The following is a 72,089-nucleotide window of genomic DNA, read 5'->3' on the forward strand; positions in this document are numbered from 1 at the left end:
ATACAATTTAAAATAGTCACCAAATTAGGATTATGTGATTTTAATGCAGGGAAGGGCATCAATGAAATTGCAACCCATTTGTAATGTGCATATCCTCAATGAAAACAGTCTTGAAATCCTGACTGAAAATAACTATTTTTAGTTTTTGTTTCAATCTTAAAATCAACAGCAAAGATGAGAGGATGATCCGAATGGAATGGAAATAGATGAAGACATCCGTCCTGGAAAAGAAGACAAGTGGATCAATTGACAGATTAAGAGATTTATTCTGTATACCTAATCAACTTTCGAATGTCTATGGCGAGACAAAAATGGCAACTGAATGACACTGACCGAGTCTACACTACAAATAAAACAAGTTTTTTTTTGTTTTTTTTAACAGAAAAAAATCTATAAAGATGCAAAAAGAGAAACACAGTCAAAGGAAATAGTCAAAGGAAATAGAATCTAAATCTAGAAAAGAAAATATGAGAGAGAGAGAGAGATGGGGGAGATAGGGGGTAATTTTATGGGGTGCCAGCAATTCCTTTCTTCAGACACTTGAAAATATTTTCAATAGACTTTAGATTTAGTTCTAATCTAAGAATAAACTCTTCACAAAAAAATGACTTTTTTCTTATCTTTCAAACTTATTTATTGAAATTAGAATTGAATTATCGTTTTATCACTCTATTAGGTATTGTCAAGTGAAAGTTGGTTTTCGATATTCAGATGACTTGAACCCCTGATCAGGCAGTTATCGAAACTTCTGGAAAGAATAATTTGTTATTATGTTACTTTTCCGTGATCTAAAAGGATTGTCTTCTCTGCTTAAAAACAAATGACTAAATAAACTTCTTGACAGATAGTAACTTAAGGTAGAAACGTTTTCATGAAATAAATACAAACGAAAATAAATACTTTGAAATGAGAAGGTATATTCATAAATAACCTCCCTGATAAAATTGTTTCGGAGATGGGTATATTTGCTGATGACACCACTCCCTGTAACAGGCACGAGGGGAAAACAAATGAACACATGTCCAAGGAAATGGTAGAAACACTAGAAGCGTATTCAGATTGGAGGTCTTCTTCTGGTGTTTCTACCAAGAACACCAATCTGAAGTGGAATGGGGACAAAAATGGATGGTCACATTCAATGCAGCCAAGACCAAGCTTGTTTCCTTCAATAACTACAAGAAACCTTCACTTCCACCAATAGCAATGGCCAAGAACACATTACCCGAAAGTACTTCCTTTAAATTCCTCGGCTTAATGTTTACAGGAAATATGAACTGGAATAGATACATTGAGAGCATTGCCAAGGCTGCTGCGAAGAAGGTGGGCTCTCTCTACTGTGCTAGAAAACTACTTACACCTGAAAGTATCCTGTACCTCTATAAAGCCATCATTCGCCCATGTATGGAGTATTGTTCTCACATTTGGGCTGGTGCATCTGCTATTTGTCTCTCACTCCTTGACAGGGTTCAAAAGAGAGTCGCCAACCTGATAGCACTTGTACCCCCTTGACGTGAATACTACCGACAAACCTGACAAGCAGCTAAATCCCACCTCTTTACTGTAGAAATCCCTAGGTGTAAGAAAGCTTTCTACTCCAATAACTTCTTTCCCAGAACTGCTAGACTTTGGAATTCCCTTCCGGGATCCTGCTTTCCCAACTGTACTGACATGCAGAAGTTCAAGTGTAGTGTGAAGACATCTTGCTACTAATCTCCCTTCATAATGCCCCTGCAACTTTTGTCCCCGATAGTAGCTCACTACTTCAAAGTGGCACTGTGCCTTGTTTGGGGAGAAAACTGAATTTAAAAAAAAATGTAATTGTCTGTCACTGAACGAACGTTTTCTATTTGTAGTTTCATTGTCGTCTGGTGAATATCAAGGTGCAGATAACTATTGCTTTCAAAATGTTATTTTGAGCAAGGGAGATAATTTATGTGTAAAAATAAAACCTTGAACCTATGTGTTAGATTAATTCTTTTCCCACCATCACTATCACTACCACAACCAACATTACTACGATTGATATTTGGCAATGTTTCCTTATTTATACTTTTCCCAATAATACTATTATATAAGCGATTAAATAAGGTCCGATTTGAACTCAGTATTATCAATTCCATCATCAGCAATGATAACCATTGAACCAATCACTAGCATTTCCCGACTATGGATTCTGAGAATTAATTCAAACTTGTTATCTACATTTGTTTTTTTCAAGGGAGTTACCACTTATCAAAGCCCGGAGGCCACTTGACGATAAGGGTTAATGAGTGTATGGTAGCCAATGCGACAATATTTATTTGGTAAATTAGATTATTTAAGGGTAGGGCTTATCAAAAACTTGTTTACATAGGACTTGAAGACAACCATAATGTAGTCAGCTGGAAAGCAGGGAAACTGAAGAGTTCCACAGGCGTGCTGTTCTAAAAAGAAGTTTTGTTCATGGAATCTATGTTTAGGCTTAGGCATAGATAAAGAGTGCGGGAAATTATTGATGGTGGTTTTAGCTCGACGAGTGTTTTTTTTTAAGTTTAGCAAAGGAGGCCATAGATTGGAGCTCAAACGAGCACTTGCTATGAATATGATAGAGTAGAAACAGGCTCGCAACATCTCTTCTGTGGGAAAGAGGTTGCAAGGAAGAGAAAAGGGCATCCTCTACTAGGCCATAAAGTCTATTTGGAACTCTGTCAAGGCAGGATAAGCACTTCTAGAAGATCCTGCCCTGAAAATGCAACAGTACTCCATCCTAAGAAGTAATTGGCTCTTATACAGGTAGGCAATTTAATCAGCAGTGAGATATCTACTGGAGTAGTAGAATTATCCCACGATTTTTCTTGCACATTTGGCAAAGGATTTTGTATGTATTCCCTTTCAGATCAGGAATAAAGGTCAAACCCAGAAGCTTGTAAGAACATGGAGCCTCCCCAAGACGAGGGACATTCATTTCGACTGATGCCAGACAAGGGTCGGAGCGTTGATGATGGAAAGATAGAAGCTTTGTTTTAGATGCATTAAAATTAACCAGCCGCCTCTTTCCCCATTGCACAACGTGTTTAAGATCAGAGGAGAGAGAATCAGAGTAAACGTGGTCATTTAGGACTTTTAAAGTGTTGCAATAAATCGTAGTGTCGTCAGCATAAATGTCTACGAATGACCTTAGGATGTGATTTGGGAGATCATTGATGTAGATCAGGAAGAGAGTTGGGCCCAGGATGAACCCCTGAGAGACTCCATCATTATTACTATGTAAGCTTCTGATTTCTGCCCATGAACCACTACTCTTATGAACCGATCAGAGAGAAATGATTTAATAACTAACCAAGCTTCTATCTTTACATCATCAACGCTCTGATCCCCATCTTGCATCAATTGAAATGGATGGCTCTCGTCTTGGAGAGGCTCCATGTTTTGACAAGCTTCTGGGTTTGACCTTTACTCCTGATCTGAAATGGAACACGTACATCAAATCACTTGCCAGGGACACTGAGAAAATGGTGGGATCCTTCTACCGCTCCAGAAGATATCTCACTACTGATGCAATTCTCTATCTGTATAAAAGCCAAGTACGTTCAAGGATGGAGTACTGCTGCCACATCTGGGCAGGTGTTGCTAAAAATAGCCTATCCTGCCTTGACAGAGTACAAAATTAACTTCATGGTTTAGCGGGGGATGCCCTTTTCTCTTCCCTTCAACCTCTCTCCCACAGAAGAGACGTTGTGAGCCTGTCTTTGTTTTATCATTATTTCCATGGCAGGGGCTCGTCTGAGCTCCAATCCCTCGTCCCCCCTCTCCAATATCTCACGAGAAACACCCGTCTGGCTGAAACTACTGTCAACAATTTTCCCCACTGGCTGAAACTACTGTCAACAATTTTCCCCACTCTTTATCTGTGCCTAAATCCAAACGTAGATTCCATGAGCAAAGCTTCTTTCTTAGAACTGCACGCCAGTGGAACTCTCTGCCACTTGCCTGTTTCCCACCTGACTACAACTTGGACGTCTTCAAGTCCAACATAAACAAACTCCTGACAAACCGCTCCCTTAAGTAAGACACTCTATCAAAACCCCCTATACTAATGATTACTACAATACTATCTCATTGATTACTGTACACGCAATAACCCTTATCCCTGAGTGGTCTTCGGGCCTTGATAAGTGGTAACCTCCATGTAAAAAAATAAAAAATAAATTAAAAAAATAAAAAAGATAACTGAAAAGACATTACCAACTATACCATAGCTGGAAATCTTGTGAAGTAGACCTTTATGCCTTATCCTATCAAAGGCCTTTGATATGTTAAGAGCAATTGCTATAGAAAATATTTTATTTCGAATTTAAACATATAATTATAATGCTATTTTGAACTGTAAGGTATTGAATCAAGTGAAAGAAAATTACTTAAAACTTAAGCATGAGAGATTAATGAAAATGCTATTTTAAACTTAAATGTATCAGTGAAAATGCTATTTCAAACTAAAGCATGAGAAGCTAATGAAGATGCTATTCAACCGGTAAAAAAGACATTTTTATAGTGATGCTTCAACTAGAATAAGATACAATAATTCAATGTATATATTATACAATACAAATGCTATTCCGAACTTAAGTTGACCAGCAAAAAATCTAATTTTTAAAACTCACTATGTGTGTCACGTTGGTACAGTGGTAACGTCACCAGCTTTGAATGCTACAGTTTTCCTTTCGGTTTCGATTTTAGCTGATGGCACCCAAATACTTTTTTTTTACTTTTGAAATCACGACTCTATAATAATATATACAAAATCTAGACAAATAAATATATTTAAGCGTATTTTACTCCCCACCCCCACCCCCGCTAGTCATCTCATAGGCTGTTGAGTGTGAATCTATTAGAAAGCACCAGGTGTAATTTATTATCTGAATATTCTCTAAGACCGATCAGAATATTTTCCAATTTAAAATTTCTTTTTTTTTTTCCAACGGGAATTTATTTTCACATATTCAGTCTAAATTAAATTTCAACAAACTCTTATAGGTTATTTTTATTTCTTTTCTCAAATGACAATAAAAGTATTCCTATTAGATTTCTGCCCTTCAGAATTCTAAAAATGTAAAGAAATTTTGAATGCACAAAATTTCCAAATATAATTTATAAAGAACATTCACCTTGCGGTGTCTTTTAACACTAAAGCTTTTAACAGATCCATATTGGAATGTAAATTAAAATTCTCTTTTTATAACCATAACAACAATAAAGAGCATTTTTTAATCGTTCACTTAATTGAGAAGACATTCATCTATATAAAATAAACGGACGAGCTGAACAAATACTCCTTTTTCTTTCGCTAGAAATATTTTAGTTGAAATTAAACAGATATTTGGAAAATAGAGCTGCACTTCATGAGACCATATTTTTGTGATGTCAAATTTTCTGCAGAGAAAAAAAGAAAAGAAAAACCAACAAAACTGCAAGTTTATATTAAGATCTGTGTCAACGTATGAAACACATTGAATTAAAATGGATAATAAATATAAAGGTGTTTTGGGAATAAGGTTCTTGAGGTTCTGTTTAGTAGAAATTGAATGGCATTCATTCACCTAACTTTTTTTTATTACATTTACACCCCAAACAAGACACATTGCCACTTTGATGTAAGGGGCTACTAGCAGAGGCATAAGCTACTGTGGTACTATGTAGGGAGTTGGGCAGCAAGATGTCGGTTCACGTTACACTTGAACTTATGCATGTCAATACAGTTGGGGAAGCAGGGACCCGGAAGGGAATTCCAAAGTCTAGCGGTTCTGAGGAAGAAACTACTGGAGTAGTAGGCTCTTTTACATCTATGGATCTCTACTGTGAAGGAGTGGGACTTAGCTGTTTGTCAGGTTTGTCGGGGGTATTTACGTCGAGGGGGTACAAGTGCTTGCATTCACCATTAAAATACTTGTAGAACAGGCAGAGGAATGCAACATTTCGTCAATGAGACAGAGGCTGAAGCTTAGATTACAGTTCAGTACCTATCAGGTTGGTGGCTCTCTTTTGAACCTTGACTAGGAGTGAGAGACTAGTAGCAGATGCACCAGCCCAAATATGACAACAATACTCCATGCATATGCGAATGGTGGCCTTATAGAGGTACAGGATACTTTCAGGATATTAGTACCTTTCTAGCCCGGTAGAGAGAACCTACCTTCTCCGCAACAGTCCTGGCAATACTCTCAATATAATTGTTCCAACTCATGTTTCCTGTGAACGTTAGGCCGAGGAGTTTAAAAGATGTACTTCCAGATAAAGAGCCATTGGCCTTTGCTATTGGTGGTAGGGAAGGTTTCTTGTAATTATTGAAGGAAGCAAGCTTGGTGTTGGCAGCATTGAATGCGACCATCCATTTTTGTCCCCATTCCACTACAGATTGGAGGTCATCCTCTAGTGTTTCTGCCATTTCTTTAGATATGTGTTCATTTGTTTTCCTGTCGTGTCTGTTATAGAGTGAGGTGTCATCAGCATATATACCCATCTCAGAGGCAATTTTGTTTGGGAGGTCATTTATGAATAGCAGGAATAATAGATGTACAAGGAAAGACCCTTGAGGCACTCCCGCATTTATATCATATTGTTTAGATGTACGACCATCGAGGACAACCTGGATTTTTCTCTTATCTAAGAAGGATTTAATTATGTTAAATATTCTACCAGTGATACCGTATGATCTGATTTTCTTGAGAAGACCTTCATATCATACCCTGTCAAAAGCCTTAGATATATCTAGAGCTACCAGTCTACCCTCCCCTGTATTGTCCAGTGAATGGTATATACGTTCAGAGATTACAGTTAGGATGTCTGCTGTGGAACGGGCTTGCCTAAATCCCTAGTGTTCGTCGGTTAGAAGTTTAGCATCTGTATTGTGATGGACTAGAACTGGGTTAATTATGGACTCAAATATTTTGGCGAAAAGTGGGAGGAGGCCAATGGGGTGATAATTAATTAAAACTTTTATGATATTCCACAGATTCAAACACATTAACTACGTGAATTTAGAAGCATAAGAAAAGTTAAGAGATCATATTCGGTAAATATTGATTGAATTTTATATAATGTGATGAAATGGCCTTCACATTGGTTTTGGTGAACATCAATGGTTAATCCATTTTTTGGATTAAACTGAAAACACTTAACTATGGATTGTTTAAAGACATGATAACGTTATCAGGTGATTTCCAAAATACCAGTCTAAAGATTCATGTAGAATAACCTGTTTAGTTATGGATCGTCTAAATAGTAAATTCATGTTATTGTGCTATTTTGGCAGCTAACCTGGCCTCTCTTTTTTACTTAATTTTTATGATTATGTGATCAGTCAGGAGTCTAGAGGAGATCTTCTAACAGACATGAGGTGATCAATTTTTCTATAATACAAAAGTACAAAAGATTTTTTACCTCCAAATCTGCCAAAACTTTTTTCTTTGCAGAAAAACATGATAAACCACCATTAGTTTTTTTAATGGTATTTATTTTGATGGAAACTTTGCCGTAGCTTGTCATAATAAAACCTGGCAAACCTTGAATAAGGCAGTAAAGAATCTGCCTCCTGTGGGTTGACTAAATCTCACAAGCAAGTTCTTGTCATAATCATGGGTTTACGGTCGGTTTTAAATGTTGGTGCATGTTGGACGCCTTCCAAAGGTAACCTATCTCTCTTCAAGTGTTTATTTATCAAGTTTTAGATACTCTAAACTACCAATCTTCAAAGGAAAGTTAACTTAGTTTAAAACTATTAATGCCATTTTAATTAACACATCTTTCTCACAAATATTGATCATTTCATCCACTGTTTTCCTTGCTTCCGCAACTGTTCTATGCCTACTAATGCGAAATTTCATCCATTCTTTCAATGTGACCAAATTAACGAAGTCTCCTGTTTTGCACACATCTCCATCTACTATCCACATTTAATTTTCCTCTGAAGTCATTAGATTTAAGATTCTTTTGAGGGATTACATTCCAGGTTAATTCTCATATCATTTCTCTCCATGCAACGCATAGCCTCAACCTTCACTAGTCAGGTTTCGTATATCATTGTACTGTGCATTCATGCCTTAAAAATGTTCTCTTCGTTTACAATGGTAACGTTCTGCTAGTGGTAATGATAGAAGTGTCTTGAACTTACTCCATTCACTATTGTAATCGCTTGAGGTAAAAAAATTCGTCATCATCCTAATAAACTTACTCTTCATCCATCTCCATTGTCTTACTCTTTTGCATCTCTTAATCGACCTGTAATTCAACTGTACTTCTTGTGCATCCAATGCTTACAAGTACCCCACATAATTGCGTTACTTCTCCCTTTCAACAAATTGAGAAGAGAGACTTCCCTCTTTCCGGGACCTTTCAAGCACTCCAATTACTAGTTATAGCTTTATTCCAGATCTTTAACTTAATAAATAAACTTTCCATTGTTTCCTCTATGAAGCACTAAATCATCAATATTTCATTTAAAAAACTGGAAACTCTGAGACATAAATGAAACTCAGCAGACCCAGTACTTAGGGTATTCCCGGTTTAACATTAAATCACTAAATGTACTATGAAATCTGACATGAATTGTACATTGCTTCAACGATCTTCTCCAAAAATTCATGTGCCTTTACTTTACATCATGCATACCATACAACATTACTCGGCAGTTAGTCAAATGTTATCTACAAAATCCACAAAAGCCAAATAAAGGTTCTACTTCTTTTGGAACTTAAAACCCAAACAACCTAATCTAATCAAAGCCAGGCACTAAAATCTTACAAAATAATATAAAAATAATTATAAAAGAATCAGAAAAATGCAGTAATGTAGAAAAAGATTACTATAAAACGAAAATTCTAGAGACATTAGACAACAAGGACAACTACAAACCAATTAATAAAAACACGGACAATACCACCATTTCAAAGATCACAAAACTTTGCACAACATACAATAATCCAGTTGCTGTAGTAATCATAGGAAGCAACTGAAAAAGAATGTCAAAAACTACCTTGCAAATATATTCGATGAACAAAGTGCAAGCGAGAAGCAAGCAATTGCACTTAAAGGGACGTTTAGAATATCAAAAGATCTCCCGGTTTGGATGTTTGAGATAGCAGGTGAATGTTTGGCATCTGGTAGGATGTTCCATCCCCAGTGAAAAAAAAATGATAAAAAAAAGAAAAAAGAGAGAGTGCAATAAAATATTAATAAATAAAAAAATGGATTTTCTAATAAGCTTAACTACAACAATAACTTTTACATACTACCTAAGATATACAAATCAAATGAGATAAGAAATGCTATCAATACATAAAACTCATAGTATATTAGGCCCACAAAATCCAATAATTTTACATTTAGACTCATAGTAGCAGAACCAGCCGGTCGCCAAACAGACTTAGTAACCTAATAGATATCTTAATACAGCCATTCACTGAATAAGCCAAGAGTTGGACAAGAGATAACAGTCACTTTCTTAACTCCTTACCACAAACTGTAGATTCATGGACAATGTTCGTTATATTTGCTGTTACAAAAGCATAACCCATGGTTCAGATAAACAAGCATTAGTACACTGAATGACAAACACTGAATGACAAACATTGAATGAAAAACACTGAATTGCAAACACTGAATGACAAACACTGAATGACAAACATTGAATGAAAAACACTGAATTGCAAACACTGAATGACAAACACTGAATGACAAACACTGAATTGCAAACAATGAATGACAAACACTGAATGACAAACACTGAATGACAAACACTGAATAACAAACACTGAACGACAAACACTGAATGACAAACACTGAATAACAAACACTGAATAACAAACACTGAATGACAAACACTGAATGACAAACATTGAATGACAAACACTGAATGACAAACAATGAATGACAAACAATGAATGACAAACACTGAATTGCAAACACTGAATTGCAAACACTGAATGACAAACACTGAATAACAAACACTGAATAACAAACACTGAATGACAAACACCGAATGACAAACACCGAATGACAAACACTGAATGACAAACACTGAATGAAAAACACTGAATGAAAAACACTGAATGAAAAATACTGAATGAGAAACACTGAATGAAAAACACTGAATGAAAAACACTGAATGACAAACACTGAATGACAAACACTGAATAACAAATACTGAATGACAAACACTGAATGAAATACACTGAATGAAAACACTGAATGAAAAACACTGAATGACAAACACTGAATGACAAACACTGAATGACAAACACTGAATGACAAACACTGAATAACAAACACTGAATGACAAACAATGAATGACAAACAATGAATGACAAACACTGAATTGCAAACACTGAATGACAAACACTGAATGACAAACACTGGATGACAAACACTGAATGACAAACAAGGAATGACAAACATTGAATAACAAACACTGAATTGCAAATACTGAATTGCAAACACTGAATGACAAACATTGAATGACAAACAATGCATTACAAACAATGGATGACAAACACTGAATAACAAACACTGAATGACAAACACAAAATGACAAACACAAAATGAAAAACACTGAATAACAAACACTGAATGACAAACACTGAATGACAAGCACTGAATGAAAAACACTGAATGAAAAACACTGAATGAAAAACACTGAATGACAAACACTGAATGACAAACACTGAATGACAAACACTGAATGACAAACACTGAATGACAAATACTGAATGACAAATACTGAATGAAATACACTGAATGAAAAAACCTGAATGAAAAACACTGAATGACAAACACTGAATGACAAACACTGAATGAAAAAAACTGAATGACAAACACTGAATAACAAACACTGAATGACAAACAATGAATGACAAACAATAAAGACAAACACTGAATTGTAAACACTGAATTGCAAACACTGAATGACAAACACTGAATGACAAACAATGAATTACAAACAATGAATGACAAACACTGAATGACAAACACTGAATGAAAAACACTGAATGACAAACATTGATTAACAAACACTGAATGACAAACACTGAATGACAAACAAGGAATGACAAACAATTAATGACAAACACTGAATTGCAAACACTGAATTGCAAACACTGAATTGCAAACACTGAATGACAAACATTGAATGACAAACAATGAATTACAAAGAATGGATGACAAACACTGAATAACAAACACTGAATGACAAACACTGAATGACAAACAATGAATGACAAACAATGAATTGCAAACACTGAATTACAAACACTGAATGAAAAATACTGAATGACAAACACTGGATTGCAAACACTAAATGACAAACACTGAATGACAAACACTGAATAACACACACTGAATTGCAAACACCGAATGACAAACACTGAATGACAAACACTGAATGACACACTCACAAACATCCAAGATTTACCAAATAAGAAATCATCACAGGATAGACTTAATTCTTAATGATAACTCTTTCAAATTTAACAACGAACCCTAAGTAATCTACTGGAGGGAAAATAGCACCAACTTATGCCAATCTAACTCTGACTTACCTGGAGAAAATCTTACATGAAAAGCTAGAACTAAAATACAGACAAAAAATCAGAGCATACAAGGATTTTTTCAAAAGTAATGACTATTTTTATTCCACCCAAATGAATAAGAGAGCATTGCAAATTGCATTGTTATGATGACTGAACTCATGCATTCATGATCTGAAAGTGTCATCTCTCTCAGTTGTAGATATTGACAGTGTCAGACTTCAAGAAAACAACTCTTGTCTTGGACGTGATTCAGAGGCACAAAAGTGTAATTAAAGGTGCATCGAGAATGGTGGTGACTATGTAGAAAAATAAATTGTGGAATGCAAAAGATTACCTGTTTTAATGGTACCACTTCTGTCTTTGTGTTAGAAAAATAGACTTTACTTATGGATGATATCCATATGACAGGCCACACTCCGGACATCCATGTGCAGCCATCATTAATTGCTGGTAAAATTGCATTGAGAATAGTGATGACTATGTAGAAAAATAAATTCTGAAGCATAGAAGGTCACTCGTTTTAATGGTACCACTCTTCTTTTCATAGCTCTTCAACATTTTAAGTTAAAAATAGTACGATGCACACATACACATATAAGTCAGAGATCATTAGAAAAAGAACCCACATAAATTATATTCACTCATTCTAAACACTTTTAATTTTATGTAGAAAAACTCACCAAAATAATTAGCATACTTCAATAAACTCAAAATGTACTGATGACTCAGAGAAAGAACACACACACATACGAATACTAGATTTTTAATAACAAAAAGAACTGAACCCCTATTGTCAAACCAACAAATGTCTGAATAGAGCAGAGCATGGTAAAAACCCAGGTTACATAGAAATTTTAAAACCAAACTTTTTTAAAAACAATTTTAAAACATTAAATCGAGAAATTTAAACAATTGTTGGAAGTTTCACTTCCTGGGTCGCCAAAATAAACAGAGATTAGAACATCTGTGTAATAATCCGGTACCTTATGATGTTGCAGTGAGAGTTTAATTTTGTGCAGTTCTAAGAGGTTCCTCCTCCCAGACATTGCCTTCTCTCTTGGAGGAGGGGTTAGTTTATTGCTAATCGCCTGAGGCCGCTCACCATGGAATGCCGACAGAGCTGTCCAGGCACTTTTCGTAGGTCAGAGTGTCTTTCTTCTGGGGAGCTGACTTCTCAACCCCACTTTCCGACCCTGGTATCTAAGTTCTTGCAGTCGGAGAGAACTAAACAGCTTTTCTGAAAGCAGGAAAAAGTATTGGAACTTTTTTTAACTCTCAGCATTGTACTTGGCTGCTACAAGAGGCCTTTCCTTCCCATGCCTTTTTGGCTTCTTTTCCCAAACCGCAGCCATACTTTCTTATCATCTTCTTCCCAACTGGCAACAAACTTATGTGGACGTCTGTAAAAGGATAAAAAAAAAAAACGTATTTTTATGCTTCTACCTTATCAGCGCCTAAATTTGCATTAATCCCATTTTTGTATCGTAAGATTGTTTCCAGTTTGCATGCGAGTGCTTCTCCACAGTGGGCACACGCCAACCATAGGCGCTTATTGCTATGACTCTTCACACCATTATCACACACACGCACACACACACACACACACACACACACACACACACACACACACACACACACACACACACACACACACACACACACACACACACAACATAATATTAAATTAAAGTGCTAGTCGTACATTATTGAACTATAACATAAACATTTGTGTCAACTAAAAAAAATTATTCGATATATAGAATTCAAAATGTCTCATTCAGACATAATCTACGTGGGTACTCTAAATTGCTACATGTAGTAACCTGTCATATTAGTTTCCACTTGATTATTAGTGAGCATCTGCTTTGATTGAACTTTCAGTAATGGAAGCTTCCAGTGTTTATTCAGTGTTCTTTGTTATTTAATTAGATAAAGTACAGGGGTTATTCCGTTACAGCTTTTCACTTCATTTCTTATTTCTGTTAGGGTGATTGCTATTAAGGTTTTAGTTATCATTATTTTTAATAGCTGTGTTGGTCTTCTTCCTGGTATTATTTTTATTTTTGCTATATTAGTCACTTTTTTTAATACATTTGTTATTATTCTTTCGCTACTGCTCTCATTTAGTATTTTTGTATTGTATGCTTCAATAATCATTTATAAGCTTTCGCAAGAATTGTACAGCAGTTTTATATTATTTTATTGAATATTTCTCGCAAACGATAGGTTATGGGAAAGTGTTTTTTTATAAAACGTTTCCCTATAATCAATCCTTTGCACAAATGTAGAATAACGAAGGACGAGATCACCTTAAAATCAAGTATTAATGTTATTAAGCACACACTATGAATATTGAACGAGCCCTCGTATCATTAAAAATTACAGCCAATCATAAGCTTTAGATTAAATAGTTATTTTTACCTAGTAATGTGGTATACAATTAATTCTAGAAAATATATATATCGATTAAGTTAAATATATATATCGATTAAGTTAAAAATAGTACGATGCACACATACACATATAAGTCAGAGATCATTAGAAAAAGAACCCACATAAATTATATTCACTCATTCTAAACACTTTTAATTTTATGTAGAAAAACTCACCAAAATAATTAGCCTACTTCAATAAACTCAAAATGTACTGATGACTCAGAGAAAGAACACACACACATACGAATACTAGATTTTTAATAACAAAAAGAACTGAGCCCATATTGTCAAACCAACAAATGTCTGAATAGAGCAGAGCATGGTAAAAACCCAGGTTACATAGAAATTTTAAGACCAAACTTTTTTTAAAAACGATTTAAAACATTAAATCGAGAAATTTAAATTGTTGGTAGTTTCACTTCCTGGGTCGCCAAAATAAACAGAGATTAGAACATCTGTGTAATAATCCGGTACCTTATGATGTTGCAGTGAGAGTTTAGTTTTGTGCAGTTCTAAGAGGTTCCTCCTCCCAGACATTGCCTTCTCTCTTGGAGGAGGGGTTAGTTTATTGCTAATTGCCTGAGGCCGCTCACCATGGAATGCCGACAGAGCTGTCCAGGCACTTTTCGTAGGTCAGAGTGTCTTTCTTCTGGGGAGCTGACTTCTCAACCCCACTTTCTGACCCTGGTATCTAAGTTCTTGCAGTCGGAGAGAACTAAACAGCTTTTCTGAAAGCAGGAAAAAGTATTGGAACTTTTTTTAACTCTCAGCATTGTACTTGGCTGCTACAAGAGGCCTTTCGTTCCCATGCCTTTTTGGCTTCTTTTCCCAAACCGCAGCCATACTTTCTTATCATCTTCTTCCCAACTGGCAACAAACTTATGTGGACGTCTGTAAAGGATAAAAAAAAAACGTATTTTTATGCTTCTACCTTATCAGCGCCTAAATTTGCATTAATCCCATTTTTGTATCGTAAGATTGTTTCCAGTTTGCATGCGAGTGCTTCTCCACAGTGGGCACACGCGAACCATAGGCGCTTATTGCTATGACTCTTCACACCATTATCACACACACACACACACACACACACACACACACACACACACACACACACACACACACACACACACACACACACAACATAATATTAAATTAAAGTGCTAGTCGTACATTATTGAATTATAACATAAACATTTGTGTCAACTAAAAAAAATTATTCGATATATAGAATTCAAAATGTCTCATTCAGACATAATCTACGTGGGTACTCTAAATTGCTACATGTAGTAACCTGTCATATTAGTTTCCACTTGATTATTAGTGAGCATCTGCTTTGATTGAACTTTCAGTAATGGAAGCTTCCATTGTTTATTCGGTGTTCTTTGTTATTTAATTAGATAAAGTACAGGAGTTATTCCGTTACAGCTTTTCACTTCATTTCTTATTTCTGTTAGGGTAATTGCTATTAAGGTTTTAGTTATCATTATTTTTAATAGTTGTGTTGGTCTTCTTCCTGGTATTATTTTTATTTTTGCTATATTAGTCACTTTTTTTTATACATTTGTTATTATTCTTTCGCTACTGCTCTCATTTAGTATTTTTGTATTGTATGCTTCAATAATCATTTATAAGCTTTCGCAAGAATTGTACAGCAGTTTTATATTATTTTATTGAATATTTCTCGCAAACGATAGGTTATGGGAAAGTGTTTTTTTATAAAACGTTTCCCTATAATCAATCCTTTGCACAAATGTAGAATGACGAAGGACGAGATCACCTTAAAATCAAGTATTAATGTTATTAAGCATACACTATGAATATTGAACGAGCCCTCGTATCATTAAAAATTACAGCCAATCATAAGCTTTAGATTAAATAGTTATTTTTACCTAGTAATGTGGTATACAATTAATTCTAGAAAATATATATATCGATAAATATATTTATTTAATATCGGAAGTTGGAGGAGATAGTGAAATGTAGGATATTCTTTTCATCAATTTCACAAGTAGCTTATTCTAATTAGGCCATAAAAAGCTGATTCCAATTTAACAAACTTCCTAGTTGGTCTAATTATTATAAGAAGCAATTTAAATGAACGACATTATATTCGAGACAATTATATTCTAGAAGAAAAAATAACTAGTTCGAATCGAATATCAATATGTTAGTTGCATACAACAAGATAAATTTATGTCCAAACGTAGATTCCATGAGCAAAGCTTCTTTCTTAGAACTGCACGCCAGTGGAACTCTCTGCCGCTTGCCTGTTTCCCACCTGACTACAACTTGGACGTCTTCAAGTCCAACATAAACAAACTCCTGACAAACCGCCCCCTTAAGTAAGACACTCTATCAAAACCCCCAATACTAATGATTACTACAATACTATCTCATTGATTACTGTACACGCAATAACCCTTATCCCTGAGTGGCTTCGGGACTTGATAAGTGGTAACCCCCATGTAAAAAAAAAATGTCAGATTAGTTTTATTAATTTAAATACAAATACATTGCCACGTTTTTCCTATTTCTAAATATCGATTAAATGTGAATTAATGATCTCAAGATAAATTTGAATATTTTCTACACTTTAAATAATAAGAAAACGAATGTTATCAATGGTTTTAGTAAGCGTGTAACACCAGCTAATAAAGAAAAGCGTTTTATGTGAATGTGGGTTTGTTTCCTCGTTATCTTGGTGGTATATAACATCTATTCAAAGATGAGACGGATGTAAATTACTGGCAAGAATTCATTTTGAAGAATCTTTTAAACAGAAATTCGATCAAGTAGCTAAACATTTCTTTGTAGTTATCGTAAAGAATCTTGGTCAATTCATAGCAGATCAAATTTTCAATTTCATCTACGATCCCAAGCAATTTCATTTGTAATATTTAGCGTAAATATGAAATTAGTGAAAATTTCTTGAATCTCGTTTCCTAGGTCACAATGTTACAGTGTGATGACTCATTCTGTGACTCACTCATAATACAAGAAAAAGAAAGTATTCGCCAAATACAAAATCATTCACTGTTACAGGTTGACGTTTCTTACAAAAACGATGTCATTCATTTTTTTATGTTTGAAATTTCTTATATACCTCTCTATCAACTACTAATGATATCTGACTGACAGAGCTCTTTTTAATCCAGGAGACAATGTATACTCTCCAAATAGATGCTGAAACAATGAACAGCGTATAGTGAAGTTGAATAATCCCAACCTCACTTCTTAAGTCCAAAGGTAAGGGTAAATCAAAGATCACCCGAAGGACTGCTGGAATAAGTGACAAAGAACTGGTGTTATTTTGGAATTTTCTATATTTTAAGAACCGAGCTTGAGTCTTTACTATTTAATCCATAGCTAGAGAGAGGTAGATAGATACATGTCTTTCCCAAGAGCCACTTCAACTTTCAAACTTATGGAACCTGGTATTTCAAAATATTCATACATCTAAATACTGAGCAGGGTCAAAGTTGCTTAATTTAGTTGATTTATCAAAAATGGTGCTTTTAGGTGGTATCTCCTTAAAATCTGCATCCAGTAGATTATACGTCATAATTATGTTGACACGCCAGTTCTTATTAGATCACCGGAGTTAAGCAATGTTGAGCCTGGTCAGTACTTAAATGGGTGACAATATGGGAATAACAGATACCGTATGTAGGAAGATGTCGACATCTCTCTGCAAGAGCTAAAAAAAAAAAAAAAAAAAAAAAAAAACTAGCATCATCATCTCCCTTGATGGGGATATCCATGTGACTGGGGACCGCTTGTGAATTTCATCCTCTCATGAAACTTCTTCTTTTGAAAAAAGCAGATTCAACAATGTTAGTGTTGCTCTAGTACGGTACATGTAGAAGATGTGGGACTTGTCTGAATCTACACTGCCACATAAACATAGTTTGCTATTTTGTAATTAGTCAGGTTTTATAGTTTACAAAATCTCTCAGAATCTCTGTGAATTTCAATAAAAATTTGAATATTAGATATTTCATTTTATTGCTTGTATAGCAATGCATGTATTGGATCCACTACTCTAGCACAACGCCACTAGATCGAAAATATTTTTTGAGAACACACGAACGTCTGAAGTAAACGGAAAAATAAAAATGATAAAGAAACGATAATAAAAACAACAGTTGGATTAATATATATATATATATATATATATATATATATATATATATATATATATATATATATATATATATATATATATATATATACATATACTAATTTGTCACAGAGAAATTCACCTTAGACAAAAGTAAAAGCAACCTGATACATAACAAGATTGAATTACCGATGTAATTGAGTCAGTGTTAAAAGTCAAACATAGTGGTTTAAGGTGGCTTCCGTATGTGTGCTTTGAATTCAATTTCTTTTCGGGGTGAGTGCCTATAAACACTACAATAAGTGTCTTTTATATTTAATAAATCCTTTTTCACTTTAAAGATTTGGTAATACCTAATGATATTTACATCTAGAAACAAAAATAGGTTTTAAATCTTTGAACATTTGCACTAGAGACTTTTACCCAATCATGGCTGATAGGTCGAGAGGGTGATAAACTGAGTAAACGATTCTGTTTTGAAATTCCGTGCAAGTTCTCGATTACAGCAAAAAAGATTCCAGAGTTCGACAACATACACCTGAAGTTCGACCAATTCGACTAGTAGCATTGACTGTAGAGGTCTTCAGATGCCAAGTACTTTCTACTATAATAGATTTTTTCATTCAACTGCTTGCGTTTGGAATTCCTTTTCTGGTCTCTCGACTATACCAGTATGTAGAAATTTAGATGCAATGTGAACAGATATTTTGCGATTTGAACAGAAATTTTGCTATGTGAACAGTAATTTTGCAACGTAAACAGAGATTTTGCTGCACAGCTCCCCACTTTTAAATATGGTTCTTAATAGTAGTAGCTCATTATATATCAGTGACAATATATCTCGTTTCTGTTAAACTTCTTTTAATCATGGATACCAATAAAACAATTCTTCCCTTCATAATTACAACACCTAATAATGTAGATAGTAAATTCCTATAAATAAAGTATTTTTCATTCAATTTCCTAAACTTATTTTCTAAGGTAAATATTTGAATAATTAGTCACAGGAGAACGTGACATCACATTTCTATCATTATTTTCATGACAAGTGCTCGCCTGAGCTTCAGTCTATAGTCCCCCTTGCCACCTTTCACAAAAAGTGCTCGACTAGCTATCAACCACTATCAACAATTTTCCCCACTTTCTATTTGTGCCTAATTATAAACTTAGATTCCATGAACAAAGTTTCTTTCCTAGAACTTCCCACATATGGAGCATTGTTCGATTTGATCTGCTTCCTAGCTGGTTACAATATGGTAGTCTTCAAGTCTAATGTAAACAAGTCCTTGCTTAGCCGTCTCTGTAAATGATCCAAATTATACCCCATTCAATCTACACCATTTACGATTACGAAACTACCACCTTACATTAATTAACTCTTCTCCACGAGTAGCCTTCAGGCCTTGATAAGTGGTGACTACCTTGTAAAAAATAGATCAGCTGAAAATAAATGTAATCAAAGAACATGAACAGATAAAGAATTGTTTAGAGAGAAAATAAAAGAAGTGTTGCTTATATTGTAATGTTTTATTTTCTATCCTCTCTCTCTCATTCATATACATACATAGCAGGACCTTGCATCGGCCTTGCTCGGTGAAACGATGGCACAAAGCCAGAATAGGTTTGTTGAAAGAAGTCCATCTCCTCAAAAACAAATGAAACTATAATTATATAGTGTATTATAAATAAACTAAGGTAATATTGTTTTATTTTATTTTCTGAAGTGTTAATCGAGGTCCCTACCAATATTAAGTAAATATTGTAAAGTTAAAAGTTAAGTTAAGTTGACAAGCATATTAATTACTGTATAACAGAATGTGCTTCCATCTCCTATAACGGAAAACATAAATGTATATGAATAAAGGTTTTAAGCAATCGTTAAACAATAAACAAAAATGTAAAACTGAACGTTAGTTAAATTTCTAGAAAAGTTTGTAAATCTGCATACCTCCAATAAAGGAAATTATTAAGTAAAGAATATTTGCGAATACATATTCAAATCAAGCATGAAACCATTAGTTCTGGTGTATTTGCAAATGAAAGAGAAATTTTTATAGACCGAGATAGATTCGTTTTCGTTTGATGAAGTAATTGGTGATGACCTGGAATAGAAACTCACAAACTGGGGAGTTGTTAGCCCATATAAAGAAAGGAAAAGAATCGCTTAGAAAATAAATGTGAGAAAGCATGTGAGTTAACACTCTACAACAAATGAGCATTAAGGAAAAAAAACTGTGCATGACTTGCAACCCCAATATAGGAAAATAAAAAAAATTGTAAGTGTAGAAATATTTAAGTCAATCGTAAATCCATTCGTTCTCGTGTATGAATGAGAAATCCTTGTACGCCGAGTTATTTATGTTAAGTTATTTATACAGTGGTCGTTATGTCACGAGATGATTCCTGCAAATAAAAAGAAATAAAAAAGAAAACTTTCTTCTGCGTACGTTCAGTGTGAAATTACCGCGCAGACCAGAAGAAAAAAGATAAAGAATTCTTAAGCGTCAGGAAATCGCCAAAAGCTGTCATTGCGTTTTTAGGTTTTGTTCTAATGCCTTATTGTACTGTGCTCTGCTGTAAATATTATGTTCAAGGTAAAATCAAGTTTTACGATATCTTTTTTATTAAATTGTTAGGTGAAAGTACATAAATAGTCACAAAACACCCTACACTGCCGATGTAGAAAATGACTATCTAAATAAGAACGTGATAAAAAAGAATTTGTATTTGTAAAGTGTCAATAAATCGCCGAAACCTGTGATTGTATTTTTAGTTTTTGTGATTATGCACTTATATAGCGTAAATTTGTATGAATTAATGTCGAGGTAAATTCAAGGTGTACGATGCCTTTGCTTGTCAAATTGTTAGTTGAAAATACGGAGTAGTTACAAAACACTCTCTCCTCCCGATGTTAAGAATGGCAGTCTAAGTAATAACGTTATTAGAAAAAAAGAATTCGGGAAACGCCAGAAAATCGCCGAAACCTGTGCAGATGGTTTTAGTTTTGGTGTTAGTGCACTTATTGTATCGTTCTATTTTTGTAAATTTATTTTCAACGCAAATGAAATTTGTATAATATTTTGTTTTATTAAATTGTTTTAAACACTTTGTTCATGTTAAATGTTTAATTTTATGAATGAGGTGTTTAAAAGTTTCTGCCAATTATATATATATATATATCTATCTATCTATCTATCTATATCTATATCTATCTATCTATCTATCTATCTATCTATCTATCTATCTATATCTATCTATCTTCTATATATATCTATAAAAACAGAGATGTGTGTGCCACAGACGATTTCTGATTGGTTAATCCAATAATCACATCTCCTAAAAAAGTATAGTTCTTACGCTCTTAACTTTACCATAAAATATTTTGGTCTTATTTATTGTCCATCTTGGAAGGGTTTAATTTTTTTCTAACTTGCGATTTACAACTTAAAAAAATACGAAACTAACTTACAATCTAACAATCGAACCTCCGACACCACGGCCGCCATTATGAAACTAAACTAAAAAAAAAAAAATACGCGCGTTCACTCGTTTTTTTGTGCATTTTTTTTTGGGGGGGGGGGGCCAATTTAGCATAATAGTGTCCATTTAATAGTATTATCTTGAAAAAATAAAAAAATAAGGAAAATTACCAAAAAAAACAAACAAGAACAACAAAAGTGTGCCGTATTTTTAAAAGTTTTAATGCGTTATTTTTATTTGCTTTTTATATTTCATCGGTGAAGAAAATGGCCAAACAAAAATTTTGAAGGCCAAATTTCGCGAATTCGGCCTTTTTTTTAAGCAGTTTGGCCTTCAAAATTTCTGTTTGGCCATTTTCTTCACCGATGAAATAAAAAAAGCAAATAAAAACAACGCAATAAAACTTTTAAAAATACGGCACACTTTTGTTGTTCTTGTTTGTTTTTTTTGTAATTTTCCTTATTTTTTTATTTTTACAAGAAAATACTATTAAATGGACACTATTATGCCAAATTAGCCCCCCCCCCAAAAAAAATGCACAAAAATTCGAGAGTTATGGTTTTGACGAGATAATTTAGCGAATTGTCCGGACTATTGCGAGATAACCATCCATTAGTTTTTCCTGAAATTTTGCCACAAATTGTATTTCATTACATAGATGTGCATAGTAACAACATTTTTTTGCCGAAAATTCCCGTTGCGTCTCCAGATTTCATCGGTGAAGAAAAAGGCCAAACAGAAATTTTGAAGGCCAAACTGCTTTAAAAAAGGGCCAAATTCGCGATTTGGGAAAATCGATGTGATAGGTTTTCGACAGAAATTTGGCGATTAAGTGGTCAATATTCAACGATTTGACCTTTGAGAACTCTACCAAACTCCTCCTACAATTCTGGGTCTAAACAGTAAACACTTGATATTTTAGATATAGATTCCTTGGACATGGATCTAACTTATTAACTTTACTTGATCCCTAAACAATAAATGTTAAGAGGTCATAATAGGGGTCAAAGTTTTAAAAAATTGACCGTTTTTTTTTTTCTCAGCATTAACCTCAAAACACCTGGGCAACGCCGGGCACCGATTGCTAGTATATCTATAAAAACAGAGATGTGTGTGCCACAGACGATTTCTGATTGGTTAATCCAATAATCACATCTCCTAAAAAACAATGGTTTCTACGCTCTTACCTTTACCATAAAATACTATGGCTTTATTTATTGTCCATCTTGGAAGGGTTTAATTTTTTAATAACTTGTTATTCACAAATTAAAAAAATACGAAACTAAACTACACGAAATCAAACGCTCCGACAAACTTAATAGTAGTACTAGCAAGCACACGCGCACACACGCACACACACACGTTCACTACCGTCACGTTGTTATGGCAACCAAACAATGTTTACAAAATGTCTACGCACGTTCGTAGACATTTTGTAAACATTGTTTTTAAAAAATAAAAAATAATACTTCTATTATGTTTTAAACGACTGTAATAGTTTATTTTGGAAGTATATTTCATAAAGAAAATTGACAACCCACTTTAAAAACAGAAATTACGAGTTTTATATATTTTATTCGCAGTTTTTTGTTGACTCTTCTGGCGGCCATGTTGTAAGCCCTAACGGTATTTTTGGAGATTACCCAAATAAATGTTATCAAAGGCAAGATAAGTTACTTTTCTACCAAACTGGATATATTTTTCGTGTTTTTATTCAATGTAACATGTTTATTCAGCTCGAAAACCATACGGTGTTTACCGATGTATTGGAAAATTCAAGATGGCGCCTCACTCCCTCTTTAACACGGTAAGTTTGGGAAAAGGTGTTATAAATAAAAAACTAGAAAAAATACTATTAAAAACCCGCCGAATATATGTCAACCTATGTCACGGTAACATATTGAGCGAGTTTTTAACAGTATTTTATTCAGTTTTTTATTTATAACACCTTTTCCCAAACTTACCGTGTTCAAGAGGGACTAAGACGCCATCTTGAATTTTCCAATACATCGGTAAACACTGTATGGTTTTCGAGCTGAATAAACATGTTACATTGAATAAAAATACGAAAAATATATCCAGTTTGGTAGAAAAGTAACTTATCTTGAGGCCAAAAAAATAAATTTTCAGGGGTCATAATAGGGGTCAAAGTTTAAAAAATTACCCCTTTTTTTTGCTCAGCATACACCTCCAAACACCCGGGCAACGCCGGGCACCCATGCTAGTATATATATATATATATATATATATATATATATATATATATATACTAGCAAGAGTACCCGTCGTTGACTGGGTTCAAAAACAGCCTACAGAAAATGGACCCTGATTTCTGAAATTATGATAGGTTATGAAAAGGAAGGGTTGTAAATTTGGGTTGAATTTGGGGGCAAAGCAAAATATGATGAAAGTAAAAATAAAATAGATAAACCCCATAATTTATTATACCATACCTGTTCACAACGAAACATTTATCACAATATTCTGTGAATTTATATTAAAAAACCGTGTTAAACTTTGTGGCATATTTCCCATAATTTTATTATACCATATTTCTTCAAACTGGAACATAATTATCAAATTATACTTACGCAGATAGATATGAAAAGTCTTTATTAAAGTTTGTGCCTATTTCCATTCTATGGAGGCCAGGCCCGAACGCAGACCCCAAAATTTTATTATACTATCCCTTTTTAAGTTAAACCATACTTATCAAAGTATTCTTATGAACATCTATATCAAAAATACTTGTAAACGTTTTTTTTTTCTAATTTTTTAATTTTTTATTTCCATACTTTGTGGACTAGGCGCGAACGCAGACCCCACAATTTTAATGAACCACCGTTCTGCCAGATCAAAATACCCATTCCTGTGTCTCGATACATCATCTATCATTATATGCAATCAATTTTTTAAATAGTCAACCATATAGGAGCCTATTTGTGACCACACACACACACACACACACACACACACACACACACACACATTCATCTTTATATATATATATATATATATATATATATATATATATATATATATAATGAATATATCACTTTATCACGTTAAAAAAGCATTTAAAAAATAAATGTTTAAATTTCAACAATATTTCTCGCGGTTAACGGTAGCCGATTAGATTTGGTCTAAGCTAATGTAGCCAGAGATGACTTCTGTTGCCGGTGTCGAATCTATTGACTGGTATCAATCATGACACCCTACACTGATGATTCCCGAAAGGATGAAACACTAATGTCTTTAGGTATTTAATAATTAATGTAGCATATGAGCAAACAGTTAATAAAATATGTTAAAAAAACACTTTGAAATGAGTTAAAAACATATTTAATTTGAAAAGGAAACACTAGATAAATGGATAGTCCTTAATCCGCGGAGTTTCGAAGAAATACTCTCTTTCTCATCAGAGGGTAGGAATTAGCAAAATGCAGGATCGGATTTTGCATGCAGAAGTATTTGATGAAACAACAAGTAAGTCAAAGGTCTTACTTGAAAACAAAATAAGTTAAGCAAAGGGAATATGATAAAGAAAAAGGTGATTACACATTAATGGATAGTCTGGTGGAAGATAAAAAATCCAGTGACGGTAAAATCCAAATGTAAAACTTCAAGAAAGTTAAAAGAATTTCCATTTGTACAAGTAAAATCCAAAGACATCCCGTAATTGGAAGAAGATGGTCCATAATAATCCAAAGGCAGAAATCTATGGAATAATTCACAAACATGTGTACAAGGAAAAAAGAATAATATTAATAAAAGAAAAATACGATGTGCTTTTCACTCTACTTCCGAGACATAACATATATATAACTTTTCTTTTATTATTTGAGATTATTTCTTCGAAACTCCGCGGATTAAGGACTATCCATTTATCTAGAGTTTCCTTTTCAGATTAAATATGTTTTTAATTCATTTCAAAGTGTTTTTTAACATATTTTATTAACTGTTTGCTCATATTATGAGCTCAATTTCCTATTTGGTTTTATCGAGCTTTTATGTCTGGCTGAGATAATTTTATAAATATTAACGAATTAATATTTATAATTTACTTTAATTTTACCATCTTTGATCATTTTGGTAAATTCAATTGTAATTTTCATTTTATATATATATATATATATATATATATATATATATATATATATATATATATATATATATATCCTTAGTGTGCGAGTACTATATATTTATGCTGCTATACACATCTTTGGATGTATTATAAATGGAATAAAAAAAGGGAAAGAAAATGAAAAAGAATATGCAAGACATAAACGTAACAATAAATAAAGAAAAACGATAACGACTATTGTGTATTTAATTGTATATAAAAATGTATATCCGTCCCGTCATACAACAGTTAGCGGGTATAAAAATCCGAACGAAATGATTTGTTTAGAGAAAAAGAAATAAAAAGTCAAACTCCTGTCGCTGTCTAAAATGAATTCAAAAATAAATTTTGCACTCTTTTTCCTATTGGGGCACGTTTTCTTTCTTTTTGTTTGTTGTTGACTGGTAAAGGTCAAGAAAATCAACACAACTCTGTATTTAGTGGAGACAAAACATATTCAAAAGAACGATAAATACTAGAAATAAGGAGAGTGATTATACGTTAGTTTGACTATAAAATACACATGACTTATACATAACATCCAGATTTTTATAGTGAGAGAGTGAATCTATTATTATCTGTAAGGTGGGCAATATCGTTCTTTTCTTTTTTTAGGTGTTGTTTAGCTAGTGTGTAGCGAGTCTATATATAACATAAACAAGGGGGACCAAACATGTACATATTATATAATCGTCTATATAATGTTTTATCTCTCTCTCTCTCTCTCTCTCTCTCTCTCTCTCTCTCTCTCTCTCTCTCTCTCTCTGTATATATATATATATATATATATATATACAGATATATATATATATATATATATATTTTTTTTACACAGTGATCACCACTTATCAAGGCCCGGAAGCCACTCAGGGATAAGGGTTATTGCAAGTACATTAAGTTAGTGAGGAGATTTGCTGAAGTGTTTACTTAAGGGGGCGGTTCATTAGGAATTTGTTAACATTGGACTTGAAGACATCCAAATTGTAGTCCGGAGGGAAGCAGGCAGACGGAACAGAGTTCCACAGGCGTGCAGTTCTATATATATATATATATATATATATATATATATATATATATATAGAGAGAGAGAGAGAGAGAGAGAGAGAGAGAGGGGGGGGGTGAAAAGAAAACAAACCGAGTTATATTTTCATCAACAATTCGTCTTTATTGTAAATTTTTTTTGGATGAATTAATTGAAGAAAAAAAATTGTTCGTCCAGAAGTCTTACAATAAAAACGAAATTTCGAGGAACATATAATTTTGTTTGTTAATTTTTCATCTCTCTATCGTGTCGGAATACTATTTTCATTATTCTCATCATATATATATATATATATATATATATATATATATATATATATATATTTTATTACATTTTCACCCCAAACAAGGCACATTGTCACTTTAGTGTAGGGGGGGGGCTACTATCAGGGGCAACAACTACTGGGGTACAATGTAGGGATTTGGGCAGCAAGATGTCGGTTCACGTTATACTTGAACTTCTGCATGTTAGTAGAGTTGGGGGAAGCAGAGACCTGGAATGGAATTCCAAAGTCTAGCGGTTCTGGGGAAGAAACTACTGGAGTATAAAGATCTTTTACATCTAGGGATCTCTACAGTGTGGGGGTGGGATTTTGCAGCCTGTCGAGTCTGTCGAGGGTGTTCACGTCGTGGGGGCACAAGTGCTTGCAGTTCGTTAGAGCATTCACCATTAAAATACTTGTAGAACAGGCAGAGGGATGCAACGTTTAGTCGATGGGACAGAGGCTGAAGCTTAGATGCCAGTTCAGGGCCTATCAGATTTGCAACTCTCTTTTGAACCTTGTCAAGGAGCGAGAGACTAGTAGCCGATGCACCCGCCCAAATATGACAGCAATACTCCATACATGGGCGAATGGTTGCCTTATAGAGGTACAGGATACTTTCGGGTGTTATTAGTTCTCTAGCATGGTAGAGAGAGCTCACCTTCCTTGCAGCAGCCCTAGCAATGCCTTCAATATAATTGTTCCAACTCATGTTTCCTGTGAACGTTAGGCCGAGGAGTTTAAAAGATGTACTTTCAGATAAAGAGACATTGGCATTTGCTATTGGTGGTAGGGAAGATTTCTTGTAATTATTGAAGGAAACAAGCTTGGTGTTGGCAGCATTGAATGCGACCATCCATTTTTGTCCCCATTTCACTACAGATTGGAGGTCATCCTCTAGTGTTTCTGCAATTTCTTTAGATATATGTTCATTTGTTTTCCTGTAGTGTCTGTTATAGAGTGAGGTGTCATCAGCATATATACCCATCTCAGAGGCAATTTTGTTTGGGAGGTCATTTATGAATATTAGGAATAATAGATGTCCAAGGAAAGACCCTTGAGGCACTCCCGCATTTATATCATATTGTTTAGATGTACGACCGTCGAGGACAACCTGGATTTTTCTCTTATCTAAGAAGGATTTAATTATGTTAAGTATTCTACCAGTGATACCGTATGATCTAATTTTCCTGAGCTGACCCTCATGTCATACCCTGTCAAAAGCCTTAGATATATCTAGAGCTACTGCTCTGCCCTCCCCCGCTTTGTCCAATGAATGGTATATACGTTCAGAGATTACAGTAAGGAGGTCTGCTGTGGAACGGGCTTGTCTAAATCCATATTGATGGTCAGTCAGAAGTTTAGCATCTGTAAGGTGATGGACTAGAACATGGTTAATTAAGGTCTGAAATATTTTGGCAAAAAGTGGGAGGAAGCCAATGGGGCGATAATTTAATGGGTCAGTTCTTTCGACAGAATTCTTGAATACTGGTACCACAGAAGAATGGGGGGTATTCATATGTTGTCGCCTTTAGTGTTCGTAATTGGCGGTAATGTTCGTTATGCGCGTGTGTGTGTGTGTGTGCGTACATTTTTAACACATATAATAAACGAATATTGATACTTTCAACAATAGTTCAACAAACGGGATGAATAGCACCCTTGTCTGATTGCCCAGACAAAGGAAGAACATACCTTTTTGGTCACAACTATTACTTTATCATTCCCTACACGCCTCTGAAAATGCAAGTCATTTTCTACCCCAACAAATCAGAAAACAAAATTGTTTTTCTACATTTACATTAATTCCTGTCTCTATTTTTTGTTCTTGTGTTGCACGCCATTTCTTCTTCGTGGGACTACATTTTACTGTCTTTCCAGCTGAATGCTTCTGTAGATGAACGATTCTCTCCCAGCCCAGAATTTGCCTTCCTCATCCTCTCGTTTCAACTCGTTAGCTCGAAACTCTTTTAACTGATTACGCATATTTCCAAACTATTTCGTTACGTCATAAACTCCACGTGACCAAAGACACAAATCGGATGATCCACCTTTGTCAAGTATTTTGTTTATGTTAGTTAGCATTTTTGGAAACTATTTTAACATAAATAAATATATTTTTTTAATATTTATTTAGCTTTGATAATATTCTTTCTATTACTATTTTTACAAATATCAATAAGGATCATGATAATAATCGTCTAGCTAACGTGGTGTTGTCTGGACCAACTACGTAACATACTATTTGATATGCTTTTCTTTCATTTTTAAACTTTCGTGTTTAGTCCGCTTCCTGTCTTTCTTATTTCTTTGTTAACTTTACTGATTGAGACGTTATTTTATATGAATCTATGAAAAAATCTCCTATGCCGCAGCTTACCATGTTGTATCTTCATTCTTATCATTGTAAACTGAAAAGTCACACCATAAAGTTGACATGTAACTTCTATATAAGCTGAACATTTTCTCATATGCAGAGATTTACTAAGGAAACCACAAAGGAAAATAGGAAATATAAGCAAAGAAAACAGTATAAATATAGAGAATGGAAAGAAATGGTTAAAGATCTTTTGAAGAACCGCCTAACTTGTCTACAAGTTTATTCTCTTCGTACATCAAAGCTGATGTTGAGGTAAATAAAAATAAAACTGGAATGAAAAACAATACAGAAAAATAAAATGTCGAATTAAGTCTGAGAATGTCAAGCAAAGGTGCTTCATAAAAAGAAATGTCTCGAACTCTCTGAACACGATTCTAAAGAACGAAAAATTTGTGCAAAAAAAAAAAAAAGAAAAATAAATTAAAGAAGTAGGAAAACATGAAAGGCAGAGAATTGAACACAGCTGTAATAAAGTCGGTTCATTTTACCTGATATTTGCTTGGAAACATGTAATTAAACAGAAAGCTGGAGCTTATACTACCTCCAAGCATTACAACGAGTCGGACGGAAATTCTACTTTTGGAGTAAGTTTTTTCAGCCTCTTGGGATAATTTTTTCATCTCTTAAAATGCTGTTAAAAAATAAGAAATATGTTTGAATATAAGACGGCATAATTCCCATCGACATGCCGGTTCCCGCTAGATAATCAAAGTTAAGCAACATTGAGCCTGGTCAGTATTAAAATGGGTGACTATTTTGGAATTCCAGGTGCTTTCTGCTTATCTCCGCATTATTCAAGCAGTGCCGATTCAGGAGAGGTGTGATTGGGGGACTGCATAACACTTGCCTTACAATTACACGTGCAGCTCCGCTTACGGGAGTTATCTATTGTCTCTTGAGACTTAATGAGGTATCGATGTTTGAATGGTTAGCAAAGTTTGAAGTTGAGATGAACCTCTATAATGCACACTAATTAAAAATCTATGATGGAAAATATGAAAATGAAGCAGAAATCTGTAGTAAATGGTAAGTGATTTAAAATGAACTAGCTGATCACCCGGCGTTGCCCGATCGTACAATACGTTTAAATATGATATTTTAATTTATGCAGATTGCGTATGTATTATTATAGAATCAATCCTCTGTTGAATAGTGTATATTACGAGGAATTATTTGCCCAGTGGACTAATTTGCAAAAAAAATAAAAATAAAAAATAATAATGATTATGTTGGTCATCAAATTCCGTTTATGTTTGTTTACAATATCACGTCAGCTGATATTTGGGCTTGACGATGAATGCCCTGGAAAAGTCACTTCTGATTAATGTTTAGTTTTAAAATATGCAAACAAAGAAATGATTTGTAGTAATTTTTAAAAGTACCTGGTAAATTGAGCTCTTTAATGAGACAAATTTAAAATAAAATAGTGAGGTACACCCGGGTCTTAACACTAGATCTTTAGTGGAATGCTCTACCACTGAGTTATATCCACAGATGTCAATAAATCTGTTTTCTTTTAAGAAGAAATGATTTAATAAGATTTTTTATCTCCCTTGGCTGGTGTAACGTAAGATATTCCAATGTTAACTTTTTTTTATTTATAAGAAAGACGGATTTTAAGGATCTGATTTATTCGACTTTTGATTCTTATCGAACAAAATTTCTGTACAAAACATATATAATACACTGCCAGACAAATTAAATTTGTATAAAATTTGCAACGATAGGCTCAGTTGTTTCGGAACCTATGAGGAAGGATCCCCCACACAGACACACACCAAGTGACTTTTATATCATAGAAGAGATAAAGATTAGCAAATATACTTGTTATTGCACCTAGTTCTTATTTTAATTTAAATATATTTCGGTTGTCTTATGAAGAGTGTTGTTTCCGCGGAGGTGAACTTTAAATAAAAAATAGCCAGAGAAAAATATTTTTGTTATCCAAATATGTTGCTTATTCAAAAAGTAAATATTTGGCATTTACAATGTAAATAACATTTTGGGCATATCCCCCACACCCCAGCTAGTGCATATATGACGTAATCTAGGGGTCAAATTTTTATAAACTCTGCGCATTAAGTTTCTGAATTTTTGAGATGAGGATTGGTTATTCATATTATTTGGTTTCTCTAGACTACTGTTCTCATCTTGAATGTCATTTTCACAACGTTTCGAGGCTCCAACTTTTTTCATGTGTATTTTGCGAACTCAGGGATTTTTCTGTCAAACTCGGGGATTTGGACGGAATTTGGAACAGAACCCTTTATTTACTTTATGGATGTTTACTTAGCAAACGATAAGAACTAATATATATATATATATATATATATATATATATATATATATATATAGTTCTGTGTATACGCATATATGTATATATATATATATATATATATATATATATATATATCAGTATATATCAAATTTAAGTAATTCAATGAATTTAAAAATTTATGACGTGTAATATTTGAATTTCAAATCAATAGATTTTTGTTATTCTATGATCATAGATTTCCATACCAGTTGATTGTTAGATAGTTTTATTCTGAAGGATATCAATATCAATATATATATATATATATATATATATATATATATATATATATATATATATATATATACAATAATATATATAGTAATATATAAATAATAATTAGTAATAAATCGAGATATTTAAGTCTAAAAATAAAATAGGATTAAGACCCCTAAAATTTATACTGGAACTGTCCGCAATGACCCGTTGACCAGTGGTTAGAGTACTTCGAAAAATAAATTGTAAAAGTAATATTCTCCTGAAGGTTCAATTCTCAGGGTGGGCGTGCAAAAAATACAATTGCATAATACTTAAGACCTCTATCCAGTAATGGCTGACAAAATGAGAGCATGCTAACCCGCCTTTCGTGAAATTATTCGTTCATTAAATTATAATATAAATATAAATCATTCATTGTTTAAATTATAATATAAATATAAATAATTCTTTCATTAAATTATAATGTAAATATAAATTATTCGTTCATTAAATTATAAAATAAATATAAATTATTCGTTCATTTAATTATAATATAAATATAAATTATTCGTTCATTAAATTATAATATAAATATAAATCATTCGTTCATTAAATTATAATATAAATACAAATTATTCGTTCATTAAATTATATAAAAAATATAAATCATTCGTTAATTAAATTATAATATAAAAAATATAAATCATTCGTTCAGAAAATTATAATATAAATATAAATATAAATTATTCGTTCATTAAATTATAATATAAATAGAATTATTCTTTCATTTAATTATAATATAAAAATATAAACTATTCGTTCATTAAATTATAATATATAAAATATAAATCATTCGTTTATTAAATTATAATATAAGTATTAATCATTCGTTCATAAAATTATAATATAAATATAAATTAATCGTTCATGAAATTATAACATGAAAAATATAAATCATTCGTTCATAAAATTATAATATAAATATAAATCATTCGTTCGTGAAATTATAATATATAAAATGTAAATCATTCGTTCATTAAATTATAATATGCATATAAATTATTCGTTCATGAATTTATAATATAAAAATATAAATCATTCATGCATAAAATTATAATATAAATATAAATTATTCGTTCATGAAATTATAATATATAAATATAAATCATTCGTTCATAAAATTATAATATAAATATAAATTATTTGTTCATGAAATTGTAATATAAATAATATAAATCATTCGTTAATTAAATCATAATATAAAAATATAAATCATTCGTTCAGAAAATTATAATATAAAAAATATAAATTATTTGTTCATAATATTATAATACAAAAAATATAAATTATTCGTTTATTAAATTATAATATAAAAATATAAATTATTCGTTCATTAAATTATAATATAAATATAAATTTTTCGTTCATAAATTATAATATAAAAATATAAATCATTCGTTTATTAAATTATAATATAAAAAATATAAATCATTCGTTCATTAAATTATAATATAAGTATAAATTAATGGTTCACAAAAATATAATATAAAAAATATAAATCATTTGTTTATTGAATTATAATATAAAAAATATAAATCATTCGTTCATAGCATTACAATATAGAAAATATAAATTATTCGTTAATTAAATTTTAATATAAATATAAATTATTTGTTAATTAAATTATAATATAAAAAATACAAATCATTCGTTTATTAAATTATTATATAAATATAAATTATTCGTTAATTAACTTATAATATAAAAAATATAAATCATCCGTTTATTACATTATAATATAAAAAATATAAATTATTTCTGCATTAAATTATAATATAAATATAAAGTATTCTTTCATGAAATTATTATATAAACAATATAAATCATTCGTTCATAAAATTATAATATAAAAAATATAAATTTTCTGTTCATTAAATTATAATATAAATATCAATTAATCGTTCATTAAATTTTAATATAAATATACATTAATCGTTCATAAAATTATAATGAAAATATAAATTATTTGTTAATTAAATTATAATACGAAAAATATAAATCATTCGTTCATTAAATTATAATATAAAACATATAAAATTTATGTTCATTTAATTATAATATAAATATAAATTATTCTTTAATTAAACTATAATATAAAAAATATAAATCATTCGTTCATTATATTATTCTATAAATATAAATTAATCGTTCATTAAATTTTAATATAAATATAAATTATTTGTTCATTAATTTATAATATACAAAAAATAAATTATTGGTTCATTAAATTATAATATAAATTCATCGTTCATTAAATTATAATATAAATATAAATTATTTGTTCATTAAATTATAATATGAAAAATATAAATCATTCGTTCATTAAATTATAATGTAAAAAATATAAATCATTCCTTCAAAAATCATAATATAAAAATATTAATTATTAGTTCATTGAATTATAATATAAAAATACTAAATATTCGTTCATTAAATTATAATATGAAAAATATAAATCATTCGTTCATTAAATTATAATATGAATATAAATTATTCTTTCATTAAATTATAATATGAAAAATAAATATCTTTCATTCGTGAAATTATAATATGAATATAAATTATTCTTTCATTACATTATAACATAAATATAAATCATTCGTTCATTAAATTATGATATAAATATAAATTAATCGTTTATTAAATTATAATATAAATATAAATTATTCTTTTATTAAATTATAATATAAAAAATGAATATCCTTCATTCATTAAATTATAATATAAATATAAATTATTCTTTCATTTAATTATAATATAACAAATATAAATCATTCGTTTATGTAATTATAATATAAAACTATAAATCATTCGTTCATTAAATTATAATATGAAAAATATAAATCATTCGTTCATTAAATTATAATATAAAAAACATAAATCATTCGTTCATTAAATTATAACATAAAAAATATAAATTATTCGCTCATTAAATTATAATATAAATATAACTTATTCGTTCATTAAAGTATAATATAAATATAAAGTATTCTTTCATTAAATTATAATATAAAAATATAAATCATTCGTTCATTAAATTAATATATAAATATAAATCATTCGTTCATAAAATTATAATATAAATATAAACTATTCGTTCATTTAATTATAATATAAAATATAAATCATTCGTTCATTAAATTATAATATAAAAATATAAATCATTCATTAATTAAATTATAATATAAAAATATAAATTATTCATTCATTAATTTATAATATAAACATATAAATCATTCAGTCATTAGATTATAATATAAAAATATAAATTATTCGTTCATTTAATTATAATATAAAAAATATAAACTATTCGTTCATTAAATTATAATATAAAAAATATACATCATTCGTTTATTAAATTATAATATACAAAATATAAATCATTCTTTCATTAAATTATAATATAAAAAATATAAATCATCTGTTTATTAAATTATAATATAAAAATATAAATCATTCGTTCATTAAATTATAATATAAAAATATAAATTATTCATTCATTAAATTATAATATAAAAAATATAAATCGTTCGTTCATTAAATTATAATATATAAAATATAAATCATTCGTTCGTGAAATTATAATATAAAAAATATAAATTATTCTTTCATTAACTTATAATATAAATATAAATTAATTGTTCATTACATTTTAATATAAAAAATATAAATTATTCATTCATTAAATTATAATATAAATATGAATTATTCTTTTATTAAATTAGAATATAAAAAATATAAATCATTCGTTCATTAAATTATAATATGAAAAATATAAATTATTCATTCATTAAATTATAATATAAAAAATATAAATTATTCGTTCATTAAATTATAATATAAAAAATATAAATTATTAGTTCATTAAATATAAATAAAATTTACACACTTTCCAAATCACTTCACGATGAATTATCACACCAAGCTGAACTCAAAATAACCGATAGTTGCTACATCTACAATTAAATAAAATAGAATTGTCGATTTAAATTTTGGCGCCTCTAGATAACACACTTTATATAGAAAATTGATAGAAATAATAACTTAGTGATTCAACTTTTCAGGCAACAACCTATAGTTGGTCATGACAAAAGCATGCTTCTTTCCATTGTAACCTAGCTGCGTTCGATTTCTATTTCTTAAATTTCGTCATAGGCATTACAGAAAATATTTGAACTGGCAACTCCAATCTTTTGAAAGCAAAAAAAAAAAAAAAAAAAAGAAAAGAAGATATTGTTAATAATAGAAATTCAGCAGCATTTTATCAAGTATTTTATCAAGTATTTTATCAAGGTCAAATGCTACTTGGTGATAAAGGATAATGAGATGCTATGTGTGTTGAAACTGTTAATATGAGGGGCGTTCCAAAAGAAATGTCTCCTATTTCTTATTGCATCCGAATGGACTGGAGGGTATTGCATTGTTATGATAACTGATTTTACACATTCATAATCTGAGTTCATCTCTCTGTTGCAGATATTGATGGTGTAAGACTCCAAGAAATTAACCCTTGTCATGGACATGCGTCAAAAGGAGAAATACATAATTGAATCTCTGGCAAAACTGCATTGAGAATGATGGTGACTACATAGAAAAAATAAATTCTAGAGCACAAAATGCCGCTCGTTTTAATGATACCACTCCCAACTTTGTTGCTCTTAAATTTTTGGAGTTAAAAAATAAGAGGCTTTACTTTTGGAACGACATTCATAAATTCGTTAGGGTAGTTTATAGTTTCATTTAGATTCATGACAGTTTCAGTGTTCTTTTTATAAGTTTTCTTTTTTTATTAAGGAGTCACCACTGAGTGTCAGATATGCGATGAAGCAACGCCATAATTATTGGTAATAGTGCTCGTGATTGGGCAGAATTTGAATTATTTAAGCATTTCTTTACATTGGACTTGAAAACAACCATGTTGTAGTAAACTGGAAAGTAGCCCCGTGCTACTGTGTTCCACAATCGAGAAGTTCTAGAAAGGAAACTTTGCTTATGCAAGGTTTGTTTAGTTTTAGGTAGAGAAAGATAGAAAAAGAAAGTAAACTATTGACAGTGTTTGTAGTTAGACAAGCTTTGTTGTGAATGTTCTATAGGAGAGGATCATGTGTTGAAATTCGGGAAAACACCTGCTATGAAAATAATGATAAAGTAGAGAAAAACTCACAACGTTTCTAATGTGAGAAAGACGTAATAAAGAGGAGGAATGGGCATTGTCTACGAGGTATCAATGTCGGTTTTGTAATTTGTCAAAGCAGGAAATGCTCTTCATCATACAACTGTAAACAAATTAATAGTGCGAGTGGTTCGTGCAAACATTACTCTATCGTACACAACCGCTGAGGGTCGTAGAGGTGTTGATTAATGTTAGGAAAAAGATTAGGTTGACGTCATCAACTGATAATATTGAACTCAATCTCATTGAGTGACTTCATTACCATTGTTATAAACCCTAACCCTAACCCTCAAATGCAACACATACCTCAAATCTGTTGCCAAGATCGCTGGAAAAATGATTGACTCACTCTACAACTCCAGTAGATATCTCATGCACTCATCTATCTGTATAAGAGCCAAGTACACTCTAGAATGGAGTACTGTTACTACATCTGGGCAGGTGCTCAGCATGCCTGATCCAGCCTTGATAGAGTTCAAAACGAGCTTCGAAACCTAGATGATGTCCTTTTCTTTTCCCTGCAACCTCTTTCCCACAAAAGGGACATTGCGACTCTGTCTCTGCTCTATCTTTATTTTCATGGCAAATGCTCGACTGAACTCTAATCTATGTTTCTTCCTTGCCAAACTTTCACAAAAAACACTCGACTGACTACAACCACTATATACGATTTTCTCCACTCTCTCACTGGCTAAATCTAAATGGAGATTCCATGAACAGAGCTTATTTCCCGGAACTGCCCACCTGTGGAACACTGTTCTGCTTGCCTGCTTCCCAGTTAAATACAACCTTCAAGTTCAATGTAAACAAGTTCTTGAGCCGTCCCCATAAATAACCAAATTCTACCGAATTTACACCATTAACGATTACTACACTACCACCTTACATCCATTAACTCTTATCCTCGAGTGGTCTTTGGAACTTAATAAGTAGGGCTAGGAAAACAGCATATTCTTTTCATTGTTTTGACTCTCGCATGTGTATCTGTTGATATCTTATATGCTTTTATATAGAGTGTTGTGGTTTTCGGTTGATTAATTGTGTCTATGTCGGATATATACTCGAGAGTCAAAACAATGAAAAGAGTATTCTCTTGTCACAGCCCTATTAATAAATGGTGACTCCCGTGTAAAAAAAAAAAAAAAAAAAAAATTTAGAATTAAAATGCCTGAAAGCATGGATGTTTGGTTTGATAGCCTAACAACTATTCTCAGGTTATTTGGTAAAAGTTCAAGTTCTTTATATCCTCAAATATTTATAGTGTTTAATTGTTTTTTTTTGTTTCATGGCATTACTAAATCCATTAATTTTGAAAAAGTAAAAGAACTTTTAGATGATGAGTCCAGAATCAAAGGATGACAGACTCATTGTTTCCTTGTAGATATGGTTGTAAAGGGTTTGTTGATACGAGCGTGGTCCAGACTAGGAATAACTGGAAAAATTAAAAGACGGGTCATTCAACTGATATTAGTGACCGTTGAAATAGCCACGAGTTATGGATAAAGAGAGCAAGTGAGTGGACGAAAACGTTTAAAACCACGAACTACACGCAACCCTTGAATAAAACAGGGTATATAGACTTATGTGTATTTTCATATATTGTATATATTTTGTAAAGCTCGAGAAAAACATTATGGATTTTTTATTTTAATTGTATATACAACATAATAATTTAATTTTTTAGTTTTTTCTCTAGTCTCTTTTTTCTGTAAGTATAAAACGGAAAGGAAACAATATGGCTGACAATAGTCTAACATTATTGACCATTAACTTATGTTAGGCTTGAAACCGACGGTACCAATGTTTTTTTTTACCTTTTGTAAAGTTTCAAATAAATAAATATTAAGCTCTTATATTGAAAATGTTTCTTTATAATCGAGCACTTTGCTGGAATTCTTTCTCCAAAACAGTGAATATATACATAACCTTCAGAAAGTGAGAGAATATATAATTATTTCCACAGATAGACAACGTCGCAGCTCATAAGAACCATGTCAACCAACAAACCAGAAGTCCAAGACTCAAGTTTCGCCCTCATTTAGACTCATCAGTTAGACATATCCGAACTTGGGATTTAAAACCCGAGCCTCTTGTATGTGAGGCGAGCACTCTACCAACTGAGCAAATGCGCCACACACAAAATAGTCTATTAACTAACACATATCAAGCAAACCGCAGCGAAATCCGACAGAGGAACGAACCTACTTCATCTCCAACAGCTATAACTCAAACCGATGTCTCGCAAGTAGAAATTTTATACTCGCTAAGAATATCATCACAACAAGTTTACCTAGCGATCAATAAGCACAAAATCGAATGATTGAAATATATATATATATATATATATATATATATATACAGAAAAAAACTGGCCCTAACTCTAATTAGGCCCTGTTTCTTAGTGTTTTGTTCGAATGAAATGAAACTTTGGTCATAACTAGTTTATTATATTCAAAACATCACATCAAACACTAAGGTCTTTGGCCTTTTTTCTCCGTTCTACAGCATATGTTCTAGATGGCCTCCATTTAGGGTTTCTTTTTTTAGGTCACCCAATATATATATATATATATATATATATATATATATATATATATATATATATATATACTGCCTATCAAATTATTACCGAGTTTACATTTTTTTTTTAATATGTAAGAAACGAGTGAATAAAAATCCATGAAACTTTGAGAATGTGCTTACAATACAATTCAGCTATTCCAGTCAAAAAATACAAGTATTTAAAGCATTATTAGCGAAACTATGGCAGAAGATATGAATATCTGTTGATTTCAGTGTGTCAAGTTATGAACGAGGTGAAGAAAGAAAACACAATATACCATAACTTGTTTATTGAAATAATTTTCAAACATTAAATGAACTAGGATAAATCCTTAGAGCCCAATACCTATATAGTAATTTCTACGTTGACATAATTAGTAGGGGATATGCAATTCTTTTATAGGAATGGCTTGTAAAAGACTTTGGTCTATAGAATTAGTCAAATTTGTGATTTCGTCAACAGTTATTCCTCGCGATACCTCTTGGAGAGCATTCCACAACTCATCTTTGCTCTTAAATTGGCGTCCACATGCACAGAGGCGTCGCTTCATGATACTCTTAAGGTTCTCAATTGGGTTCAAATCTGGTGAACTCGCAGGCCACTCCATCTTCCGTCGCCCAGAGAACCCCAGTTGTTGCAAATGCTCTTTCTTTTTGTTTGCTGCATGCGAGGGAGCATTATCTTGCATAAAAATAATGATTCTTCTGAACGTCAACCTTTGCTTCTTCAGCCATGGTTCAAATGCTCCTTCAGAAAAGCTATGTAAGCATTTGTCGTCATTTTTACACCTTCTGGGACTCTCCATAGGTCAACTAAAGGACCTCCGATAATCCCAGACCAAATCATTATCCCACCACCAACTTGTTTGCGCCCTAAACGCTGATAACGATGTCGTCCATCTAGGACAAATCCCTTGCTCCAGCCATCTGGGCTATCAAGAATGACACGCACATCATCCGTGAACAAAACTTTGGAAAAATCCGTTTTCATGTTGTCCTCTGCTCATTTCAATCGGTTTTGTATGTGATGTTGCTTTAATGGAAGTTTTGTCACAGGCTTAACAGACTTTGCCATTTCTTTCAGAAGGCGAGATCGAGTACTTTTTGAGACATTCTTCAATCCGGCTTGGTCAAAGACTTTTCGACTTGTCTGCCCAAGGTTCTTAACAACTTCACGTTTAATTTGGAGTAGAGAACGGCGTGAAACAACTCTAGATTTACATTTATCAGCTCTTTTACGTACCTTTTTAGGGTCTTTACAGTTTGATGGTGTCTTGTTATCATTTTCGATAATTGGATGGTAGTTTTACCTTTTTCTAGCTGTTCTTTAAACGTACTCTTTTCAGAACTACTCAAACCACCTTTACGACTCATTTTATCGACGAAAAAACTGCCTTGTTAATAATTTGACACACCTCAAATACCGGGGATTCAGCAATTACGATGGCAAGTTGTTTACATTGCGCGGAACAGTACGAAAATATCACAGTATGTGCAGCTCATCATTGCCAACGTTTCCGAAGAATTTGATACGAAACTACCGGTAAGTTTCTGAAACTGGTAAAGAAAATGTTATCTCGTTAATAATTTGACACGCAGTGTATATTCCAATCATTCGATTTGTTCTATTTCATTTATTCTATTAATCGGAAAAATATATCACGTTGTTAGATATTGCACGATATTGATATTCTATATGGTTGCCAGTTATTATTTTTACAGTTATTTAGTTTTTTTTAGAAAAAGTCGTGATTTCACACACACACCCACACACCCACACACACACACACACACACACACACACACACACACACACACACATACCTATATATTTCATTTTTTGTTGTTTTATAGGATATTTCTTCCTTTTTATTGCTTGGCACTCCACATGTAAATACTATAAAGAAATCATGTTATCTATCCTGAACACAATCGCCTTCTTTTATACGCAGAATGTTTTTAACAGATTGTTTCTTTTATTTTTAAGGATAATTTAGAATTCATACGCTATCACAAATTAGTGTTTTAATCACATACATTATTAAGCGCTTTATATTTTACCAGTACTTCATCCGCCGTTGCCCGGTTGTAAAATACACATTAATATGATATTTTAATTCATGCAATTTTCGTAGTTATTATCATAGAGTCAACTCTCTAATGATTATTATATTGTGCCCAATATATAGTATTGATGTCAAAAGTTAGATAAAAAAATATGACTTGCGTGCCATCAGCTGGAACCGAAACCAAAACATATAGTTCTCCAGCGCTATTTGTTATTATCTGGGTTAAGTCCATATGCATATCCCACCTTTAAACATGACGCTGTTAAACATATAAATATGCAGTTGTTCATGCGTAGAAAGAACACATTTAGTCAACTTACGCCTGCTAAGTTCTTATTTTTCAATGTTGACCTCTTAGCAGATATTTTTACAAGCTAAAATCCAAAGTGAATTTTTTCCATAGGTTCGAATCCCCTATATATATATATATATATATATATATATATATATATATATATATAAAATTTTAAGTCAGTAGACTACAACTTGACAAGGTAGTTTGGTAGAGACCGCTCCATAGAGACAAGCCCACTTATATATATATGCATACACACACACACACACACACACACACACACACACACACACACACACACATATATATATATATATATATATATATATATATATATATATATATATATATAGTCTGTTTATTATACAAACATTATTAGCTACATACCGTCCTGGGCAAAATCATAAGACCACTTAAGAAAGTAAGCGTTTACGCATATTATCGAATTTTTAATCAAACAAATGGTTGAAACCATTGCTAAAAGGGAAAATATGATGGAAAAAAATGAAATCTGCTTCATTCGAAACCTTAACCCTGATCTAATAATTATTTTTTTAAAAACAAATATTTTCACCTGGCCAAAATGATAAGACCACTGATAATTTATCTAACAAAAGGCAATTATAAATTACTAAAAAAGGGTCTCAGTATTTAGTATAGCCTCCATTATTACGAATTACTTCAAAAATTCTCTTCGGCATGCTTGCGACTAAGTTTTTGGTCAGTTGCGAAGGAATTTTATCCCATGTACTGAAAACTGAATCAGAAAGTTCCTTTATTGAATCATACTGGGTTCCATCCTTGAACACTTCTTTAGCCATCCATCCCCAAAGATTTTCAATGGGATTGAGGTCCGGAGAACATGCTGGATGATCTAACAATTCTATATTATTTGAAGAAAAGTATTCTCGTGCTTGTCGAGAAGTGTGTATCGCAGCTTTGTCTTGCAGGATTCCAATTTCTTCCACACAGACCTTCAGTCCTGATAGAAGCATTTTGACCAGGACTGTATGTGTATACATGTTTCTGTGGAGTCCCAATTATAAGACAACGCTTCATCAAACCAAAAAGAATTGATATTGAAACGGGTGTCAGGGTTATTTTGGTTTTTATAAGATATTTAGGTGCGATCTACATTCTGATAAAATTGAGATGTATACTATGGGCGTGTGGTGAGGGGAAGAGGTAATGCTTCCCCCCTCCCCCGTGTTCAAGCTGTCATTAATACAGAGGTGTAAGGTGATTCTTTTAGTGTGGCGGTTATTCATTGCCCTTGATTTTAAATTTCCCATATCTTAAGTTGTTTTTATCATTGTATATCTTTTATTTGTGGTGACTTTAATTTCCTTTTGGCAAGTGCTATTTTTATTTATTAATTTATTTTTTAATTATTTTATCTCTCGTTTTTTTATTCGTTCATCTGTTTTTAGTTTTCTAGTTTTCTAGTTTTCAGAGTAGGGGTGATGGGGGGAGGGAATTGCGGTTTCATGCGATTAAGCTGTTGACAGGTGGAAAGTGGTTTATAGTGAGTATAGTAATTAATTAATGGTGTATCGGGGCCACTTTCTTTTTACATTGGTTCATTTATTAATGAATTAAGATATTGGGAGTGAGGGGTTATGAGTTTACGGGACTATGGGAGTCGCTATTAAGTTTATATAGTTTATTTTAAGCTTGGCTACCAAAGTACTTGCAGTTTATAGCCGATTCAACTTTTACAGTTAATAATTTATCCCGGTCTTTAAAACTAAGAATCTCATATTTCTCCACTAAACATAGGTAACAGAGTGAAGTTAGCGAACTGTAGACTACAACTTGACAAGGTTGTTTAGTAGAGTCTTTCTAAGAATTTTCCATTCACTTGAAAGTGTTTTGTGCGCTTCAATTAGCCTCCAGTAATGTACCGAGAGTGAAGTGTCGGTAGCATATGCTTTATTATTCATTGATAGTGTGTGGCCATAGAATCTGTTTTTAAAGGTCATTAAAGTGCTACCTATCTAAAATTTTTCTGTTTCCGGGTTTTCTACGGTACATATTCTAGCCTGATACACCACCGAGGATATGAGGCAATTATTGCTTAGTGGGCATTCGGTAGTTCTAATGATAGTGATAATAGGAAGACCTGCAACTGTCAAAAACCTACCGAATGCCCACTAAGCAATAATTACCTCACATCCTCAGTGGTATACCAGGCTATATGTAACCAATAATATTTGTATAGTAAACAAACTATATATCAGCTCTGTTCTGCATTGAGCACTCTTTAATAATCACGCGAGCTTCATTTAGGAAACCAATCAATACAACCGGTATATATATATATATATATATATATATATATATATATATATATATATATAGGTACATAGGTTTAATAAAGTATGTTGAGAAACACTTTAGTAAGCATTAAAAACATATTTATTATTCGGGAAGGAAACACAAATAGAGGTGAAAGTTCTTAATCCGAAGAGTTTCGAAGAAATACTTTCCTTCTCGTTAGAGGATAGCAAAATGCGTAAAGAAATTTTGCTTGTTAAGTATTTAATGAAACTAAGTATGAAATGGATCATACTAGCGGGAAAATAAAATATAGAACAATGAAACAGATGGAGTGGGATGAAAAGAAAAAATCGTTTCATGTGTCATATATATATATATATATATATATATATATATATATATATATATGTGTGTGTGTGTGTGTGTGTGTGTGTGTGTGTGTGTGTGTGTGTGTGTGTGTGTGCACGCTATATTATGGCCTGCCCGGGCATCGCCAAGTAACCTAGACACATATAATTATGATTGTTCTTATTCGAAAATATCGACGAAATATTATTTTATTATTGGAATCTTTTGAGATGAGTAATTTGTATATTTATTTGTTTATTTGTTTGTTTGCGGACTGTTATCTTCATCTTCATAGTTGTTGTTTCACGACGTACTGCCCAACTATTCCTCTGGACTTCGTCAGGTGATTAAGCGGGACAGGATAGGGATGCTGAGTCACTTAATTAAGATGTCATAACTGTTTTTGTGCTACAGAGAGTTAAATATTGTTTTATAGATACATAGAGATAGAGAGAGTGTTATACAGTCAGAGTTTGGTCGAGTTGGAGAGCGGATACATAACAAGATGTAAAGACTAAGAATAACGTGTAACTCCAAAGACGGGTGGAGTTAGGGTTAGGGTGAGGAAATAAAGTTGCATAAAATTACCCGTATATCGATTTTCGCTCCTCAGGAAATCTTCTTGCAGTCAAGACCAACCGATGAAAGAAGGTATCCCCGCCCCCGCCTTTTTATCCCGAATGTTCCCCTCCCTCAGACAGATACTATCCATCCCTTTATTAAAAAGAACTGATTTTGTGCATTATTTTTCGGTTTGATGAACTGTTTATGACATGTGTTAGCGCACACACACGCACACACACACACACACACACACACACACACACACTCACACTCACACATACGCAATGAACATTATGTAAATGATCACACGTCAGCACACGTATTGACAAATATAAACACAAACGAATACATAACATACATGGACGTATACGACACAAGTACACATATTATACATATAAATGTTATATTCAATCAGCATATAACATATATGATTTGGGCTTGCTATATACCCCCAGAATATAACACACACACACACACACACACACACACACACACACACACACACACACACACACATATATATATATATAAACCTACCAAAACCTAAAACCTACTTCTTCTGAAAGCAGGATTGCTCATTGGAGGTTTTTTCCCTAGTTTTTCTTGTGTAAGAAAATTTAAATAAGAACGAAAAGGGAAATAACCATCTAGGACGCTGACACGACAAAACACGAAATGTTTTTTTTTTTTACAACTATGTAATCACCCCTGACTGATGACATCAAACATCCGGAGGGTAAACTAATTAAAATGTTGTTTTCTTCGATGGTAATACATAGCCAAGCACAAGTAACAAATTTAGTTCCAAGTATGGACCGAATGCGAATCACATTTGGTCCAAAAATCCCACTGACGTGGGAGTTATGGCACTCGTGACATTCTCAAAGGGGACACTAATAAGTATAATTCAATGATTTTACTTTGAAAAATTTTCTGTTATTCAATTTATGCTAAATTTTGATCTAAAAATGAAAATATTTATGAAATCTGTTTTTGCTAATCGGGCTTTGAACACGTGCAGTAATAATAATCTGTATGTATTGTTAGACTATTGTTCTTATCTTGAATGTTATCTGTACAACATTTTGGTCGATGTAACTTCCGACCTTCGTCAGGTGTAAAAGTTGCCATGTTTTGGAAGGAAAAAAGCGATAACTCTGCACTCTAAGGTTTCGAATTTTTAAATCTAGTTGGAAGTAAATTAACACAAATTATAAAGATAATTTAATTATCAGGGAAGCCTAGGGGTATAATTTCTAACTTTTTCTGGTTAAATTTTTAATTAATTCCATCAACTAATTGTAAGTTCTTAGAAACATAATATTTACGAAGTAAAAGTCGCCATGTTTTGACAAGAAATATAATATTTACGAAACTAAGAGGTTGCTGGTTTCAGTATGGTTGATTTTTTCCTCTTTTCTTTCCTCTACTTCTTTTCTTGCTTTACCTCCATTTTATATCTCCTAATAATCATAATGATAACATCAAAAATTAAAAAAAAACACTACATCTGGTTAAAAAACGGATAACACACGATATTATTAATACTGAAACCAGCAACCTCTTAGTTTTGTAAATATTATATTTCTTGCCAAAACATGGCGACTTTTACACCTGACGATATTTGGCAAAAACAAACAAAAAAACAATCGGGCTTCAACTGTCATGTAGAGAAAGGGTGGTAGAAATTTAAACTGAAGAGGATACAGTAGCCTATCATCTGTTCAAATTCTTCTTGCCTCACTTTAAAGTCCATTCTAAGATCCAGAGATCCTGATCCTCCTTCGGTTCAATCGAAATTGGTAATGAAATAGTTTCATCTCATGTTGGCATAGACCTTGTTCTTGTGTCAGAGTGCATAATAGCTCTTGTTATATCATAATGATCACTGATGAGATTGTAAGCCAAAGTGAGATCATCACGTAATCGTTAGTGCAAAAAGGAAAAACGGTTAAACTTTTGAGTCGACTTTTGTAGGGTAGATCTGATAGACTCTGAACCATTTGAGTAGATGCTGGATATCATGCATTAGATATGGAGCAGATACTTAGACGCCATGTTTATCAATGGTCTAATAAAATAAACATAAAGAGTGAATCTGAAAAATTTCTTAAATTTTGGTTTGTTTACACCTAAGATCGGCAACTAATTCGGCCAGTATCTGCCATTAGATTGGCTACGTCAGATATCTACTAAAAACTATTTAGGACTGTTTTACTTTTCCACACAAAGGCTGAGCTTAGCATGACTTTCTCATTAAATGAGGCACTTTTTCAAACAAAGAATATCTCTTGGATGATTTGTTTCACAGATTGTTAGTTCTAGGCAAGAAACTTGTTCATTTCCTTTAGTTTCGGCACAGGTAGAGAGTAAGGGCAATTGTTGACAGTTATTGCAGCTTAATGAGTGTTTGTTGCGAGTGTTTTACAAGGAGAGGATCATAGATAGAAGCTGAGGCAAGCATCTGACATAGAAATAACAACAGAGCAGAGATACTCACAACCTTTCTTCTGTGAGATACATCGTCTTTTTTGTGAGAGAGGAGAAAATTTGTTTAAGAAATGGAGTTTTGTGTTGGTGGCATTAAATGTGACTATAAAAAGTTAGCGTCAAACTGATTATTTTTAAGAGCTACACATAAACACCTCGGTTGACTTTTACTTCTAAACGACATCTACCCAATTGGTCCCCACGCTCCCCCTTTCTCATCTTCCATCTGTAACGTTACCCACGTTTACACACCCGACCCACACGTTGTATGTTGTGTCCGTTGCAAAGAAGACCAAGACAAAGAATAACTCAAACTTATTTTTCAGTTTGTAACAAGGACAATTATTTCCAGGTACTTTCCCAAACAAACCGTGATCGTGCTCCTTCTCTCTGACCTCTGTCCTCTCTAACGCCTTCTATGCATATTACGTGATCGTCTTCTATAATGCCTGTCCTTTCGAACGTGCACTCGAACGTGCTCCAGAACGTGCTTCAGAACGTGCTCTCCTATATGTTGCACACGTTCTTTTTGTAATCTTTTTCTTTATGCTTATGATGACGTCATTTCGTATTTTGTATGTATTTGCATACGCACGTCCAATCACTTACACATTCACGTATTATTTTTTTAAACTTTTAACATTTTCTTCCTCTCTCTATTCTATTTAAAACCACTTCCATATATATAACACAATAACTGAGCTTAAATATAAAACCTTATCATAAAAAATTGATTGGTTGGTTGTTTTTGTTTTACGGCATATCAACCCTTTTCGGGTTATTTAATGCCGAATCCAAAGATTTTGCAGAAAATTTTTTTAATAGAATATATTTGTTGTTTTCAAGTCGGTTTCTATTCAACCCATAGTTGGAACCCTAACAGGTACTACCACTCTGGGTCAGAGTAGACCTGGGAGCAATGGCAATTAAAGAGTGGCTCCACACTCCCCAAAGCCCACAAGCTGGGGCCTCACCACTGGATATAGTTTAAGGTCATATCCAGGACCCCTATTGAAGGACTTTTACCCTTTGCAGGGGGGGGGCAGTCGGTGTATTTTAATGCCCCACCGACAGGTCCCATAAAAAATGGAATACAGCGAGAAGGTCATAAGTTTGGAAATTGAACCAATCACTTATTAGTTGTCACCTCTGATATCTGAATACATATTCATGCAAACAATTATTATTATCGTCGTATTTATAATTGTATGATTCTTGTCACAATAATGTGATCGTTTTTAATTGTAATTTTGCATACATATTCGTGAAACACTAAAATGAGATTCTCGATAAACTTTTAAACGATTGTAATATAACAGCAATAGAACAACAAATATATATATAGCAAATATCATATCAGCAAATATATAGCAAATATCATATCAGCAAATATATAGAAAATATCATATCAGCAAATATATAGAAAATATTATATTAGCAAATATATAGCAAATATTATATCAGCAAATATATAGCAAATATCATATCAGCAAATATATAGCAAATATCATATCAGCAAATATATAGCAAATATCATATCAGCAAATATATAGAAAATATCATATCAGCAAATATATAGCAAATATCATATCAGCAAATATATAGCAAATATTATATCAGCAAATATATAGCAAATATCATATCAGCAAATATATAGCAAATATCATATCAGCAAATATATAGAAAATATCATATCAGCAAATATATAGCAAATATCATATCAGCAAATATATAGCAAATATTATATCAGCAAATATATAGCAAATATCATATCAGCAAATATATAGCAAATATCATATAAGTTATGCCGCCATATCATTTTGTGGCATGAAAACCATGGTTTTTCATACGGATCTTTTCAATGTTTTTTGTTTGTTTGTTTTTTACAAAGGAATGATCACATATCAAGGCACAGAGGCCACTTGAGGATAAAGGTTAATGTGTATATTGCAGTAATTGGGACAGTTGCATAATAATTACTTGTAGTGGTAATTTGGTATAATAAGATTATTTACGAAGACGGTTGAATAAGAACTTGTTTATGTTGGACTTGAAGACAACGATATTGTAGTCAGCTAGAATGTGGAACAGTTCCACAAGCGGTCAGTTCTAGGAAAGAAGCTTTGTTCATGGAATCCCTGTTTAGGTTTAGGCACCGATAGAGAATGGGGAAATTTATTGACAGAGATTTTGGCTACACGAGTGTTTTTTGTGAAAGATTGGCGAGGGGAATAGCACAGATTGGAGTTCACTTGCCATGAATATAGCGATAGCGCAGGCTCGCAACGTCTGTTCTGTGGGAAATAGGTTGCAGAGAAAAGAAAAGGGCATCACTTACTAAATTATGAAGTCTGTTTTAAACTCTGCCAATGCTCTTGTTCAGATGTGGCAACACTACTCCACCCTAGGATCTACTTGGCTCTTGTATGACAATATCACTGAAACTAAATAAACTACATTCGTTACATGTTATTTTCTTTTACTGTATCCCTCTGTTCTTCTGTTGTTCTAGTGTTTGTATATTATTTTACGGTTCTTAAAATGAATCCAATACCTGCATTATTTGTTCTGCTACTGTTTTTACTTTTTGGTTAAAAAGAAGAAGCCCAGATTTAAAAATCATGAATGTTTCACGCTTGTTATTAAGAGAAATTCAGAAATGTCAATGTGACATACTCTATTGCTGATTGGAAAACGTGTTTTGAATGAGATTACACAGGATACTTTTCAGAATGCCACGGACGATATTTTAGTATATGTGAATGTTTTATTTTGTAAAAATTTTATTCACGACTATTGAGCAAGGAACGATTAGATAGCGTCCTTGCTACACGAGAAGTTTACACAATAAATTTGTGATTTTTATTTTGTCACAAATCACTTCGGAGCAGTCTTTCGCTTATAGGATGAGAGCTTCTTACAGACCTGTTTAGCTCAAAAGTCTCTTTGTTCTATGAGCTTTAATTTGATAAAAATGATAAAGATGACTTTACAACATATGCGGCCGTGGTGAATAAATACTGCGACGAATTGAAACTATCAGATCTCAGTGCGGATGATTTTAAATGTACCACATTTGCACAAAGACTTACATCAGGTTGAGATGCTGAAGTCAGAAGGTGTGTTCTAACAAAATGAGAAAACAACCAGGTTAAAATTATTCAAAAAAAGGCCGTTAAAGGCACACAAATTAACTTTGAAAGAGAATATTTGACCACTATTGGAAAAAAGTAAAAAAAACATCTATGTACTAAGAAATACCACGAACCTATTCGGTTCGGACTGAATTTAAATTATGAAACCAGCCAATCAATAATTTTTACAAAAAATGAAAAATACGATAACAGACGCTCAATGTTGAAAATACAAACTAAAAGATAACTCCCCTGTTCTAGGCCACGAAAGGCCAAATGGAAACCGAAAACAAACATTCTGTGTAAACCGATAAATACAAGCCATCCCCTTCTAAAAACAGCGCCTGAATACAAACCGAGAAACCAACACCAGGCAGATATTCTATTGCTATCCCTAAAGTAATGACACCCTTGCCAATCAACTCAGTCATGTGGCCATGCGACTAAGGGGCGATTTTTCAACGGATACGAAAAGTTCAGCTATAGGTACCAGTCGCAACTCTATTTTTCTCAGTAATGGAACATTATCTACTTATAGTCAACGTCACTCCAGCAAATTAATAGTACTCAAACATACAGCAAATTAATAGTACCCAAACATATAGTACCCAAACATATAGTACCCAAACGGGTTTCTCCACTATATAAACCGTTTTACCCAGCGTCTCTTCAAAATAGACAGTTCATCCGGTTAGCAGCACTGGTGGAAATCCCCTTGGGCAGCATTACCGTTGTCCGATGGATTATTACAAGTGGGGTCGTAGATGGGTTTGTTTTGGTACTCTATTCCCGTGTTCTGTTTTCATTGTAACCCTTTAAACAGAGTTATAATAGTATATGAAACAAGTGTTTTATGATGCCGACAGATGGGATTTTGGGGTTGTAAATGTTTTATGGTGCTGACACATGTGATTTGGAGTTGTAGATGAAACAAATGTTTTATGATGCCAACACATGTTTTTTCCAAAGACATCTGGCTTCATAGAATTTTTTATTGACAATTATAGATGCCCTGACAGTACTTTTGTGCATATAATTATAATGTTTTATTTTGTCATAGTTTTAATTTTATTAGTGGTGTGGCTTCTTTTAGCATAATCATTTCTCCCAGCCTTTCAAATCTGTTTGAGTCAGAATAGATTTTTTTACTTTTGTTTCCATCAGATAATGTTTGTTGATGATTTTCCTTAAGGAATATCCTCCATTGATCCAGTTGATCTCTTGTGTATGTGATTTTGTGGGAGTGATTGATTTATTTGCTTCTTTGATTGATTATTTGTTTCAGGGATTTTTATATATGTTTGTTTCTTCTCGAACTTCATAAAAGGTATTTCCCGGACAATTTTGGAATGCAGGCCATTCACGTGAACTTAATTATTGTAAAAGAGCATGGACGTGTGTACATGCAAATACCGAGCCGTGTGCAAAATGACGTCACAGTAAGAAAAAAGACAAGGATTATAGAAAGAAGAGAGAGTATGTTAGAAAAGACAATCATGAGAGCACGTTCAAGAGCACGTTTGAAATGACGTTCGAGAGGACGACGTCAAATTGAAGGAGCACGATTCACGGTTTATTTAGGAAAGTTTCAAGCGTGTTGTTACTTGCCCTATGTACTTTGCGACGTAGACTTATACAACGTGTGGGGGACGTGTGTAAATGTGTGTAATGTTACACTGTAACAGTTTTTTCAAGAAACTCAAGATTTTTGTTTCTAATTTGTATTTAGAACTATGATTGCATTCTCATATGAAAACTCGACATTTTTTTGTTTTGGTGAAGGATACGTTTCTTTTGAATTTCATTTGTTTCACAATTTCTTGTTTCATTCTTACATCAAATGTTTTACAGAACTCTTACTGGTTAATATAGGAAGTATTTTTTTTCTTGAGACTTTCTAAACACTTGGGACCCTTTACATATGTATTTGTGATGGCCAATTTTCTGACATTAAAGTCGGTACGTAAAGTTTAACATTTTCAATTATAAGTCTAACTTGATTTTCTTTAGGTTTTATGACAAAGTTGAATGTAAAAAAATCTAGACAGCCGAATTTCAATCCCAGCTTGATGCATATTTGCTCGTCTGATCACATTGAAGAGCTATGATACAATAAAACGGTCTGTCTGTGGATGACTAAAATATGCACCCACCCAACAAGAGTATTTTGACTTTTGTAAAACATATATGCCCACATTATACTTTGTTTTAAGTATATGCCCATATTACACGTGTTTTCAAAATATATACAGATTACACATTTTTTTAAATAAATACACATATTGCACGTTTTAGAAATATATGCACTCATTACATGTTTTTTATACACATATAACACGTTTTTAAAATATATACACACATTATATGTTTTTAAAGATATACACACATTACATGTATTTTTAAATATATGCACACATTACATGTATTTTTAAATATATGCACACATTATACGGCTTTTTTAACTATATACATACACATTGCACGTTAATAAAATAATAATAAATATATACAGATATTGCACGGCTTTTACAATATGTACACATATTACACATGTTTTATCAAATATACACATATTACACAGATTTTTAAAATGTATACCTATATTTCACATTTTTTAAATATATACATATATTATATGTTTTTTTAATATATACTCACATTATATTAGACTCTATAACTGAATATTTAGAAATTAATAATGAGGATTGGTAATTGTATTAAAATCCAGAATTTAGGGAAAAATTTTGGTATCGTCCTATCAATAATTATGATACTGAAATCTGCTAGGTCCTTCAGCCTTACTTTGAGCCGGAACTTTCTTTAGGAAGGGACTTTTCTCTCTTCTCACCGTTTTCTCTGCTAGTGCAAAAGCACAGTCGCCTATCCATCTGAGTTCGGTCTTTTATTCCTCTCAAATTTCGGGAATTCTCGCGGCTAGTCTCACACTCTCTTTCCTATAAAACCAACCACGCCTACTGCTTCCTCTTCTTCCTCTCCCAGTCCCTGTGTGTTGACAAGAAACAGGGCAAACTTTCTGTCTTTTGGAGGTGAGTGCATTAGAAGAATTACTACTCCAGATGCCATTTGATTAGATATGTTTTAAATTAACTTAAAAGACTGACATTTAATCTTATGTTGAATGCACAAGAAATAGCACTCATCAAATAATAGCATTCTATCTCTAATACATATAGGAAAGGATGCTATTTTCCAATTTCTAAGACATGAAAACTAGAAACGTAGAAAAAGAGAAACTTAATGTTTTTTCTTCACTATATTGAGGTATATAAAATTGAAGAACACCTAACAAAGAGTCACATGTTTAAATCAATATTCTACATGTTGCCCTATATACCCCCCCCCTGTTTTCTCTGCTGGCTTTATATTAGTAGACTGGACTAATGCCTCGGAGAGTTGGAAAAATATTGTAGGTTTTCTTCTTCATCATTATTATTATTAGGGAGGTGACGGTGGCTAAGTTATTAATTACACGACCTGACAACCTGGATGTGCCAAGTTTGAATTCAATTGGTTCCACAGAAACACTTTCACTTAGGTATGTTGCTAATCATCCTATAAGTTACCAATGTTTTTCTATAAAGAATTCCAACTAGAAAGATACTGGGGAAACTAATGCCAACAATAATCATCCTATTCATTCGAAATGAATTATGCTCAACAACAAGCGTAACAAGATGTAATATCCGTTTCATATGCTGGCATGTGTTGGATGGCTTTTAGAAATTAACTTCCAACTTAACCTATCTCTGGCCAAGTCTCTATTAATGCCTCTTTCTTTCAAATTTATTCTTATCACTTTTTCAATGTTTTATTTTTGACCTTCTCTTGTCAAATAACTCTGCTACATCTACATCTACTAAACCAAGAGCTCTCATCCATTCCTTCAATGCGACCATACTACCGACGTTTCTTGTTCTGCACACACCTCCTTGTTGTGTCCAGATATCATCAGATATTATCTCTACTATTATATAAACGGAACTTTGTCTGTGTGTGTATCTGTATGTGTGTGAGTTCAGTCCTTATGGACTCGAAAACGGCTGGGTTGATTTTTATGAAATTTGATATGAAAGTACATTATGTGCCTGCCAGTTTTCTTAGATAGGCTTTGTATCAGAATGTTTTCGATAAGTATCGATAATCGATGATCAAAATAATCCAATGAAAGAAGAAACAGGCGATTTTAACCCAAGTGAACATCTTACACAGCCTAACATCACAAGTGCATTTGAGAAATTTTATTAACACAAGCAGAAAGGCCCGGCATATAAAATCCCGTAGGTTCTTTGATATGACAGGGATGCGTTCAAAATGAATGTTTCTGTTTAAAGCACAATTGCACCATGATACTTGACTTCTCAGTTTTGAATTAAAATTCAAGCCATTATCACTGCACAAGCAGTAAGGTCAGGCATATAAAATCAGCAGTATAATTTATTTAATATGACAGGAGTACATTTGAATTTATTGTTTCTTTTTAGAGCACAATTCAAGCATGATACTTGACTTTTGCATTTTAAACTTTAATTCAAACCATTATATATAAAAATAATTTTATAAAATCAAGAGTAGGTTCTCTACCGTGCAATGTAGAGTACAACGTATTGTGGACTCATTCACTGTGAGGAGGCATGTGAAGCCTCCTCCTGGTGCACTGCGATGCGTCCCACATTAGAGCAGGCAATCAATCGAATTGATTGAAAAATGGGCGATTTCACTGCCTTTGATGACAGTAAAAATATGGGAGTGTGAAATATTTGTTGATCATCATTCTATCCCGGGCAATGTCGGGTCTCTCTGCTTGTCAGATTTAAACTTGTCTTTATGACTCACATGACACATTCATTGTATCATTATCATATCATTCTTCTCCGTGAAACGCATGTCCTCAACCATCACTGACGAGATTACACAAACCTCCATATCTATAAAAATCTAAATTTTACTAAGTACTGCCTGTAGGATATTATTAGACTTGACTAGTGTGGAGAACATTAATAGGTCATTTGAATGACGCATAATTATAAAAGTTAGATCTTTACAAAATATAAATGTAAATAATTCAAGAGCAGTTTTGTTACCCAAATTTTATGTGTGCAGATTTGTATCCGAAAAAGCATTTTCTTTTTTTTAGGAAAATAGATTTGAAACGCGTTTTGAACAAAACTCTGCAACTATTTTTAATCAATTATAAAAGACATTCTTACACAGTATCACCCGAAGTGTAAAAATACACATTTAGAAAATTTCTTCCAAAAATCTAAAATGATGAAATGCAGGATTTTTTTTAAAAGAGAGCCATTGCAAAGTGCTTATTAATTAAATTAGTGCGAGTGGAAAACGATTTGAAGAGGAAAAGCATTGTATCATACAATGGGGCTGAGAATGCTGTGTAGAGATGAAGTCATTTTGTTTTCAAGGAAAAATCTTCAACCACATTTGAAAACATAAAAGCTGTCAGTTTTATAGCGAGATGAATGGGTTCAACGCAGTTTCCAATAATCGACAAGATGCACTGACACTTTTTTCACTTAAAAATACTTTTCTAGAGATAAAAACTAAAGAAAACAAAAAACAATCCATCATTCGTTAATGTATCACTGCTTTCGACTTACATAAGTCGTCATAATCATTGTCGTCGTCGCCGCCGTCATCATCATCATCATTGTATAGAATATATCGTGGGCAGAGCTGAATGGTATATTGGTCTATTAATTAATTATTTTCTTTTTCAAACACGACGACAATTATTAACGATAGAGTTACTTGAGGTAATAACAATTTTATTTATTGATTTGATAAATACAAATTGTAAGATGCATGCTCAGTCTGTTAAGTCCAAAGTAGCTGAGCAGCAGCTTGGTTCCCACCAGTTTTGGCAAATAACAAATAGGGTCCTGAATAGATGCGTGTGCTCTATCCCAACTATCATCAATGGACCTGAGGTAATCTCTTCAGCATCAGACAAAGCCAAACTCTTTGCCAAAAAACTTTGCAGCTAATTCTGCCCTATGTGACCAAGGCCGTCAACCCCTCTTATTTCCGCCTATATCAGAAAACACACTATGCGACATACAAATATCTGTGCATTGTCAAGCTAATCAAAAACCTTGACTTCAGTAAAGCAACTGGCCTGAACGCCATTCCAATTATAGTGCTGAAAAAGCTTCAACCAAAACTAGCTCCCATATTTACAAAGCTGTTTAAGCGTTGTCCTAAGGAGAATTGCTCTGTAACACCCTGGAAAACCTCATTAATATGCCCTGTATTTAAGAATTCAGATGATCGATCATGTCCCTCTCAGTACAGATCAATTAGTCTGCTGCGTGTCATGAGTTAGTTGCAGAATCTGTGTTAAATAAAGAAGTAGTCAACCACCTCAGCAAAAATAATCTTCTTAGTGACATGCAATATGGTTTCTTTCTGCCAGATCCACAGCAGATGTGCTAGTGGTCATATCTCATAGAATTAGTGAATCTCTTGACAGAGGCTTCCATTCTAGGGCAATTGCTCTTGACATATCAAAGACCTTTGATAGGGTATGGCATAAAAGTCTACTTCATAAGATATCCAGCTACGGTATAGCTGGAAATGTTTTCTTAATTATTAAATCATTTCTGCCGGATAGGTTCATAAGAGTAGTGGTTGATGGGCAGAAATCAGGAGCTCACAGTATTAATGCTGAAGTCCCTCAAGGGTTCATTCTGGGCCTAACCCTCTTCCTGATCTACATCACTGATCTTTCAAGTAACGTCCTTAGATCATTCGTTGACATTTATGCTGAAGACACTACTATCTATGGCAACACATCAAAGGTTATAAATGAGCAAGTTCTCTCTGACTCTCTCTCCTCTGATCTTGAGCAGGTGGTACAATAAAGAAAGCGGTGGCTGGTTACTTTTAATGCATCTGAAACCAAGCTCCTGTCTTTACATCTCCGCTCTGATCCCCATCTGGCGTCTTATGGAGGCTCCATGTTTTGACAAGCTTCTAAGTGTGGCCTTTACTCCTGATCTGAGATGGAACACGTATGTCAAATCCATTGCTAAGGTCGCTGGAAAAATGGTGCAATCCTTCTACCGTTCCAGTAGATATCTCACTCCTGATGCAATTCTCTACCTATATAAAAGCCAGGTATGTCTAATGATGGAGTAATGTTGCCACATTTGGGCAGGAGCTGCTAGAAGTAGCTTATCCTGCGTTAACAGAGTTCAAAATAGCTTAGTGAGAGATGCCCTTTTCTCTTCCCTGCAACCTCTTTTCCACAGAAGAGACGTTGTGAGCTTGTCTCTGCTTTATTGTTACTTTCTATGGCAGGTGCTCCTTTGAGCTCTAATCCGAGGTCCTCTCTTGCCAAAATTTCATGAAAAACACCCGTCTAGCCAAAACCACTATCAATAATTTCCCCCTCTCTTTATCTGTGCCTAACGTACATTCTATGAACAAAGTTTCTTTTTTAGAACTGCATGCCTGTGGAACTCTGTTCCATTGGCCTGCTTTCCAGCTGACTACAATTTGATTGTTTTCAAGTCCAACATAAACAAGTTCTTGATGAGCCGTCCCCTTAAGTAATCCAATTTACAAAATTTCCACTACTTACGATTACTACGCTATAATCCCATTGACTACTGTATACCATTAACTCCTATCCTCGAGTGAGTTCCGCGCCTTGATAAATGGTGACTCCTATGTAAAAAAAAAATGATTTAAATTTAAAAGTTCATGAAAATCTTTTTCAAAGTCAAAGTTAAAAAAAAATATTCAGAACATCAAGAAATTTTGTCAGGTGTCCCGCTGGCTTAGCAAGCCGAGAGCAGACTCGAGCATTGTGATCGAAAGTAGTTAAAAAATCCAAGTAAATTCACGATGGTCACAGATACGCAATATCATTAGTAAATCAAGGTTTTGAAGAATAAATATTTAATAATTGTACTGCATTAACAAATGCAAGATTACTAGTTTTATGGCAATATATAATTGACAAATTTCGCGTGTTCAACTGTACACAATTTTACATGAGTTCAATTTATTATTGTTATTTCTATTAATGCTACTACGACTACTGTTACTGTTTTTATTATCATTATTTTTGATTAAATTAGTTTATTATTGCTTACATATTTTAATACAACAATAACTAAATTTAATATTATTCCTATTAATAACTTTGGATACCTTATTATTTATAGGAAAATAATAATCTATTATCGCCTGAAATGAATGGCTTTTGTCTTGGGGAGGCTCCATGTTTTGACAAACTTCTAGGTCGGACCTTTACTCCTGATCTGAGATGGAACACGTACATCAAATCCATTGCCAGAGCTGCTGAGAAAATGGTGGGATTGTTTTACCGCTCTAGTAGATATCTCACTGTTGATGAAATTCTCTACCTTTATAAGAGCAAAGTCCGTCCAAGAATAGAGTACTGTTGCCACATCTGGGCAAGAGCTGCTAGAAGCAGCTTATCCTGCCTGAACAGAGTTCAAAATAGACTTTTTAGCGTAGTGGAGGAGGCCCTTTTCTTTTCTCTGCAACCTCTTTACTACAGAAGAGACGTTGCGAATCTGTCTCTGCTTTATCATTATTTTCATAGCAAGTGCTCGACTGAACTCCAATCTATGGTCCCCCCTGTCCTGACTTTCATTAAAAACACTCGTCTATCTCAAACCGCTATCAATAATTTCTCCAACTCTTTATCTGTGCCTAAACCTAGATTCCATGAACAAAGCTTCTTTCTTAGAACTGCAAGCCTGTGGAACCGTTTTTCCTGCTTTCCAACTGAATACAATATGGTTGTCTTCAAGTCCAACGTGAACAAATTCTTGATGAGTCATCCTCTTAAGTAATCCAATTTACCAAATTTCCACTACTAACGTTAACTATGTCATGTTCTCCTTGACCACTATACGCTCATTAATCCTTATCCTCAAGTGGCCTCCAGAGCCTTGATACGTGGTGACTCCTTTGTAAAAAATACAAAAAAAAAAACAAGAATTAACTGAAAAGCAGTATTTTGTGAACTTGTAGCCGATAAGTTTCTTCTGTAGTTAATTTATATTAAGTTAATATATATATATATATATATATATATATATATATATATATATATATATATATATATATATATATATATTCTATATTTAAGTTTTTAAAGGTGAATAATTTTATAATATAAAGCTGGATAAACTAAGAGATTCTCAAATGCACTCACCAGTGTTTTGTATAAAAATCGAATTTTCTCCAAGCTATATCTAGGTCATGAATGCAACTAGTGAAGTTTATGTTTTAAAAGGGATGGAGAAATGTGGGTACAAGAAAGAGAGCAGTGGGAAAGATTAGAATTTCTCTGGTTTTAAAGCCAGGAAAAGGAAATTGGTGCTGGCTATGATTAAAAAAGTATACAAATCAGACGGATGGAAGTAGGTGTACATAGGTGTGGGAATTTGTTTCTTGGATATGTTTGAATTTTAGATAATTTAAAGCCCTCAAGCATGTAGTTTATTTCACCTTCGCAATAATTAATTATCGTCTTTCATATTGAACTTGATGATTTAAAGCAAAATTGATTGCTATTTGACTAGCATAGTTTATGACATGATTTATAGATGGGTCATATTCTATGATAATATTTTAGGAGTTCGTATGGAAAGGAGCGAGAGTGAATTGTATAATTTCTAACATATTTAGTTTTAAATGCTATAAATATGGGGTTTTATAAGTACATAAGATTATTAAGTTATTCATTATTAAGGTGAGTTAATGGGAGAAAATGTATGTGCAGACAAACTATTACAATAATAAGGAAGTTCATCATAAAAAATAATTATAATAATAATAATGAAAAGTTTTATGTTGTGGATGCTTTGGAATTGGAAAGCATATGATTTAAGAACAATTCATAGAACATTAGATTTACTAAGATTGTGATCTATAAGTTATTATATACTACATTTATTAGTCTGTTAAGGGTGAGTTTTTATAAGAGCAAACGTGTATCAAGAAAGTTTTGAGGTCAGTATTGTAGCAATAAGTTCGAAATGAATCAGACGTGAAAGATAAATCTTCGATAGTTAAAATCACTTGTGAAGCTATTAATGTGGGTATTTCAAATAGAATAGAGGGAATTGAGCTACGGATTAGGATTTAAATGCGAAGTTTTAGACCCTATGGAGTTTGGATGTGGGAAGAATGTTATTCAATTTTAAATGAAAACAGCATCATATGTATGAGGAATATTTTATATATAATTATATAGAGAATCAAGTTATACAAAGTAAAGCTAAGAAGGTAATTTCAAATTGGTTGTATTTAAATTTCTTCATATATTTGCATCGTGAAATAAGTTCATTTTTGAATTGATTACATTTCTCTCTTGAGGGGATATAATTATCCTAACTGCCTCTAAGATGCAAAGAATACAGAATTTAGAGCCTAGGTTGTGTGGAAGGTTCTCCCGCTGAGGTGAGCAATTGACTTCTGGCTTTGGTCGTGATCGTCTAGTCTACCGGGAGTCCTTCACATGGGTTCTCAGCGTCTCAGATTCTTGTTGATTTTTGCTGAAAAGCAAAAAGCTTTGCATGCGCGACAGAAAAGAAAGACAGGTTTTCCAACTACAAAAAAAGTGAATTTCATGAAAGTTCAAGTTTTTACGTTATTTTACATATATACAACGTTCAGTTTCAGTTCGATTTCACCAGAAAATATCCAGATTTTCCCCAAATCTTATTCTTCATTCTCACGATGGCGGTCAGGATGAATGGAGAGGGTGTGGCGTCTTCCGGGAGTGTGTGTTTCTTTCGAGATTTGGCTTCAATCTGTTAATTTTGACCCGGGTATTCATTCTTATACTAAATGGAAGGGGTGTATCTGACGATCTGATAAACCAATCAGGATCTGAGATGCTTTCTGGGAAATCCTCAGATACATTTTGCGTGTCTGCAGTTCAGCAATTCGTCCACAGTTTCATAAATCGGACCCAAATGAAATCGTTTTTCACACGACCTCAAAGGGTCAAACCATGTCATTTTTCTCTACTCAGAAACCCAAAACGTCTGAGCCGGGGTTCCTCAGGCCAGACGAATGTCATTACTCCTTATTCTGACATTTCCTGTCATTGTTTTAAACAATAAAAATATCTGTTTCTGACATTGTTCCAAACAATAAAAATATCTGCCTGTTTTTTTATCAAACACAATAAACTCGTCCTTTTTTATAGGTCACCTGCCATTGTCCGGGATTCAATTAATGTTTAACGGACAATCTCAGCATATTTACCCGGTCTTGCTCAGGGTTTTAGGGGATTTAACTTTCCGAATGGGGAGCAGTATCGCTCCTCAAGACGGTCACGTTATAGTTGTACGATTTTGATTTTCTCAGTATAGTCTATTTTATTGAGAAAGGTACGTTTTTGGATTTTAGTTTTCCGATTAAGTTTGTCAGAGAAGTACTGTTTTTATTATTATTGGTGGTTTCATTATTTAAAAAATGCAAATGGTTTGAAATTCTTTAATTAATTAATGTCGATGTGTTGCCAATATAAGTGTGAGATTTGCGATGTCCCTGAGCCATATTACTCTTGTGGAAAGCTCTATTGAGGTTAGGAATAAGGTGGCTATTCATGTTAATATGATTTTGATTGGTGTTTCCTAAAGTACTATTGTCTGAACTAACATGGTTAATGGTCGGGGGGATGTCTTGGAGACAAGTTTATTTGGGTCGATTTGTATTATTGTTAGTTGGAGAATTGTGTTAATTTTCTGTGGTTAAGTTATGCATATTACGAATTTTATTATCATTGGGAATTATCCTATATGGGTAGGAGTCTAGAGGATTATCTGCTGGTTTGGTTATTGTGCAGGAATATATACTATCTTTATGGATTCAATCATTTTTAGTGGGCACTTATGTTTGTGTTGGCAGTTACAATTTGTTTTAGGAGGTAAGTGGGCTTGAATTGTTTAAGCTGTTTTATTTTTCTGATAATTCGATGTAATAATTGTCTGTGCAAAGTTAGGTATTGCTGAATAGGATATTTTGATCGAATTTTTATCTAGTAACGTACTATATTTATCATATGTGGATATTTGAAGGAATTTTCCATGATCTTTAAGAATTCTTTAGGTATCTTAGTTTTAACATTAGAGCTAAAGGAAACCAAGTAAGTTAAACCAAATGCGTTTCTTTCGCCTAATGCGGCTACTTGTGTTTGATTGATTCTAAAATACCTTGGAATGTAGAGTATACTGTTTTGAGTGGAGATTATTTTTATTGCATTGTTAAATTGGATTTAGTTTGAGTTATATTGTGAGTAATTACAGATTTTTATTTACTTGCATTAGATTTGTTTTTGCAATATTCTATTTTTCTGTATATCCTTTCTTAAGACAATATTGTAGAAAGCAGAGTTTTGATCAAATGTTTTTATCAGCTGAAAAGCCTGAAATTATGACAGACGGTTGAATTAGGATGATTAAACTGTTTGTGTACATAAAATAGTGTCAGGCTAAATTCGTGGTATAGGCTGTAAGATTCGATATTTAGGTTAAGTGAGATATCTAAAATGTTGGATGTTTTTTTATTAGGGTCAACATCAATGGAAAGGCCAACTTTTTTTAGGACATTGTAAAGTTTATTTTATTGTGTTATTGTATTTTCGTGGTGACCAGTAGTGCATCATCTCTCTCTATATATATATTGGGATAGAAATATGGAACAAAATCTACCAAGAGTATAATGCCTTGTTTAATTCTTAAATCTCATACAATTGGACAGAATGTTATACAGAAATAAAGATGTTTTGATTTCGAAGAATAATTCTAACTGTATACAGAAAATTTATTAGATTTGACGGGAGATAAATTGATTTATACATGCTTTAAAAATAAATAACATTTTTCGCTCCAAGACACTTTTCGTGAACAATGGATAAAAATATTTAAAAATGATTAAAAGAATACGAATGCTCGTTGTTTTTCCCATTTCTGAATTCTAAAACAAAATGAGATCAGAAATAAATGTCAAAGGTTGAACGGCATTATTATATGCGCCCATGAATCTAGATAAGAGGCTTGGTACATCAGTTTGTTACATTGAAGTTTTAAGTAGCATTTTCTATGTTAGTTAATCATTTTTAAGTGTGTAATATCATTTTTCTGTTAGTTTATATCATCTTTATATGTCCTACGAAAGGGATATATTTATATATATATATATATATATATATATATATATATATATATATATATATATATATATGAATATGTTTTGATGTAGTTGAGTGACATTGTAATAACCTGGTGAATCGCATTACTGAACGAGTCTTTGTGGTTGAAGCAAATATTCTAAGTGTGAGACTTGCATACCTTTCGACATCTGTACCTAGGCGTTTCGACCAGTCCGTATTTATGACTTAACCAGCCGATCATAATCATATAAAGCAGAAAGACCCGGATGTTCTCATATTCATTACATCACCTTAAATTTAGCTTTACTATTTTCTCTTTTTAGGGTTTGGACAAAATCTATTAACTTTTTCTAAGTCTTTTATTACTCAATCCTTCTTGCAGTGGTGACGTTTGACACACTGACTTCGAGTTCAGGGAGACGTATCTTGTAGCATATTTACTTATTTGGACAGAGATTTCAAACGCATCATACAGGACTTCCATTGGAGTCTCTTCTGTATTATTCATGATCTCTGTAGTGTACATGGGGTCTCAACAGATTTCAATGATTTTTGCGTGGAAATTTGTTTCCTTTTATGTCATATGTAACCTGTCCAATTCTTTTCGTTATTATTCCTTCTTCTTAATACATACTTTCAGCCCTAAAGTTCTTGAAAAACCTTGTCACCTGTCTTATAGACTTTATTCATCTGTTTTTCTTTTTTGTTTATGGTTTCTTCTCCAGAATAGGTAACAGCCTACTAAACACAAATTGTATTTTTCGTGCAAACATTTCCTTTGTGGATGATGAACTTAGAAACACTCTACAATAATCAAGTAATATAATCCATTTATAGACCCTGCATAGTCGATATGCAATCAAGTTCAGGGGCCATCCTTCTTTGGCCATGACTGAATATTTACTGGCGGATCCTTTACTACTAGTTGACATCCACTGCACTGTTTCACCAAATTTTTAATGTCTTCTAGAATTCTTTTTTTCAGAATAGCCTACATTGTTACTTCATCAGCGTATAATAACACTTGTTTGCATATTGAAAAGGGTGACACACAATTTCCTTTTTAGTTTTTTCATTCAAACAGACATGGTTTTTCATTTTCCTAATAAAATTTTTTTTTTCCTTCTTTTTTCACATATTCCAGTGTACTGGTAGTTTTCAAATAGTATTGCATAACAGACCACACAATTCACTTTCGTCTTTTAGCACCGGTATTATAGCTCATCTAGTGGTTTCGTATATTTATCAATCTTAATAACCCATCGGATTGATCATTTTTTTTTGGAAGGTACATATTCTATTTTAAAATTATAATTCAACAAAATTACACACTAGCGCTGTAGTCCAATTGCCGTGTGAGTTGGTATACTTTTTTCAAACCAAAATGTTAGCAGTTTGTGCTCTGTCTGTAGAATAAATTCTCTTCCGTGACGTAATGAGGGATTGGGTGTTGTACTACATAGATCAATTTTCGAATTTATGAAGCAATATAGCACCTAGTCCCTCATTGCTAGCATCTACTGCTACAATAATTTTCTTCTTTGGGTCGAAATGTGCTAATGATAGGTTTGTCAACAAATCATGTTCGCATTCTTTTGACTATATCCATGTTGTGTCTTATTTTACCATATTAGCATATTATTTAATGGAGCTCTTCTGTCATATACTTTTGGGATAGAAATGCTGTTGTAACTTACTAACGCCAAGAAAGTTTGGGATTCAGCAACGTTATCAGTTGTGGGAATGTGCTTATAGCCCCTGTGTTCTTCCTTTATTCTCAATGATCTGCTCTAAATATTTTATCTTTTTTAGAAAAAACTCGCATTTTTCAGTACTAAGCTATTTTCATGGCAAGTGTTCAGCTGAGCTTCAATCTATGGTTCCCCCTCGCCAAACTTTTACAAAAAACACTCGTCTAACCAAAACCGCTCTCAATAATTTCCCCAACTCTTTATCCGTGCCTAACCCTTAACATATTTCATGAACAAAGCTTCTTTCTTAGAACTGCACACCTGTGGAACTCTTTTCCGTTTGCCTGCTTTCCAGCTGACTACAATATGGTCGTCTTCAAGTCCAAAGTAAACAAGTTCTTGATGAGCCGTTCGCGTTAAGTAATCCAATTTACCAAATTTACACTACTAACGATTTCTATGATATTGTCCCATCGACTATTGTACACTCTTTAATCCTTTTCCTCGAGTGGCCTCTGGGCCTTGATAAGTGGTGACTCCTATGTAAAAAAAAACATATTCTTCAATTCTCTGAAATATTGCTTTAATATGCGTTTGTGTTGAGTCTCATTTTCACTTTTAATTCAAATATCATCTAAATACACTTGTGCCCGATATTATTCATACCCCCCCTTGAAAATTGAGTTTATTAGGTGTAACTTTGTAAGAATTTATTGTTTACGTCCATATTGATACATATTCTTAATAAACCTCTTCTGATCATTTTCGTCATTTTAAAATCTCGGGATACTTGTAATAAAAGAAATATACAGCTATTTATAAAATCTGCAATGTTCAAAAATAATCATACCCCCTTATTTTTTTCAGTATTAATCGAGTTTCTGACTGTTTGTTTCCTATTTGATTCTTATTTTGAATGCTTTTATACAACCTTTGATTAATTTCATTTCGTTTTTTGCATTTTTCAGAAATTAAAATGATATCAACTGAAAACCAATAAAAGAATAAAAATTATTAGAATGGGGAAGAAAAAAGAGCTTAGTAATGATCTTAGGACTAAAATTGTGAATTCACATGAGGATGGTTTAGGTTACAAGTCCATTTCCAAGAAATTTGAGGTCCCTACAGCAACAGTACAGAGCATCATCAAAAAATTCCAGAGCCACAACACAACAAACAACTTGATTGGTAGAGGAAGGAAAAGGAAACTGTCTGCTAGAGCCACCAGGAATATTGTAAGAAGTCTAAATGCAAATCCAACCACCACTACTAAGGACATTTTAGAAAATCTGGAGTCTTCTGGCATAAAAATATCAAGGCAAACATTGCAAAGGACTCTGCATGAAAATGGTCTGAAAAGAAGAAGACCAAGAAGGACTCCATTGCACACCGGAAAATACCTTGCAGCACGTCTAAAGTTTGCTAGGACCCATGTGAATTCTCCAGAGTCCGTTTTCTCAAGTATTTTGTGGACTGACGATACAAAAATTGAATTGTTTGGCCATATGGATGCTTCTTACGTTTGGAGGAAGAAAGGAGAAGCTTACAACCCAAAGAACACCATACCCACGGTGAAACATGGTAGTGGTAGCCTAATGTTTTGGGGCTCCTTTTCGACTCGTGGTCCAGGTAGTTTGGTCAAGATAGATGGAACCATGAAGAAGGAGCAATATTTGGAGATACTCCAGAAAAACATTAGACAGGATGCGGAGAAGCTCCATTTAGGACCAAACTGGGTCCTTCAACAGGATAATGATCCAAAACATACTGCCAAAATAGTCAAGAAATGGTTTGAGGATAATCAAATCAATGTTTTGGAATGGCCTAGCAAGAGCCCCGACCTGAACCCTATCGAAAACCTCTGGCACATATTGAAAACTGAGGTTAAAAAGCGGAAACCTAGAAATTTGAGGGATTTGGAGAACTACTGCATTGAAGAATGGTCAAAAATCAGTGTTGATGCTAGTAAAAACCTTGTTGATAAATATCCAAAACGGTTACAGGCAGTTATTAAGAATAAATGGCATGCTATTGACTATTAGTAAGAGAGGTATGAATAATTTTGAACTAGTGCCATTATTGTTTTTCTTTGTATAATGTTTCAAACTTGCATAATTTATTTATTTGTTGAGTTTAAATTAAATGCTTATGCTTGATTTATTGTTTGAAATCCCTTTAATATTGTCTACCTTCTGGTTTGAGCAATATTCTTATAGAAATCTCAAAGATCCGAGGGGTATGAATAATATCGGGCACAAGTGTATATTCCATAAAAGCCAACATTATGTCGATTATTTGCTGCATCAGCTTGAAGCTACCTTCAATCGGAAAGGAAGACAATTCAGTTTAACAACGTCTATTGTCAAGTACTTCAAACATTCATCACTGGCTTTAACCTGAAAGTAAGCTTTACACAAATCCAATTAAATATAAGAATCTTGATGTTTTAAATGAGTTTCCATATTCCTTTGTGTTTTGCATGTAAATTGTTTTCATCCCGACAAAGGAAGACTCTGCCGACAACGTCTATCACCCCACAAAACTATTAGTGAGAGAAGCGTAAGGTGCAGAATTCCTCAGCTCCTGAAAATAAATTTATCCATTTGTTCAGAAACTACAGGACAGATATTTATGACTTTTCGAATATAGATAGCAAACATAAAAGGAACTTTAACGAGGCATGTTTTCAAATTTCTTTTTAGGATAGCAAGGGAGCAGAACTCACATTTTTCTTAATAAATTTGTTTGTAAAATGTATTCCTTTGCTCCGATTATACTGTTGCTTTTGTTATTATCAGCCACCAAACCAAATAAATGCAGATTAACACTGCTAATATATATATATATATATATATATATATATATATATATATATATATATATATATATATATATATATATATATATATATATATATATGTGTGTGTGTAGATTTTGTTATTGATTTTTAAACGATAATACGGTTAATAAATGTCTTCAAACTTGAAGATAATTTTCCTTAGAAAATCGCATATTCTATTTGGACGTAAACAAATAGTATTTATTTATTATTTTATATTAAAAGATATAAGATAATAAATAAATCTATATATCTATAAAAGTGAAAATGTGTGTGTGTGTGTGTGTGTGTGTGTGTGTGTGTGTGTGTGTGTGTGTGTGTGTGTGTTTCTGTGTGTGTACATTTCCCTACCAAATAACTCTGTCAATTTTCAGTCTACACTCGAGATTTGACATTAGGGGTGTTGAGATTTGGGAAAATCTTTTAAACCAGTTTTCGGCCAGAAATTTGACTGTCCAAGGGTCAAAGTTCAACGACTTGACCTTTGAAACTCTACCAAACTCCCCCACCAATTTTGGGACTAAACACTTGAAATTTTAAAAATAGATTACTTGGACATGGATGAAACTTTTTAATTTGATTTGAGCCCCAAAAATAAATTTTAAGGGGTCAAAATTGGGGTCAAAGTTAAAAAAAATTGACCTCTGCGGCCTCTACCAAATTACTCAGTCATTTTCTGGTCTGAACATTTGAAATTTGACATAAAGGGTATTCAGAGATAGGGCAAGCTTTTTAATAATTTTCGGGCGAAAATTTGAGCTGCCAAATGGTCAAAGTTCAAAAGATTTGACCTTTGCAGTGTCTAGCAAACTACTCAGCCAATTTTGGGTTTAAATATTTGAAATGTATACATAATGGGTATTCAGACGTGTGGCAAGCATTTTAATCAGTTTTGGGACAAACATTTGGTTGCTAAAAGGGTCAAAGTTTAAAGAGTTGACTTTTGCAGAGTTTACCAAATTCATCCGCCAATTTTGAGTCAAAACACTTGAAACTTTAGATATAGGTAACTTGGACATGGGTAAAATTTTGTACTCTGATTTGAGACCAAAATAATAAATGTTAAGTGGTAAACATTGGGGTAAAGTTAAAAAAATTTAATTCGACGGTCTCTACGAAATTACTCAGACAAGTTTTGGTTTAAACATTTGAAATCTTACATATAGTGTATTAACACGTAGGGTAAGATATGAACAGTACATAAGGCCCAAGCAAAGCCGAGATAAACTGCTAGTATATATATATATATATATATATATATATATATATATATATATATATATATATATATATATATATATATTGCTAGTATATATATATATATATATATATACTGCTAGTATATATATATATATATATATATATATATATATATATATATATATATATATATATATATATATATATATAGTTTTGGAAAATAGCTCGCGTTACTTTAAAGTTAACAGATTTTATACCACCAGTTTCTAGCTTAGTAATAAGGATGATAAAACAAGGTGGAGATAAAAATAAAATATTTAAACAGTTAAATAAAGCATTTGTTCGTTATCCTGATGCTTTTGAATCGTTTAAGATTAACCAGACTATATTAATAAAGGAAATCCAAAGCTATATTAGCAATGTATAAAATGTATTTATAATTACATATAATAAATTTATATTAAAAAAAATGTATATATGTAGAAGTATTTTTAACCTTTATATATCTAATTTTAAATAAATAAGAAAGTAAATATACTAAATACTAATCATAGTGGGGGTGATAAGTAGTTAAATGGATTAATCCTAATCTTATAAGTACAAGACTGATAAATTAAAAAATATATCCATTTTTAATGTGGAAATTGATGAATCACACAGGTAAGAAATTCATTTTTATAGTATGAAAAGATTAGTAATTGCAATTAAGAATAGAAAATTGGATCAAATGTTTGTAACATGTCTTCTTCCTAAGATTAAGGGAGGTAGTGTTTGATCAACCCTGCTGAGGAGCCATGATGTAATATACTGTTTTGTTTTTAAATCCCCGAAACAGTGTTTCATGGTAAACAACTGATAATCCCTTAAAAAAAAAAAGCAATCTGCTTGCGACCAATCAGAAACCGAAATCTCCCAAACAAATAATAGTTTCCCAAACAAAAATACGATAAAATGAACCCGTTGTGTAAAATTCACTTAGACGTTTAATTTCAAAACCGAAAATCTAATTTACGAAGAATAATTAAAAAAGGCGCTAAAAAGAAAGTCTGCACTTATAATTTTTGCAAAAACTGCAAATTTAAGATAAATTTAATGTAACTGTTTAAACAACCTATGCCTAATTTGATTGGCCTTTTATTTTTCTAGGCAAAAAGAAAGTCTGCACAATGGAAAATTGTTATTAAAATGTAACTTTAGGGCATTAATGCAACACAAATACAACAGGAATACAAGGAACTAGTTTATATTTAGTAGCATAGCACTTCTACAGAGTACAAAATAAACTTTGTGGTTTAGTGGGGGATGCCCTTTTCTCTTCCCTGCAACCTCTCTCCCAGAGAAGAGACGTTGGGAGCCTGTCTTTGTTTTATCGTTATTTCCATGGCAGGTGCTCGTCTGAACTCCAATCCCTCGTCCCTCCCCCTCGTCAATCTTTCACGAGAAACACCCGTCTGGCTGAAACTACTGTCAATAATTTTCTCCACTCTTTATCTGTGCCTAAATCCAAACGTAGATTCCATGAGCAAAGCTTCTTTCTTAGAACTGCATGCCAGTGGAACTCTCTGCCGCTTGCCTTTTTCCCACCTGACTACAACTTGTATGTCTTCAAGTCCAACATAAACAAACTCTTGACAAATCGCCCCCTTAATAAGACACTCTATCAAAACCCACAATACTAATGATTACTACAATACTATCTCATTGATTACTGTACACGCAATAACCCTTATCCCTGAGTAGGCTTTGGGCCTTGATAAGTGGTGACCACCATGTAAAAAAAAAAAAAAAAATTGACAGCTTTCAATCTTTTGGGGATTTCTTGAATTAGACTGCAGCAATACTCCGGGGAATGGGCATCCCACTTTTCTGTAATTTTTGTCCAAAGTTCTTTCAAATTTGAAATTTTATCATTGCATAGCTATTGCTTGATGTAATGCTATACGTTTTCCATAGGATTGAGGTCTGGAGATTGTGCAGGCCAATCCAAACACGGAATATCATGCTCTTCCAGGAACTTCTTGACATTGCCAGCTGTGTGAATGTGAGCATTATCCTGCATGAAGATGGGATTATCATCTAAATTCTGACCAAAGTAGAGTAGAAAATGATCAGTCAACATATTAATGTACTTGATCGAATTAATTCGACCTTGCAAGCGAACTATAGGCCCTGGACCATTGGTACTAATAATGCCCCACACACAAAACTGAACCTCCACCACCTTGTAATGTTAAAAATGAGCAGCTAGGATTAAATTCTTTGCCT

The sequence above is a fragment of the Euprymna scolopes genome, chromosome 13 (assembly GCF_053919585.1).
Source record: "Euprymna scolopes isolate OS-2025 chromosome 13, ASM5391958v1, whole genome shotgun sequence".
Lineage (NCBI taxonomy): Eukaryota > Metazoa > Mollusca > Cephalopoda > Sepiida > Sepiolidae > Euprymna > Euprymna scolopes.